This window comes from Lycium barbarum, chromosome 7 (genome assembly GCF_019175385.1).
Source record: "Lycium barbarum isolate Lr01 chromosome 7, ASM1917538v2, whole genome shotgun sequence".
Classification (NCBI taxonomy): Eukaryota; Viridiplantae; Streptophyta; class Magnoliopsida; order Solanales; family Solanaceae; genus Lycium; species Lycium barbarum.
The window spans coordinates 12667804-12732966 of NC_083343.1; the positions used below are offsets into that span (position 1 = coordinate 12667804).

General features: G+C 36.1%; 3 protein-coding genes and 1 long non-coding RNA gene across 4 annotated transcripts; 1 reads left to right on the plus strand and 3 right to left on the minus strand.

Annotated features, from left to right (window-relative positions):
* Positions 1-3875: 3875 nt before the first annotated feature.
* Positions 3876-23618, minus strand: LOC132603153 (uncharacterized). Its single transcript, XM_060316081.1, has 21 exons — positions 22792-23618; positions 21008-21263; positions 18719-19169; positions 18441-18528; positions 18152-18333; positions 15696-15832; positions 14576-14642; positions 12741-12867; positions 12491-12605; positions 11522-11597; positions 11247-11429; positions 10687-10847; positions 9705-9810; positions 8934-9135; positions 8524-8810; positions 8184-8305; positions 7175-7319; positions 6978-7070; positions 5145-5218; positions 4689-4742; positions 3876-4613 (listed from the first exon to the last, which is right to left on the minus strand). Exons 1-21 carry the CDS (start codon positions 23516-23518, stop codon positions 4328-4330), a joined length of 3939 nt encoding a protein of 1312 aa, XP_060172064.1. The 5' UTR covers positions 23519-23618; the 3' UTR covers positions 3876-4327.
* Positions 23619-34135: 10517 nt separating this feature from the next.
* LOC132602141 (uncharacterized) lies at positions 34136-35142 on the minus strand. The gene is made up of 2 exons (XR_009567617.1): positions 34877-35142; positions 34136-34800 (listed from the first exon to the last, which is right to left on the minus strand). It is a non-coding gene; the product is annotated as an uncharacterized LOC132602141 (long non-coding RNA).
* A 3748-nt stretch (positions 35143-38890) lies between these two features.
* LOC132602142 (uncharacterized) lies at positions 38891-39574 on the minus strand. The gene is made up of 2 exons (XM_060315137.1): positions 39403-39574; positions 38891-39324 (listed from the first exon to the last, which is right to left on the minus strand). The coding sequence occupies exons 1-2, from the start codon at positions 39552-39554 to the stop codon at positions 39009-39011; spliced, it is 468 nt and encodes a 155-aa protein (XP_060171120.1). The 5' UTR covers positions 39555-39574; the 3' UTR covers positions 38891-39008.
* A 12078-nt stretch (positions 39575-51652) lies between these two features.
* On the plus strand, positions 51653-54985 carry LOC132602143 (protein LURP-one-related 12-like). The gene is made up of 2 exons (XM_060315138.1): positions 51653-51987; positions 54466-54985. The coding sequence occupies exons 1-2, from the start codon at positions 51763-51765 to the stop codon at positions 54709-54711; spliced, it is 471 nt and encodes a 156-aa protein (XP_060171121.1). The 5' UTR covers positions 51653-51762; the 3' UTR covers positions 54712-54985.
* The last annotated feature ends 10178 nt before the right edge of the window (positions 54986-65163 follow it).

Below are 65163 nucleotides of genomic sequence, written 5' to 3' on the forward strand. Positions count from 1 at the left end.
TTATATAACTAACTTAGCAATATTTGAGGTCATTACATCGTACCTGAAATATAAACAAACAAGAATTGTTAAGAATCTATAATACAAATGATTATAGGTCCCCATCATCGATTGTTGTTGCTGGAATAAATGTTAAAGTTTTCCCAATAACTACTGCCATTGATGGACAACTGCTAAATTCCACAACTGCAATAGTTCTTGGGACACGTAGTATCAAATTTGAACTAGTAAAATCTTTTTAATATAGTAAAATATTAACTTAATTATGATTATTAAATATTGGAACAACTTCGCTAGATGATGGAACAACTATTGAAGTTGTGGGAACAACAATAGTTGTTGTTTCAAGAACTTTAATATTACATGTTACAACAACTTTATAGTTGTCTAGTAGTTGGCCAACAACTATGTAGTTGTCCAACAACTTCCGTAGTTGTTGGCGACTGCAAAAGTTTATTTATTGGTTCTAAAATTTATTTTCAAAAATCACTCAAATCACCATTGAATAATATCAAATTTGACATTTAACTTCTCTGAGGTGTTTACAATGATTTTCAAGAATACCCACTCAAAATAATAACCAATTTTCAGATCCGAATTTTCAACTTCAACAAACCCAACAATGGAGTTTTAATTTTTCTTACAATCTCCTTCCAAGTAGTGTTTAATAACCTATTTAAGCACAAATAATTAATATCTATTTAATTATGCAACAACTCACCAATTATTTTTAAATTTCAATTACAAATTTATAACTCAAAAGCTTCACAACTCAACAATGGGAGAAAATTTGTTAAGTGAATGCCTTTTGATTTTTGAGAAAAAAAAAAGGATTCTTTTGTATCTCTAAGTTCTAAATATTACAAGTTAGCCCTCATTTTACTTAATTAGTGTTTAAGTGAGTAAAAGAAAATGGGACCCACTTGTCTCCTTTTTTTTTTCTTAAATTGAAGACCACCCATTTCCTATAGACCCACTACCAACCATTCTCCTTCGTGCTTCTCTCTCCGCCGATCTCGTAACCTCTAAACAATTCGAATTCTGGCCAAGCACTTAACATGTTGACAAAAAAGTTCATGTAAACCCTTCGAAGTCTCCGGACCTCTTGTTCTATCATTCTCAGTTGGGAAAAAGAGGTCGAAGCAAAAAAAAAAAAAAAAAAAAAATAGGCATTCTCACGCGCCCTAAATTAAGTGTAGCTCACGTGTTATGCCACCTCAGTGGAATGTGTCTAATATGCACATTTTTTATATAGATCAAGTGTTCAATAGGTGGAGTCCGGAACCAAAATGCCCCCAAAAAAATCATTTTGAACCAAAATACCCCAACAAAAAAATGTTACAAAAATACCTTTAGCGCAGTATTTTACTGCGCTAAAGTTTTTTTTTTTTTTTCATAGCGCAGTAAAATACTGCGCTATAGCGAGCACGAAAAAAAAATTTTGGTAAACTTTTTTTTTTTTTTTGCAACACTTAGTGTATTGTTTCATACTTTGACCAATGATTAGTCATCTGTAAAAACTCCGAAACGTCAATATTTTATATAGAACCTGATATTTTTTTCTGCGTACAATAATGTAGGCTCAATACATCAAGGATACGTAGACGTTCGGATTGTCATTTTAGGGGTTGAAAAGGTGCCCGAAGTAAGTTTTGTTTGAAAAAACTTAGTGTTTGACTGTAAGGTTATTTTAGTCAACTTTAAATGTCGAGAAAATTAGTCAGCTTTATTTTCAAAAATTGAAACCACAGAAGTGAAATTGACATTCACAGCTACATTACCCCGGGATTTTTATGTTGAAATCTATTGCGTATCATCATCTTATAAGTAAATAAAACTGAAAATTTCACGCCAATTTGGGGGAAAATTGAAATTGAATGGGATAAAAGGTGTTTTTTTTAAAATCGGTTCGGCACGGCGGTTTGTCCGTGTAGATCTCGAAAAAATACGCAAGTTCAAAAAAAAAACACGTAAATCGGACGTCCGAGCGCAAAGTTATGACCATCTAAAGTTTGACCACTTTACAACTAGTTTTTCTCCCTATATTTTTTAGAATTATACTTATATTCAAAATAAAGTTATGTCTTGATTAAAAAATAACACGCTTAAATCAAAATCTTAAAAAATAAAACATCTTAAAGTTTCCAAACAAAACTTACTTCGGGTATCTTTTCAACCCCTAAAATGACTATCCGAACGTCTACGTATCCTTGATGTATTAAGCCTACATTATTGTACGCAGAAAAAATATCAGGTTCTATATAAAATATTAACGTTTCGGAGTCTTGATACACGACTAATCGTTGGTCAAAGTATGAAAAAAAACACTAAGTTTTTTCAAACAAAGCTTACTTGGGGCACCTTTTCAACCCCTAAAATGATTATCCGAACGTCTACGTATCCTTGATGTATTGGGCCTACATTATTGTACGCAGAAAAAAATATCAGGTTCTATATAAAATATTGACGTTTCGGAGTCTTGACACACGACTAATCATTGGTCAAAGTATGGAAAAAACACTAAGTTTTTTCAAACAAAACTTACTTCGAGCACCTTTTCAACCCTTAAAATGACGATCCGAACGTCTACGTATCCTTGATGTATTGAGCCTACATTATTGTACGCAGAAACAAATATCAGGTTCTATATAAAATATTGACGTTTCGGAGTCTTGACACACGACTAATCATTGGTCAAAGTATGAAAAAACACACTAAGTGTTAAAAAAAAAAAAAATGGTGTTGCAAAAAAAAAAGTTTACCAATTTTTTTTTTTTTAGTGCTCACTATAGCGCAGTATTTTACTGCGCTATGCAAAAAAAAAAAATCTTTAGCGCAGTATTTTACTGCGCTAAAGGTAGTTTCGTAACTTTTTTTTTTTTGTTGGGGTATTTTGGTTCACTTGGTTTTTTATTGAGTCATTTTGGTTCCGGACTCTCAATAGGTGCAGGTCTAAGTATAAGGGGTCGTTTGGTTTGAACACAAGTTATTATGGGATTAATTATGTTGAAATAAGTTATATTGAGATTATTTATGTTGAGATTAGTTATCCTGATATTATTTCTTATTGATTGTTTGGTTTGATGTATTAAAGTAGCATGCATTGCATAACTTTAAAGAAAAAGTTATTTGTTTGCAAAAATACTCTCCACCTTATGTAGTAGAAAAAGGGTTTTGAGAACCTAAGGGCTATTTTAATCAATTTCACTTTTTTATCCTGCAATAAATTATCTCAAGATTACTACTCCTCCCTCTGATGGGTTTGAGTTATCCCAGCACTATTTTTAATCTTGAAATAACTTATTCCACAATTAGTAACCAAACAAAGGATAAAGTGGTACTAAATTTTTATCCCATCACTATTTTTGCTTATCCATCGTACCAAATCATCCCTAAGTGTTTAAATGAAAAAAACAGACAAGTTTAACTGTTTAAGGAGCTGCCTACTTATTCAGCCTTATAATAAGGACAATCTTCAAACAAGGCAAGTATCTGGGACTCGAAAATCAAAATTACATCAACAAAGGAGCTGCCTACTTATTCAGCCTTATAATAAGGACAATCTTCAAACAGGGCAAGTATCTGGGACTCGAAAATCAAAATCATTCCCGTTGATGTATTTACATGCAACAGCTAAAAAGCTCATGTTTATGAGGGTTCGCTACTTCATCACACACCAAATTTTTCTAGTTACTAAGAATTTATAAAAGAACAAATAAAAAAATTCAAACATAGTAAAAATTAAGGGGGTCGAGTTATTATTGTCTTTTAGCTTATTTCAGTCCAACTTTTGATAAGATTATTGACAGTCCACTTTGACCCACCCAAATTCGGGCTAGCCGGTCAACTTGACACCCCAAGTAACAACGAACGTATGAACTCAATGACTAATGTCATTACATAATCAATCAATCAATCAATTTACAACAGTTCCATTCTTATACAAAAGAATTGATCTTGTAATCTGGCTAACTGTCAAAGGACGTGTATTATGGCACAAATTTTCAAAAGGAACAATCGTCTCTGTGGTATGAAATTGTGAGTCGTGTACGTGTAAAGCGTCGTCACCAATTCTGTCATGGTTGACCCACAAAGAACTGCAGATTACTTCTCTATTTGGTAAGTGTGACGGTCCAAATCTTTTCAAACTTTACTGAGACCAAACTGTAGTTCGGGCATGGCTCTTGGCTTTTTATGACCATCGCTTAAATGTCTCAAGTTTTAGGCTCAAATGTATGGTTACGGGTGGGAAGCTTGTTCTGACGACTCGGATTGCTGAGCTGGAGATCTTAAGACACGCTGTAAAAGGTAAGGCAGCAAAGTTTTCTCAGTCAGAGAAAGGTTGGGAGTCCATGCAAAGATGAACCAGTTTTCTCTGGTATTGTCCATAGTATTCACCAACTGCGTTGACGTCTTCACTTTCTGGGTTCAATCCTGGCAAGTTAACCAACTTATCTGAAGATCTTAATTCATCATCCAAGCTGGAAAGATATTCACTATGTATTTCCCGGCAAGCAAGTATAAACATGGCTGCTGTGTCTGGTTGTTGTGCCCCACGAAGAGAAGCTAATGCCTCTGGCAGTGCACCAGCAGCAACGTACAAGATAAGTGCCCTGCATTGAGTTATTACTAAATAAGAGAACCATCAATTTTCTGGTAAATACCAGATGAAGAGAAGAAGATGATACCTCCAAATGTTGTGTTCAGTATGAAGAACGTGCTGAGCCCACCTCAGCAAAACCCTGCAGGACCGAAATTTTAAGTTTTCCATTTTTGATAAGTATGTTACTGATCATATCGTAAGTAAATCATACTCCCTCCGTCCCAAAGTACTTGTCTTCCTTACTAAAAATACTTGTCGTTTTATTTAACCAAGATAAAATTAAGTAGCTTTTTGCCTTTTTCCCATTTTACCCTCGTATTAATTAGCAACATTTAAGAGGTTCTCATAATTGATGGAGTAAATATTTATTGAGGAGAAATAACATGAGGAGATATGTTAAGAGGGTAAAATAGTCAAAATGCTACCCTTATAAATGCTTTCTTAAGGGGCGTGCAAATGAAAAATGCGACATGTATTTTGGGACGGAGGGAATGTAGTTATAGAACTTCCATGTTCTTTTGGATCAAAGATAGGTATTAACCTTGCATAATCAGTTCCTTTTAGATGTGTTGCAGCTAATGTTGCAGCATCAGTCCAGCATCCAGCATCTTGTAACTGCCAAATAGATTGAACGTGAAATTAGCCAAAAGGAGAGAAATATGAAATGTGGCTTGTCACTTGCGGTTGCAAAATCTGCACAATTCCATTTATAATGGCTAGTGAAAGGCATAATTCTCAGAAAAATAGATTAGTAAAAGGAAGTCAACTTGTAGCATGTCAGTAACTACAAAAGATGCCCCAGTCGGAAGACTACAAAGATGAAAACACAATCCAGCTATGGGTGCATTTGGTACAAACGAAAACGTTTTATATGGAAAATCATTTCCTGCATCATTTTCTGGTGTTTAGTAGGGTATAAGTGTAAATGGCACATGTTAAACTTATATAAGTGTAAGACATGTTTTGATGATACTGTTTTGTTGTTTTTTTTTTTTTTTGAGTATTAAAGATTAATGAAAATTAAAAATGAGGTTCAAAAGTTGGTTAAAGCAAGTGATAAGGAGTATGAGTTGAGATATTTGAAAAAAGAGAATGATGTTTTCCCTAAAGAAATGGAAGTTATTTTCCCCATTTAGTGAAAAAACTTTTCTTGAAGAAAACATTACCCACATGAAAAAGCAGTTTGTGGTCCATATGTTACTGCTTTATCCTAATTGAGTTCTCCATATTATTATACTAAGTGCATTTTATCAATAAATGATCGAGTCCCTTCCAATCCACAGTAGTCACTCTGTCTTGTGGAGTCTTTCAATGAGTTTTCGATTAATTATTCTATTCGTCATCCCTGTCACATTCCACCCAAAACTTCATAGCCAGCGCCTTCCCATAATTGCCAGAAGACTGCAAAAGACCTTAACAATGCTTCCTCGTCAAATATCCTCACAACAGAAAATTAATTAAATACGCTCGCCAAGATCAAAAGGAATTAAAATTCCGCACCAGTAAATCCTCCAATGTGCAAAATCTCATTCAATTCAATCGCAGGATTTGAGAAATTTTTCATCACTAGATAAGAACGAGGCTAGAAATATTTCTCCAGTCTATGAGATGGTAAAATACCATATTTTGACCTTGAAGTAAGGGGTAAGGTCTGCGTACACTCTACCCTCCCCAGACCCCACTTGTGGGATTCCACTGGGTATGTTGTTGTTGACCTCGAAGTAGCGCAATAAACCAGCATTGTCATTAATACGAACTACTGTCTGTTCACTTCCGTCAGTTTAAGGACCAAAATCGAACATTTAGTTTAATTAAAGGTTAAATGCGCTGTGTTTAATAACATAGGGACAAAATGTCTGAATAAGACAAGAACTCGGGAAAAATTTACTAATTTCCCCCTTTCCCACTGGAAAATGATTTCCTGAAAAGACCAAAAATGTTCCACCATACAAAACATAATTTATACGTATCACATCATTTTTCACTCACTTTTAGAAGATCGACAATGATTTAATATAGTGGAAAAAAATTCCCGACCTATATATACATACATACATACATACATTAATATCATTTACCAAGCTAGTCGCAATTTTCAACATGCAGAAATCAGCCTGACAGAACAGAGAACCGGACAAAAGCAGTGAATAGTCTACCACATAGGAAAGAAAAATGAATAGGTCAAGATGCTATAAGATTTAATCATGCATCAACCTCAATCTGCAATAAGGACACTGCAGATAGTCGATAAATCTAGCCCATCACACTTAAATAAAGTGAAGGCATATAACTTTAGCATCAATCAATTGTTCAAGGCAAGATCAAGATCAAGATCACTAAACTAACAAAAGAGAATATATATGGCGAACATTACCTGAGAACAAGCTTCTTGATGCCTGCCAACAGCACAAAGAAGATGTGTTCCAGACAAGGACCGGTCTGTTCTCACCATATTGGCAGCAACAACCTACACAAGCATCACAACAAGTGACTTAACAAAGACACCAACACAAAGAAAGAGAAGGAATTTATCTGTAAAAGGTAAAATGAAACATTGAAAGGAAGAAGCACCTTCACGGCCAGCTCAAGTAAAGATGTCGATACAGCTGAAGAAAGGGCAACAGCACGCAATGCATTTGCATAGAAATACGAGCTCTCTGGAGGCGTGGAGAGCAATAAGCTAACTGCAGCTTCTAGGTTTCCAATCGATACTAATCTGGTAATCAGAAACAAAATCATCAAGCCAAACTGTTGCTTATTCACCAATTCAAGGTTAAATGACAGTCACCTAATAAAATGCATGTAAAAGCCAGAGATTAATATCCATATGATGAAAAACCTCATTCTTGATTCCTTTATATGTTCTGTTGTTCCTAAAGAAAGTAATAAATGATATTGGTTCTGTTACTTCACTAGTTTCAGGGACTGGTGAGATTTCCTAGAATATTCACAATACAGACTCGTGATTTTGTTTCTTATTTAAGAAATGTAACACTCGATCATTTCAAAAGCATCTGCATTCAGACCAACCGCTAGGGACATCAAGAGATATCACCATACAATTATGCGCGCACATCTCATTTTAGCAATGTGAGCTCCTCCATGTAGACACTCAGCAACGCCAATATTTCAGAGAAGCAAACAAAAGCATGGCAGCCTATATGCATCACCAGTATTCTGGACTTCATCACTTGGGTGGTAATGCTATACCTCGACCGCGTGTTTGTCTATCACAATTAACAAAGCTATATATTCCAATGTTCACTGCATTGTTCTTCGACAAGTTCCTCAACTTATAGATATGAGGATATATAAGTTACAAACTAAACTAGGCCAACCCTGTTAACCTCATTGACCAACAATCTTGGTGTGCTGACACAAAAAGATATAAATAGACCAACCTCGTCAATGCATATCACCATTACAAAAACTATATATTTTCATGTTTCACTACTTACAGATTGGAGGATATACAATTTTCAAACTAAACTAGGTCAACCCTGTCAACCTCATTGACCAACAATCTTGGTGTGCTGGCGCAAACAGATATAAATAGACCATTTATACAGAGGACACTCACTCATGTACACGGTTTTGAATTGCCTCTTCTCCTTCCAGCTTTTCATGCCAAGGAATCTGCTCATTAGCACGCCCCCACAACTCTTCTTGTTCAAAGGCCATCAGCTGAAGTTGACCATTTCCCTGCCAGATAGAAGCCATAAGATCAATTAGATATCCTGGGAATAGAACTAAAGGCAACAAATTCCTTCTTTTGTTTTATAAGCCACTAAAGGCACCTAACTTAAAAGGTGAAAACCATTCCTAAGAAATTGGAGAGCCAGACACAGAGTTAAATAATCAAACTACGAGCAGATTATCTTTTTCATGAATATTCAGCAGAATTATTTGATAAAACTAACCCAAGCATTATTTTTTCCTGTTCCGGTCCCTGACTTTCCCTTTGATGATATCCTATCTAACATAGATACTTCATCAAGTTCTGATGTTGAAGCTGATTGAGGGACTCTTGCCGGAGACTTGTTAGTCAATCTATTCATCCAGTAATTTAGAGCTCGCGGTAATTGCAGCCAGAAAAGAGCTTCCATGGGTTCCCCAAATATTGCAGCAGCAAAAGCAAACCTTACTGCAGAACCTTTATCCACTAGACCAGCATAGAGTCTAACCATCTCATCATTAAGTATGCACCCTTGAGTAATAGACATTGAAACATGTCAAATACTTCACCAAGTGTATTGTCTTTTATGCAAAGTGTAAATGCTGATAGATAATATATCCTACCACAAAATATGAGATTGCACAAAAATAATACCTTCTCTACGATAAGGCTCCAGTACTTTGAGAAGCATCTCAGGCACTACAGAGTCACCAATACGGGGTGATTCAATCATGTGATTACGAAGATCTCCAGCTGTTGGAGTTCCAGGAACTTGGGAGGTCGCGTCATCTGTGGTTGCACTCCATGTATTAAACCATGATGGCTTCACACCTAACTGTAAGATTGTACGTAATGCCTACAATAACCAGCCAAAAACAAAAAGATGTAACAAAATTTTCATTTCCACTTTAATACGAACATTTTGTTTACTGAAAATAAAGCCACCGGATTTGTTGCATGTTAACAAAAGAACGGACAATTGTACTAATTTAACAACCTCAACCCAAACAGTTAATTTTGATTAAAAAATGGACTTTGAGCTAACAACCCCAAAAGCTAGCTTTTCAAGTGATGATTTTCCAAAAGCATATAAGGAGAAACCCCCTCATTCCCTCAACTAACATGGTAATATGGGAAACCAAAAACTGGTGCATACCAAGAGTGGAGTTTCGAGGCGTGAATGACGTAACATAGGCCAACATTAGATAACACAACAATAAAGAACAGTCCGGCTATGGTAATGATAAGAAAAATGGACCTTCGACCTAACTCGACCTCACAAGCTAGCTATGAGGTGAGGACTCCAAGACCAGGACAACCGATTGCCTCAACCAATGTGAGATACTAAACAAATTTAAAATATTTTTCTCAATAAAGCAATCCTAACTATATTAGTTTGCTTTGTGGAGAAAAGGAAAAGCATACCAGGGCATGTGGTGTGGGTAGTAATATGGGAGAACACAAAGGCACTGGTCGAAATCTTTCTTTGAGTGGTCGAGCTTGGGGACCATGGACCATTTTATTGTCACTTCTGCATAAGCAAAAAGACAGTTTTACAAAGATATGCAAGTTCAGGAAGCAGGAACTCAATAAAATAAATCTATCTAGAATAGACAAAATTTTGGAGTATAACGAATCAGATATTATTTTAGGTTATTGGACAAAGTAAAAGAAATTGCATGAAGTTGAAGTATTTCAATTCCTACTGCAAACATCATATTTCTGCCGCCAAGGGCATAAATTTCTCAATATCAGACACAACCATAGCATTCACTTAAGTTGTTCTCCCTATATATTATACAGGGACTAGCATTCCTTAGTTTTCAAGGCTAATGCAGGGAACTTTAACAGTTTCTGGAAGTTTATTACAGTATCGATTCTCTAAAATGTAGCGGGTAATGACTGCAATTTAAAGAAACTACAGCCAATTTCCCTCAAAAAAGCGAGTGTGACAGAGAGACAATCAGAATACCAAATAATTAAAATTAAGGAAGCTTCGTGAAAAGGACCATTCCTAAAACAAACTAAAACAGCATTACAGAGTAAAATAACCTATCAGATCATGATAAACTCATCCTAACTCCTAAGAACGAATGCTAACTTTGGGCAAAAGAAGCAGAAACCGAGATAAAGGATTCTTCTGGCAACTCCAGACAAGCATTTACTTTCTTTCTTTCTATGAAGGCTCCAGATAAACATTTACTTTATCTTTAACTACGGATCTAGGAGCAGGCCAAGATTTTTTATTAACCTACACAGCAATTATTCTAGAGCCTAGAGTACGCAAGCTGCTTCCTTCCCCAGCAGGTTTGTGCATTTCAATTATTTACTGAAAATTTTTGTTTTTAACCTGGGAGAACAGATCAAACAGATAATGAAACAGAATAGTAATCTTGTTTGGACATACATATTGACTTCAACAAGGCGAAAGCTGCTATCAGCTCCAGCAATACATAATACCAGTGGATCATTCTTATCTGATCGCAAAGGCAACCAATCGAGCTCCAACACAAGAGTTCCAGGAAATTGAGGTTGTAAAAGTGAATTGGCTAATGGATCGGGTGAGTCCTGCAAATAAGAAATGTGATATAGTTTAGAAGAAATTAGAACTGTGTGCCAGACTTTTAGATAACCTTTGAACAGCCAATTGTTGAGACTTTTGGCAAACCCATGCAAAGGACTTGAGGGAAGGGTAATGGAAAGTTCAGTCATTCAAGTTTTATGGATCTAAATAAGAGACGTCTACAACTAAGGAATAACTCTATGAAATGAAGCAGCAATGGGATTTCTGAGGCTTCAGGAAATATATACTATTAATCAGCAAAGCAAAACCATGGAGATCTGTATTTCTAAGATAGGGAAAACTATACAAATTCAAGTGTCTCGACTTCCATAGAATAGGACACAAGAGCACTCAGAATATTGAGGCACATGAAAAGGAATCAACAAGGGGAATTTCTCGCTTACCAGATCAAACACTGAGAATGTGTTATCATAAAACAAAACAGCAATACGCCCACGGCTCCGATCTCCAGGAACAACTGGTGAGAACTTGATTCTACGGATCCCTTCCCTATGGGTATTAAATGAGGACGACTGTCCAGTAGTAACATCCCACCAACGTATGTTTCCTGATCTGTCCCCCATAACCTGCAGAACAGATGCATTACTGCCAACCTTGTTAACAAATAAGCAACCAGACAGCAAATGACACTTCAATGTAAAAAGAACACATGACATACCACATGAGGCAGCCGATAGGCCATTGCCGTCACCAATCCCTCAGATGAAACAAATGAAGATGAAGGCCACTTTGGTCTGGAAAAATGACGATAACGTTACGTGAGGTACTATAGTACAGCTGATAACAAAACAAAGACATTTAAAGGGGAAGCAGATTCAAAGGTAAGGTAATCTGATTCTCTCTCTCTCTCTCTCTCTCTCTTACCAAGCTGCACTTCTTTTAGCTTAAAGAAGACCAGAAACTTGCAGTACAACTGAACAAACATTACGAAGTACTATTTTTTGTTACCAAGTCATATTTAAAGCTTCAAACCGGAGCTCAGAATTCAAGGAAGACCATAGGTACACCAAAAGTATCTAATCAATTGCATTGATTGCTAAGAAGCCACAGGGATACTCGTTAAACTCTTGTTATATAATCAGCCTGTTCACAGCATATAGGCCATGTTCAGAATTGTCCATTTAGCAGCTGACTACTTGTAGCTTAAGCAGGTTACAAAGACTTTGATCAGCAAAAGAACCTTTGCAGTATGTTTAAAATTGAAATATGAAAAGATTTAATTAGTTCCTGCCTAATTTGAAAGACAAATAAATCCACACGCAGAGAGATATACATAGAAAGAACAAAGGAAATAATCTAAAGGTCAGCTCTTTGGTCAAATTCATATTGATTCATAATGCTGATGATACGTTAATCTAATTAATTACTCTTGATGAATGATCATTATACCTTCCTTTTGTCTGCCAGGCTATAACTATCAAAAGTCAATTGTTCTTCCATTTCTTTAGACTATACTTTCAAATACACTCCCTACCGCCCTCAAAATTTGATTGGCTATAATAGTCCCCAGTAAAATGAAACCAGAAGGGAAATATTTGTAACTAAAGTGCAAAAGCCGACTAGACATTAGATCACCAAATATTAACTAATTGACTATCGTTGTTTTATAAACATTAGAAGAAAATACCTGAAGTCACGGATCCTTCGACCATGAACCTCAAAAACTCCAAGTGCACCATTGACTAGTGCAAAAGAGAAACTTTCTGAAAATTCATCTTGGGATCCATCTGTCCCAGCTCCTTCTGCAGTCATAATTTACTCCTTGAGTATTAGCATTCACAGCAAAAACACTAGATCATAGAAGATATTATTTTGTAAGTCAGATAAGGAAATATATACTTAAGTAACGCGTGAAAAATCAAGTAAACTGAGCTCACTAGCATCTGCTTCTTTTGTTGGGGATGTTTCTTTTGATGGTACGGCAGGACGATCTTTGGGCACTGGCCGTGGTACTGTTGGAAGAGTCCATTCTAGCACAGTGAACGGGAGAGCTAGTGATCTAAGCTGCATTGAAAAATATAATACCATAAAAGCTGGAAAGTAAGGAATAAAGAATGCAATGGCAAATTGACCCCAACCGGGTAGACAAAAAGATGTAATATCTCTAACTGTACTTCTATATACCTGTGAAATTACATCCTAACAATAAACAAGGAAACATCAGGCAAGCGATATTAATTTACTCAGCTTTTTAGGAGTACTGGTGACACTAGTGTAGCTACAAGCATATGTTCAAAGGTATCATTTCCATAAGGTAGTTGACGATCCAAATTAGAGCCAAATCAATTTGTTGAATAAGTTTTTACAAGAAACTTGGTGTGGTCAGATACAGAAACAGCACATGACTGAACAGGGTACTGACACTGAATTGCATGGTAAGCAAATCCTAAATAGCAAAGCTCTCAAATCCACGTTTTAGAATCTAATACAAACACCGTGTTTTTCCAAGGGAGCATGTTTTCAAAAGCCTAACTGCCTAAGTGAGAAGAAGGTTTGGAGCAAGAAGTGAGAGAAACTGATCTTTTCATAGCTAATCTGCATATTAGATCCTAAAGCTTTTCCTTGTCACTAATTTATTGGAAATTTGGAATGCACTAACAGTTAATTCCAGTGCATGTACACATTGCTAGTTGTTTTGTGAAAGGAAGATGTCTCGAAAGACCTACAATCTCTTGGAATTCATGCAAATTTAGAGCATAATAGAGCACAATGGAAGAAAATATCATATAGGCAACATCAACTAGTTGTGATTAATGTTTAGTTCACTAAGAGATTTGTAGTCGGGTTAGCGAGTTGCATGCCACTAGAAAATATAGAAAACTTCTAGTGCTAAAGAACCTAGATTTTAGATTTCGGATTGCTACTGTCCAAACAGGGTGACATGATCAGTGTGGATTCATATTGCCAACCACAATACTGGCTTGGGATTGAGGCGTAGTTGTTTATCTTTGCTATACCAAAATTTAAGATGGTTGATCATTCTGGTAGAATTGGTGTGGAGATGATACAATCACCGAAGTCCTACATCCTAAAATCAACCAAGCAATACTAAAAGATCCTTTATGGATAGAGTCTCGGATAAACAGGCTCATATTTAATCTAGAAAAACTTTCTTTTAGTTTCAAGTAAAGTTTTGCCATGCAAGAACGTCTCAATTCTCATAGAAAAGAGGATGGAAAGCAAACACATATTTCTTTATCTCTCTCCATTAAGGGTGGGGAAGTAACTAGCACGCAAAGTTGCAGCCTAGCGGTCAATGAAGTTAGTGAAAACAGTGGAGATCAAAGTTCAAATCCCAGCATAGACAAAAAAAAAAAACACTCAGTGATCTCTTCCCATCTGCCTAAGTTTGCTGGCAGAATTACATACATGCGCGCTGGTGGGTGGAAACAGGTACTTGAAGGAATAGTCGGGGTGCGAGCAAGCTAACCCGAATACCATCGTTATAAAAGAAAAAGGGTAGGAAGTAACTACATTTCGCTATGAACGACTTCAGAACATTTAGAATCCACAGTCAAATCGAAAACCACACCTCAATCTCATTAATTGGGTCAACTAACAATCCACGATACCTTCATTTTTTGGAAATGGATCCACAATACCTTCATTAATTCAAAAATTGCCATCTTAAGATCCAAACAATAATTGCAACAACCTGGAAACATATTTTACTCAACATGCATGGTGAGAACAAGAGAAAGAACATATTTACCATGATTGGGGTCTTAGTCATGGCCCAAACTTCTACTGGTGCATCACGAAACAATATCAATAGGTACCTACATAACAGAACCCACTTTTAGGCTTAGAAGAATAGGGAACATCAAAGACTTCTATCAGCTCAATCAGAGATATGATAGAAAGGACATAGAATAAGATGTGGAACAAAGAGAACACACAGGGTGAGTCAGTCAAATTCTTTTGGAACTAAGCAAAACATTAGCTAGAAACAATCACTCATATCACAACATGTATAAAAAGCAAAGAGGAAATCAGTACCCATTCGGTATATAATCTAAATAGCCCCAAACAACAGTTTCCTTAAATTCCCTTTCCCAAGCAGTTATGCTGCGAAAAGATTACCCGTGTCATCAATGCTCTAGATGGGTTTAGGAATGGAAGAAGAGGTTCGGTCATGGGGCAAGCCTGGAAAACAACCTCCCGAACTCCCCACTCCAATTTTTTCCTCTATAAACAATGCCAAGGAATTACCAATGGGAAAAACAAGGCAGAGGAAATGATACATGGGCACAAAGCTGTTATTTGACTAAAGAAACAAATAAAAACAAAGAAAAAGAATGACTTTGTATTGATACAATTTGAAGTACATCTGCAATGGAGAAACAAAACACATGGGAAGGAAGAACCAAGGAAGAGACTGACTTATTTGTCTCTCGACATTTCTTTTCCAGAAAATCTTTTTTATTTTATAATTAAGAAAAACTTTTCCATGTTTCATAAGTCAATAACACTAATATCCTTAAATTCATGAGGTGGCAGGGGCATCCATGATATACAGAGATCACATGACACGTAAACTGGGTGCCACATTACCCTTTCTACTGTCAAATAGAATGTTCACAATAACAAACATAGTCCATAAAAAATCTAATCTCAAAAATCATGAAAACGTTCTGGAGCTTGGCCAACTAAAATTTCAAGATTTCCCATTCCCTAGCACATGCATGCCTCTTATAAATGAAAGAAGCCTTCAGCAAGCCTAACTGCTCCTGGTCATAAAGAGTAAGGATCTAGCTAACGCTACTGCATCAAGAAAAATAAAAGCAATTCAACTTTTCATGCACGCAATAATAACAGGTTGACAAATGCACCTGCCAGAAGATGAGGCCCTTAAAGCTCTAATAGGAGCTCGCTCTGGTTTCTGTAGAACTCGAAATTGCCGATTTAGTCCACTTCGAAGACATGTCACAACGAGCCTATTGATGTAGCCACCTGCTTTTTCTGTACCCTGAAATCCAAAATGAAGATTCCGTGTGAGGGCAGTATCTCTTATATTGAAACTAGTGAATATGCATATGCTTCACGCAGTTGCAAAAGATTTCACTTAAATAATGAAATGATCCTTTCAAATACTCAAATCTTAACATAACTAAAAAAGAACAACGTTTTCCAAAAATTATAATTATCTTTAATTTTTCTTTCAAAAGATCAATCTAAACGTACAAGTTTGTAAATTCAACACAACGGTAATTTGCATAACATAAACTTTCAAATACTAAACCAAAAAGTCAAGTCAAAACATAACCTTAACTGAAAATAGAAAGAAATAGCCACAAGTCCACAACAGCACAACATTACAGCAACAAAAATCCAAAGGCAGAAGTGTGAAACAGCTCTTGCATTCAAAAAGAGAAGGTTTTCACAACAATGAACTACAAGAAAATTAGCAAAAATTAATCCATAAAATATTACACTACAGAATTTAGCAATTTTAATAGGTGGATATCAATATCTACCTTACTTTCAACCAAAAAATACGTATTGTAAATACTTGTGTTTAGCATTTGCCTTGGATATATTAGTTTCACGAAATTCTAAGGAACAATTTGACAAATTTAAAGAGCATTCTTTACATTTTAATCCTCACATGTTCATGCAACAAAATCTAAACAATTTAAAGGCAAAAATGACTCTTAGGTCAGCCCCAGGGCTTGGGTCTAGTGGTGAGAGAGCAATGCATGATGTGTGGGTTAGGCGCACGTCACGGGTTCAAACCCTGCCGCTGACAAAAGCCTGGCATTTAAGGTAGACGGTGGACTCATTATCTACGGAGTCTCTAACCGTGGACCACTGGCTCTTGAAGATTTCTTGGTATAAAAAAAGAAACTCTTAGGCCAGCATTTGATTTTTAGAATATAAAATTAACCTTTACAGTTTCTCAGTAGCACTTTTGAAACAAATGTAGACATATAAATTTACCCTTTTATTCCCTTCTCAATTGTATTTTTTTATCAGGTAAATATATTTTCATTCTCCCTTCTCAATTGTATATTTTTAATGTGTTCAAGTAGTTCCTTTAAAGATCTTCAGTTGTCAAATTCAAACTCAAACAAGTTAATTACTTAATTTGTATCCCTCTTCTCCTTTTTCTTTATTTTTATTTTTGTTTTACTTTTGGCTTTCTTTTTTCTTTCCTTTTTCTCTTTCTTTTTTTGTTTTCTTCATCTTCCTACACATTTTTTGCCTTCTGCAAGATATTTGTCTCCTCCCATTTTAAAGTTATTTTCTATTGTTCTTCGCAATTATCTCTCAAACACAACAGTAAATACTTTCTTTTCTCTAAAATTTTCTACAAAATCCCTAAATATGATTCTGACTCCTAATACTCCCTCCGGATCAAAAAAAGTGGCCACTTAGCTTTTTTTTCTTGGGTCAAAAAAAGTGTCCACTTATCAAATCAAGAAAGAATTAACCTTGGTTTTCCAGATTGCCACTATTAAGTGTTATATGATCAAATCCCAATGCCTATTTAATTAGGGGTAGTTTAGTCAAATTACCTATTTTTGTCTAGGAGTTAGTATTTTCTTAAGGGGTGTGCAAATGGCTAAGTGGACCCTTTTTTTGATCCGGAGGGAGTAATTTTTCATACTACACATTAATGTGGAAATTTATTTTGTCACTAAAACTTTATGTGAGGACCTTAAATAGGAGAAAAGGGCACCCAAGGGTGTGAACTAGTGGTCAATGAAGTGGGTTGAGAACCATGAGGTCTCAGCTTCAATTTCCAACAGGCACAACAACACTCGGTGAGTTCTCTCCATTTGTCCAAGCCTAGGCGGATAGAGTTACCTAGAACCTGTGTTGGTGGAAGATAGCAGGTGCCTCGTGAAAATAGTCAAGGTGCTCGCAAGCTGGCCCGACACCACAATTATTAAAAAAGAAATAAGAGAAAAGGAATTAAATAAAGACTTATAATTGAAAGAAAAAGAAAAGCATTATCTGGGAAGTAGATATATAAGAAACTTGGCCTCAGGGAGGTGCCATGTCACCTGTCTATCAAACAGGAAGGGGAAAAAGGGGAAAATCTGAGAAAATAGATAAATAAGAATATTATCTTAGGAGAGGTGCCACAATGCCTCTCTATAGACCACGATTATATAGATATATAGACGATACTTGTGATGATAGTCTATATGCAATGGAAAAAAGTGCAATGGAGGATTTCTCAATGATAGAGATCTAAAGAGACACTCAACAGGTAGAGAAGATGAAAACTGAGTAATTAATCCTTGAAAATAGTGAACGTTCCGCTGTACATGTTTGTCACCTGTGAGTACGAGAAAGAAACCAGCCGGGAATTGCCAAGCCACCTTAATCCCCTGACAACACTGTTATGGACTGCAAAGCTAACGCTGACAGCATTGGCAGAGACATCAATCACATCTATTGTACCACTTTGAGTTCCCACAGCAACAAGCGGAACAGCGACAGCTGGAGCGTTTCCTCCACCTTCATGATTGTAAGCTATTTAGTGGCAAAACCAGCACCACCTCACCCAAAATCTTGATAAATTTTGTATCGTACAAACAAAAGGAGCAGTCCACAAATATACTTACGTCCCAAAGTAGCAGTCAAAGAAGGGGAAGGCACGGCCAGCATAGTCACCGCTGAAGAAAGAAGATGAAGCTGCCCAACTAGACTAATCTGCAATCATAAACTGACCTTCAGCTATGGGGAAAAAAGCTTAAAATGCCAACAACATATATTTTACACCCAAGTTCTGTCTGTGAATGTGACTAATCCATTGTTCATAACTTTGTTTGTACTCTGCCAGTATAATCCAACATGATATGCAACATTGTTTTATGACCAAAGTTACGCATGTCCAACCAACCTTGAAGGACACGTCATCCAGGCTTGTAGTGGATTTTGACAGAGAGGTCCTGCTGCTATTTGCATCATTTGACAGTGGAACTGTGCTAATCTCAGAGTTGTGACCAATGGGAATCTCTGAAGGTACAGTTTTACAGGCTTCTGGATTTGTCATGTTCTTCTGGACATCTACAGATCCTTCAGCAGTCAGGAGCCATTTCCATACTTTCCCATCATCAGAAATGGAGATCAGACGTGTCTTAGATAAAACAAGAGATTCATCACAAAAATCAAATGGATTATCAAAATCCACATCGACGGAATGATGTGCATCAGAATATAGCTTGCCAATATTTTGGAGGGCGGCATCTGAATGGGAGATAACAGCTGCAAGAATTGAGGGGGAAGGAACAGATGTGCCAATTGAGGGCATCAGTTCTTCCATCGCACACATCGTGTGCACTTGCTCTCCACTGTGACAACATGCAGATTATTATCCCTTTGAACTCCCATGAATACAGGAATTTGGTATGTGCAAGGTGAAGAATACAAGAATATCAGAGTTTCAACTCACGGTCATGTAGAAACATGGACAAAGAAATTTTTTACATGGGTAACAAAAAATTAACCAATAGACTAATGAAAAAGAGCATTGCAGGTGAGTGCTCACAGGAGTTCGTGAGTTCAGTTGAAAGCAACTTTTATCTGGCTACCAGAAACCCAAAGAGCTTCTGAGTTAAGTCATAACAATCCGTACTGCATACAATGCCATGATACCTACAAATCAATCCATCTATTTTTTTTATCAAGTAAAATCAATCCATCTATAACTGATTGAACCCAAACTTAATCAGCTTGTAAAGTTTGTTCAAGAATAATAAGGTTGGGTTCATAATTCCCTGTTCTGAGATGCTTGTAAATCAAATTAATATCAATCAACTAAACTTCAATTCTGAAATGGTTGAGATTGACTATATGAATCCTCTATGTCCACTTTATCCAGGTTAATCTATCTTTTTAAGGAAAATTACGTGTTCTCCAAAGTTAGAGGGTCTCCATATCTCACACTTCATACACTGAGTTACAAGTCTCTAACTAGATTAAAATGATTTCTAGCTAACACCTAGCAAACTGTGAACTTAATGTAAGTATAACGCCAATTACGAAGTTGTTTTGTCGCAAAGTCAGCAGTGATTCTGAGAGACTATGGATCTTTAATGACAATTTCCCTCAATGTAATTCTAGTTCTCCTCGTCCTTTTTTTATCATCTTCAATCATATAGTACTGCACTAGTGGACTCGGCGCATTTGGAGGTCTACGTCAGACATGTTTAAAACATCCAAGTATGTACGCTCATTTTATCTCTTGTGCTTGCACCCTCCGTCAGTGCTCATAAATTAAGATAACTTCATTTGTTTTTGTCTTTTTGGTTATACAACTTAAACACCAAATATAATCCTATTTTACCAAACATGAAACAACAAGGAAAGAAAACGTATGTTTGAAGATGATAATCAACAGCCTAAACATCTAGACAGCTGCAGTTTAGCACAAGCTTTGTGAATTGAACGTATTTGTACATTTTATTTTTGCCTCTCATGGAAAAATTACAAGTACCTTTCTAAGTTAACATTAGGGTTCAGTGCTACTGACAAATGCAAAAGCCAATGTAGTCGACTATATAGTCTTTGGAAACAGCCTCCCTAACTTCAGAAGGTAGGGGTAAAGTTTGTGTACACTATACCCATTCCAGACCCCACTTGTGGGATTACACCGATTTTTTATTTTTCATTTTTGTTGTTGTTGTAATGTAATCGACTATATAGTCTTCAGAAACAGCCTCCCTACCTTCACAAGGTAGGACTAAGGTCTGCATACACTCTACCCTCCCCAGACCCCACTTGTGGGATTACACTGAGCTTTTTGTTGTTGTTTTCGTTGTTGTTGTTGCAATGTAGTCGACTATATAGTCTTCAGAAACAGCCTCCCTACCTTCACAAGGTAAGGGTAAGGTCTGCATACACTCTACCCTCCCCAGACTCCACTTGTGGGATTACACTGAGTTTTTTGTTGTTGTTGTAATGTAGTCCAACTGTATAGTTGATCATACGCATAGCACTAACCGATCCTAAATCAAATTCAAAGAGGGAACGCAATTCATAGTTCTCAGTTAAACATCTGAAGTTCCAACAAGCATACTACAATACGGCCCAACAAGTAAAAGATCACACGTCAAACACGTAAAGCTTCAACAATCAGCAACTAGAGCGTTGAACTCATGCCAAACTAATCAAGTTTCTAAGTACTTACTCTTTCCGCCGCCAAGTACTGAGCTTTCCATCAAGATGAGCACAGTACAAAACTTCAATATTCGAGTCTGGTAACACCTCCAGAAACTTCCCACATCCTCGTGGCAGCCCAGACGAGAACAATGTCGTCTCATACTGCAGATCAAACACTACCAACTCCCTCGGAAACGCCACGAATATCAAATGCCTCCAGTGTGGTGAAAACGCGAATTTCGCAATGTACGTCGGAAATGTAGCTGACGCCGGCGCTCCATTACCTCCAAATTAACCAGAAATGTCAATTTTCATCAATATTTCAAAAACAGCAACATAAAAAAGGGCAGTCCAGTGCACTAAGCTCCCGCTATGCGCGGGGTCCGGGGAAGGGCCGGACCACAAGAGTCTATTGTACGCAGCCTTACCTTGCATTTCTGCAAGAGGCTGTTTCCACGGCTCGAACCCGTGACCTCCTGGTCACATGGCAGCAACTTTATCAGTTACGCCAAGGCTCCCCTTCAAAAAAAAAAAAAAACAGCAACATAAAAAACTAAAAATATACAGCCCAAAGTAAATTATTACGTCATGTAGCCCAATATACAATATCAAGTGTATAATAGTGTACAAAGGGTGTTTATATACAAATATGAGCTAAATCGGGTAACAAGCTCAAAATATGGGCTACGTGGCGTAAATATTTTCAAAAATAGACATAGAGCGTAATTTCCCCCAAAAAATAACTGAAATTGCACCACTCTTGAAATGGATCAAATGAAACACAGACTACAAAATATTTACTTCCAAATGTGAGTTCCCGTTAAATATATTCTATTTTCATTTCGATTAAATTTAACAATAAGAGTTTGGTAAATATCTGACGGAGACCACAAGTTCTCACTTTTGACAAACTTAAAGGACCAAAAATGATCAAAAGGATACTTAAAGGACTATTCTGAATCTACAACCAAAGATAACGGTCTATTTTGTCATTTTCACATATGTACCTCAGAAATGTAGCTGACGCCGGAGCTCCATTACCACGATTCGACGAATCGAGTTCGAGTTTCAACTTAATTGGGCCAAAAATGCCCATATTTCACATAAAACTTAACAGAATACTACTAAGGGCATAAACGCATAGCATATTTTGTCCAATTTAGTTTCTTACTGCAATTATGTAACAACTTGTGAAGTTGCATTTAGGAAGCAATTTGGTTTAATTGTACTTTCAAATGTGAATTTTCAAATATGTACATCGGAAATGTAGCTCCGTTAATATTTTCAAAATTAGACCTAGAGCGTAATTTTCCTCAAAAAATAACTGAAATTGCACCTCAAAGAGTTGCACCGCGCTCTTCAAATTGATCAAAAATAATAACATAAACTAACAAAATATGTACTTTCAAATGCGAATTTTCAAAATTGCACATCAAAAAGTTGCATAACACTCTTGAAATGAACCAAAAATAACACAACCTACAAAATCTATACTTCCAAATGTGAGTTCCCATCAAATGTTTTCTATTTTCACCATTCGGATTAAATTTAACAATCACAGACTCTGGTAAATATCTGACTGAAATTAAAAGTTCTCACTTTTAACAAACTTACAGGGTCAAATATAACATAAACGAATAGCCCGTTTGGCTTATTTTTGCTTAAAAACAAGCGCTTTTTATCTTATCCAAACGCTACAAAAGTACTTTAAAGCACCTAAAATAATCCAATCCAAACAGGCTCTAACAAAATACGTACTTTCAAACAAATACGAATTTTCAAATATGTACATTCAAAATGTAGCTCCGTTACCTCCACTAGACGTTGAATCGCGTTCTAATTTCTGCAATTCAGTAGTATCCGTACGAATCTGTAGCTCTTTAATCACAACATCATTTTCACTATCATCACCCAATGCAGTAACCGATAGTAAAAAACCTTTAAGCCCTAACGCACAAAAATGCCTCGAATCAAACGGATCACATCTTAAACACGAGAAATACTCCGGCGACGCATCATACTTAAAAAAACACCGTCCCGTAGTCGTATTATAAAGCGAAACCAACGAATGTCCATTTATAGCAGCTAATATCCATGAATCCGGTCCACTTTTCACCCAACACAAATCCTGTATCCCTAATTTAACCGTACCCGAACCCGAACCCGACCCGGTAGTATCGAGGAAGATAGTTGGTGATTTGGAACGGAAATCGAGTAAACAAACACGGCCTTGACGGTCACCAACAGCGAGAATGAGATGATGTTGAGGAATGTCGATGAGATGTGGGAGAGGCTGAGGGGACCATTTAACTGAAGTAATGAAAGGGGAAAGGGATGTAGTGGAGGTGGATGGGGGTGGGAGAGGGATGGTGGTTACGAGTTGCATGGAATGTGTTTCGACGATGGAGATTGAGCTGCCTGAAGCGTAAGCGAAGAGGCCGGCAGGGGAAATATCGGAGGATCCACCGTTGGATCGGGATGGTGGGCCGGGCAACATGCAGTCCCATGAGGAGTCGTTAGGAGGGCGTGGAATCGACATTGAGAGGGAAATGTTTTATTGGTGATGGAGAATGTGAGATCTGTTTTGTTTCAGTGTGATGAGGTTTTAGTTGAGTGGTGATGAAGAAGAAGAAGAAGAAGGACATGATGGACATGGTAAGCACGTTGAAGAGTCTTCATTGTTACTACTTTTCTTTAAAATGACTAAAATGGTCTGTTATTTTTAGTAGTAAGTTTAAGATAGTACCTTTAAGTATTGATTGAGCAGTTTTGATTTTTTAAGTTTGTCAAAAATGAGCACTTTTGATCCCTATTAAATATTTGTGAATATCTGTTTGTTAAGAAAGAGTAGAATTTTTTATCAAAATTTTAAAAACCGCAACATAAAAAACTAAAGCAAGCACAAAAATAGATTAAAAATATGTGAAATTACACATTGAAAAGTTGCACCACCCTTTTGAAATTGACCAAAAATAACATAAAAAGATAACCCAATGCACTAAGCTCCTGCTATGCACGGGATCTAGGGAAGGGCTGGACCACGAGAGTGTATTATACACAAAAATAACATAACATAAAATATGTACTTCAAAATGTGTGTTTATGTTGAATATTTTCTATTTTCACAGAATTAAATTTAACAATCAAAGTTTGGTAAATATCTGTTACAAAACCAAAATTCTTGCTTTTAACAAACTTGAAGGACCAAAATTAGTCAAGTGATACTTAAGAGACTATTGTTTCACCTAAACCAAAGATAATGGACTATTTTTGTCATTTTCTAAACTCTAAAAGTATTTGATAGTAAGTGTTTAGACCCGAAATTGAGTAATCATATTCTTCTCATGAAAGGGGATAATGAGGTAGTGGAGGTGGATGGAGGTGGGAGAGGGATGGTGGTGACGAGTTGCATTGAATGAGTTTTGATGATGGAGACAGAGCTTCCTGAGGCGTAAGCGAAGAGGCCGGCAGGGGAAATATCGGAGGATCCGTTGTTGAAAAGGTATGGTGGGCCGGGTAACATACAATCCCATGACTCATTAGGTGGACGTTGTATCGACATGACGGAAATGTTTTAATTCTGATATGTTTGGTTCGGTGTGATATACATCGGAATTGTGCTGAGATTTATGAATTGAAAGGAAGTTCAGTAAGGACGGAAGAAGATGGTTGTGGACATGGTAGCACGTTGAACAATCTTCCTAGTTGCTTTTTTAAAAAAAAAATTATTTACTGTATATACTCTAAAGTATTTGATAATTGATTCTACAGAAAAGGGTTAAAAATGCTTTAAAACTATATGAAATTCATTAAATTTCTCCTCCGTTAATAGTTTGGTTTAAAAATATTTTAGTCGTTACTTATTAGGCCAAAAATAACCGTCCCAATTTATGCAATATTTTTTGCTTCCCGAGATTCAAATTGCATGTGACACTTTAAGATGTATTTTTCACCAATTAATATGAGAAAAGTTGTAACTTATAATGTTGAGGTTCATCCCTTCCATTCTCATTCTACAGTTGATATTGAAGGTATGAATCAAAGTAAGTACGAGGAAGATGAAGTTGCTCGTGTACGTATGAAAGAGGTATAAGATTTTGTGTACTAAATTGATCCATCAAGGTACAATGAGTTATTAGGCCACATTTGAGGTTTTGGGCCCGAACGAAATGAAAGAGCAAATTGTGCTCACCAGACAACCAAATCTTAGCCCAACTATTGAAGTCATCACAATCATCCAAAGTTGACAAATTAACTCAGGCACAATCTAAATAAACTTGATCAACAAGCATATCTAGATAGTGATAGGAAGATTTCATTCCAAAGTTAGTTGCAGGACAGCTAATAGAAATTAGACAAATATTGTATAGGATTATTTATTTATTTTTTGTTTCTATTCAATAGTGTTGTATATATAGGCATGACAATACAATGAAATGATCATTAGAAAATTTCACAAAACAATCTTCTTCCTTTTGTTTTTCTACATGGTATTAGAGCATTTCTAAAAGTTCTCGATATGTTCCTTTCTTTCTTTCTTTTAATCTTCATCTCATTTCAATCTCATGGCTGTCACACCGAAAAACACCACAAGTCCACAACTGATGGAAGTTCTGAGAATGGTGGTTCTGCACCTTTGGACCAAACCAGTCCTTACTTCTCCATGGTCACACAACAATATCCTATGGGAAATAGGTCTTTTTCTACTGATTCTAATGGTAAGAAGGGTAATCTGGTTTGTTCTAATTGCAAGAAACAAGGACACGCTGTGGACAAATGCTATAGGATTATAGGATTTCCACCTGATTTTAAATTTACTAAGAATGCTAAAACTAAAAAATGTGAGAAGCAATGCAACAATAACAGGAACAGAACAGACAAGCTATGAAGAAACCAAGGTGGAAACAGTTCAATCTCACGGGACCAGTTCATACAAATGATGTAAATTTTCCAGAACATGTAGGATATTGGACACAATGCTTCTTCCTCAGATGTTTATGCTAATGTTGTCTAGTGTGCTGGTAACATCTTCAGGAATCCTATGGCCTATCTTGCACTCATTAACACTGGCTCTTGGATTATTTATTCAGGAGCCTCTGAACACATGTCATTTCACCCCAAATTCTTTACCAAACTTACTCCTTTAAGGTCACCTTTGTTTATCAGATTACCTAATTCTTCTAAAGTTAAGGTCACAAATTCAGGCAGTGTGACTCTTGTTCCTGATCTTGTTTTGCAAAATGTTTTACTTGTTCCATCTTTCATGATTAGTCTAATTTCCATACAAAATTTTTGCAAATAATTCTCTTATATTCTAAGTTTTTCTTCTTCTTTATGTTTTCTACAGGACCCTTTAGTGAAGACCCCTCTGGTTCTTGGTGCAGTAAGAGATGGAGTTTACCTGTTACCACATCCTATCAGTCAATCCAAGAATTTCTTTAAGCCTAGTGTTACTTTTAATCAATGTATTTTTGTTTCCAATGTTTTTCCACTTCTTGTAAGTTCTCAATCTAATGCACACTTGTGACACATTAGGTTGTGGCATATGCCATTTACATCAATGAAAAAGTTCTGTTTCATTTCTAATTCTCACTGTCTTGATTCTACTTGTAAAATCTGCCCCTTAGCAAGGCAATCTAAATTACCTTTCCCAGTCAATTTCATTAAAACAAAAGCAAAATTTGATCTAATACACATTGGCACTTAGGGCCCTTATAAGACTGTCACCTACAATGGTTATAAATATATTTTGACCATAGTAGATGACTTTAGTAGAGCAACCTGGACCTATCTTATGAGCACTAAGAGTAATGTTTTTCCTATGCTTAAGTATTTCGTGGCTTTGATTGATAGACAGTTTGGGGCTAAAATTAAATGTACAAGATCTGACAATGCTTTTGAATTAGGTGGGGGAGTTACTATCTTTGATTTTTTTGCTTCTCAAGGTATTATTCACCAAACTTCTTCTGTAGCAACCCTTCAATAAAATGGGATTGTTGAGAGAAAGCACAGAGATTTGCTTGAGACTTCAAGAGCTCTTCTGCATCAATCTAAACTCCCTATTTGTTATTGGGGAGAATGTGTTCTTACAACCATATTTCTCATTAACAGGTTTTCCCTCTTCCATTTTAAAGGAAAAGACACCTTATGAGATTCTATTTGGACAGCCACATAACTATTTTTTCTCAAATGTTTTGGATGCTTTTGTTTTGCATCCATTCCTTCACAAAACAGACTGAAATTTGAACCTAGAGTTCTCCCTTGTGTCTTCCTAGGGTATCTATGATACGCCCAAATTACACCTTTGGAAATAGGAGTAAGCGGTCGTTGTCAAATTTAGAATCCAACAAGGTTGGGGTCGAATCCCACTGAGAATACAATGAAGAAATAAACTCGTTAAGTGTAACGGTTGACTAATAGTCAATATTTTTGGGGACGGGAATGTACAAAGAGTTTGGTTTTAATATTTGTCATGATCATTGGTAAGAGAATGCTTAGTTTTTAATTAACAATTACTGAAGGCACTAAGGTTGTGGTTCCAATGGAAAGTAATGCAACTAGGTATTAATCCAACTCCTTTATATATGTAGATGTAATTAAATATGGGATACAAAAGCTATCAAAAGTTTCTCAACCAAATTGATAAAGATCATTACTAAGCTTTCTCAAGCCTTAAAATGAGGAAAAAATGAACACCCATTTTATCTCAAGTAACTCTCCTATCTCTAGCTCAAGTTATTAGATGAGGTTTATAGGCCTCAAATCCTTGCTATTTACTCTTTTCCTAACTTCCCCATTCTTTCTCAAGCAAAGGAAAAGTGAATATGCACAAATAATGTTATACAGCATTAAATGGCATTAAAGAATGAAGAGTAAATAGAAAACATCATAACACATAAATGGAGGTTGAATGTAAAAACTCAATCACATAACTAACACATTTGGTCCCACAACCTTAGCTAAATGATTTAGCTACTCATACTCATTAAATAAAAAGTAGAAGCAAAGAGAATATTTATGGAAGCTTACAATAATGTTAAAGAAGAAGATGACAAAAGGTGAACAATCTTCTCTAAAAGCTTCCCCAACAATAGTATTCAATGCTCTTCTTTAAAGCTAAAAGACAACAAAAACTGAAAAGTGAGGAATATTCAATAATGTGCACAGAGCACTAGGTACAAGTATTTATAGAAGGAGGATAAAAAGTCAAATTTTGGACAATATACGACTTGCGATCCAAGTTTGAGGTCCTAACTTGAGTTTACGACTGCAGAACGCTCAGCAATTCTTCACAGTTCTTCTGAAGACGCAGCCGCAACTTGAGTTTACGGTGCCGCATCTGCTTCGCAACTTTAGGCAAGTAGCTTGGCTCACTAGGTATTCGAACCTCCAACATGTGACCGCAACTCTGAAGTTGCGGTGCCGCATCCTCGTCGTAAGTTGATGATCTTTTCTTAGCTTACTGTCATTTCCCTGGGCAAAAGATACGACAGCAAGTCCACTTTGCAGTGCCGCATATTTGCTGCAACTTTATGCTCTTTTGCTCTTTTTGTTCCATTTTGTCCCTCTTTTGTCCTCGACTCACAAAACCTGAAAACACATGAGAACACACTAAAACACGAACAAACACTTGAAAAACCTACTCAAAAAGTATAAGTAGTGGATGTAAAAAGCCCTAAAATCCATGACTTATCAATCCCCCAGGAAAGAAAGGATATAAAATCCAAAAGAATTTTTGTGTCAAGAGATGTTCAATTTCATGAACAATATTACCTCTTATCCAACATTTCACACTCTTCTAGTGTTCATTCATCTATTCTTGCTCATGAGAATTTTTTTCAACCTAGAATTACCAACTATCCATAGTCTGATACACTTGTCTTCCCTCTTGTACCTATCCTTTTTCATTCTCCACCTACCACCCTTCCACCACCTCTTCAATCTGATCATTTTCCTGATCAACACCCAATTATTCAACCTCATGTTCCTCCTGTTACAATACCAGATCCTAATCCTGCTTGTTACAATACCAAATCCTAATCCTGCTCCATTTTCTAATCCTAATCCTGCTCCATTTTCTAATCCTAAAAACCTTCCCTCTACTCCTGCTTCCAGAAGAACAAACAGGGTTCACAAGAGGCCTTCATACTTAGATGATTTTATTTGTGATTCAGTTTTCTAAACTGATTTGAGTTCTACTTGTTTTGATGCTCCTTTAACACCTCCTACTTTTCTATTTACTACTTTATCTATTTCTAAGAAAGACCTACTTACTTCTATCTCATCTATTACTGAACCTACAAGTTTTGCTCAAGCAAATTTGCACCCTGGATGGCAAAAAGTTATGGCAACTGAGATTGAAGCACTGCAGTCCAATCAGACTTGGGAAATAGTAGATTTGCCCACTGGTAAAAAGGCTTTACCTTGCAAGTAGGTGTTTAAGGTTAATCAAAAATCAGATGGATCCATTGAGAGGCTAAAATCAAGATTAGTGGTTAGAGGAGACATTCAAAGGGCAGGTATTGATTTCAATGAGACCTATTCACCTGCTGTCAAGATGACAACAATCAAGTGCATTTTAGAAGTTGCAGTTAAGAAGGGTTGGAGGCTTTCTCAACTTGACGTAAATAATGCCTTCTTTCATGGAGATTTGCAAGAAGAAATTTACATGAGATTATATACTGGTACGACTTCTACTAATCCTAATCAAGTATGCAAGCTTAAAAAGTCACTCTATTGATATATGGCTATCATTCAAAGAAGAAAAATAGCCTTTGAAATGCATGGCCATTGCAAGCCTTGCATTTCAAAGGTTATTCTTCTTCTTTGAATGATTACTCACTCTTTTTTAAGCATGCAGGGAATTCTATCTCTATTGTGGGTGTTTATATTGATGACATTATACTCATCGGCAATGATGAACTGGAATTAACTAAGATTAAAGATTTTCTACACGCAGAATTTGAAATTAAGGACTTGGGAGACTTACATTTTTTTCTTGGTCTTGAAATAGTTAGAGAGGCTCACGGTCTTATGGTAAGTCAAAGAAAGTTCACACTTGACTTATTTTCTGATTTTAATTGTGAGCATTTGAAGGCTGTGTCCTCTCCATTGGATCCTTCATGTAAATTATCTGCAGAACAAGGTGACTTATTAGCAGATCCTACAATCTACAAATGATTAATTGGGAAGCTAAACTATTTTACCCACACGCGACTCGACCTTAGTTTTGTTGTTCAACACTTATCCTAGTTCATGCAAAGCCCCAAAGTTCCTCATTTTTCAGCTGTTTTGCGTGTCTTGCGATATTTGAGACTCGTTGGAGTACTATGAGAGGCATCACGATTGTGGTTATTGTAGGAGTATAAGGGTCGACGAGGTTAAGTGTGTTGTTCGTAAGATGTGCAGGGGAAGAGCGACCGGACCCGAGGAGATTCCTCAGGAATTTTGGAAGAGTGCAGGCTTGGAGTGGCTGACTGGGTTGTTTAATGTCATTTTCAAGACGGTGACGATGCCTGACGAATGGAGGTGGAGTACAATGATTCCTTTGTACAAGAACAAGGGCGACAATCAAAGATGCAACAACTATAGAGGTATCAAGCTGCTAAGCCACACTATGAAAGTGTGGAAAAGGGTGGTAGAGATGAGGGTGAGGAGAGGCGTCTCTATTTCAGAGAACCAGTTCAGATTCATGCCGGGGCGTTCTACTACTGAAGCCATTCATATTGTTAGGAGATTGGTGGAGCAGTATAGGGAGCGAAAAAGGGACTTGTACATGGTATTCATCGACCTAGAAAAAGCTTACGATCAAGTGTCAAGAGAGGTTCTGTGGAGATGCTTGGAGGCTAAAGGTGTACTTGTGGTGTACATTAGAGCTATCAAGGACATGTATTATGGAGCCAAGAACAGGGTAAGGACTATAAGAGGAGACTCAGAGCACTTCCCAGTTCTGATGGGTTTGCATCAGGGATTAGCTTTTAGCCCTTTTTTATTTGCCTTAGTGATGGATGGATTGATGCGACAAATTCAAGGTGAGGTGCCATGGTGTATGTTATTCGCAGATGGCATAGTATTAATTGACGAGACTCGTAGCGGAGTTAACTCTAAGCTAGAGGATTGGAGACAGACGTTAGAGTCTAAAGGATTCAAGTTGAGTAGGACCAAGATAGAGTACTTGGAGTGCAGGTTCAGTGGCGTACCTCAAGAGGCTGACGTGGAAGTGAAGCTTGGTATCCAGGTCATCCAAAAGAAAGGAAGTTTCAAGTATCTTGGGTCCATTTTACAAGGAAATGGGGATATTGACGATGATGTCACATATCGTATTGGTGCAAGATGGTTGAAATGGAGGCTCGCTTCCGGAGTGCTATGTGACAAGAAAGTGCCACCAAAACTTAAGGGCAAGTTCTACAAAGTGGCGGTTAGACCGACTCTGTTGTACGGGGCAGAGTGTTGGCCAGTCAAGAACTCTCACGTGCAAAAGATGAAAGTCGCAAAAATGAGAATGTTGCGGTGGATGTGTGGGCACACAAAGAGAGATAAAATCAGGAATGAGGACATCCGCGACAAGGTGGGAATGACATCGGTGGAGGACAAGATGCGGCAAGCGAGGCTGAGATGGTTTGGGCATGTGAAGAAGAGAGATATAGATGCCCAGTACGGAGGTGTGAGAGGTTGGCTATGGACGGTTTTAGGAGAGGTAGAGGAAGGCTAAAGAAATATTGGAGGGAGATGATTAGGCAGGACATGGCGTAGTTTCAGATTACCGAGGATATGACCTTAGATAGGAGGTTGTGGAGGACTCAGATTAGGATAGAAGGCTAGTAGGTAGTCTCGCTTTTCTTTCGCACTAGTAGGCTTAGTTTGCTCTACTTTTTATTGCCCTTTGATTCCTGCTTTTATGTGTTGGGTCTTGCCTTTTCATGATGTTTTATCATGACTTCTGAGCTCTTGTTCTTTCTCATTTTCGCATTGCTTTGATTTGCTTGTCTGTATCTGACTCTTTTCCCTTGTTTTCCCTTGTTTTCTTTTGAGCCGAGAGTCTTTCGGAAACAGCCTCCCTACCTTTCCAAGGTGGAGGTAAGGTCTGCATACACTTAACCCTCCCCAGACCCCACACTGTGGGATTCAACTGGTATGTTGTTATTGTTGTTGTTGATCCGGGTCAAGGACTCATGCGACCATATTCTTCTATTCCTCTCCTGGCTTTTTGTGACACTGACTGGGCGTCTTATATTGACTCTCGTAGATCCATCAGTGACTTTTCTATCAATTTGGTTTGTTCTCCTATTTCGTGGAAATCGAAAAAGTAAGTATCGATGCCCATCTCTTCTGGCGAAGCTGAATATCGATCCATGACGAGGGTGGTGGCTGAACTCACTTAGTTGAAACGCCTTCTTGCCGATCTTTCAGTTCCACCAGCCTTACCAATACCTCTCTACTCTGACAACCAAGCCGCCCTTCACATCGCACGAAATCCCGTATTTCACGAACGAACGAAGCACGTCAAACTAGACTGCCGCTTCGTCCGTCAGCAATCCCTCTCTGGCCTCATTTCCCTCAATTTTGTCCCTTTTTCTTCGCAATTAATCGATATCTTCACTAAATCACTTTCTGGCCCTAGTCACAACTCCAACCTTCGCAAGTTAGGGTTTCTTCTTGCCCCTCCAACTTGAGGAGGGGGGGGGGGGTGTTGAGATTCATCCCCTCCATTCTCATTCTACAGTTGATATTGAGGGTATGATTCAAAGTAAGTACGAGGAAGATGAAGTTGGTTGTTTACAGATGAAAGAGGAATAAGATTTTATGTACTAAATTGATCCATCAAGGTACAATGAGTCATTGGGCCACATTTGAGGTTTTGGGCCTAAATGAAATTAAAGAGCAAATTGTGCTCACCAGACAACCAAATCTCAGCCCAACTATTGTAGTCATCACAACCATCCAAAGTTGACAAATTAACTCAGGCCACACGATCTAAATAAACTTGATCAACAGGCACACACCTAGATAGTAATAGGAATATTTCATTCCAAAGTTAACTACAGGACAGCCAATAGAAATTAGACAAATATTGTACAGGATTATTTATTATTCTATAGTCTTTTATTTCTATTCAATAGTGTTGTATATATAGGCATGTCAATACAATGAAATGATCATTAGAAAATTTCACAAAACAATCTTCGTCCTTTTGTTTTTCTACATATAAGTAGTACTTTTGATGTAGTTCTCAAATATATAAATTTTAATCTTAAAATATTGTGTTAATGTAATCCAATTTTGCTTCAGAGTTTAGTTAAATTGACTCTTGAAAAGTGAAACGTGTCACATAAATTGAGCGGAGAGAGTAGAATATTAATAAGGGCATATTTGAACCTAAACACATACTTTAATGACATATAATGATCCAATTTAGTTTCTTACTGCAATTATGTAACAACTTATGTATCTAAGAAGCAATTTGGTTAAATTGTAATGAATTTTCTCACCAATTTAAGGTATCATCACATAGGAAGCAACTTAATATGTCATTTTGTAAAATTTAAATTAGAAATTAAAGGCAAAGACACAATAATCATAATATCATGAAACAAGACAATTCAGGTGGACCAGGTAACATACACTACTAAAAAAACAGGGATTTTCGACCACACGCGGTCGAAAAAGCCTTTATTTCGACCAATTTTAAATATAATTTAATATAAAAAAAAAATTTCGACCACACGTGGTCGAAATCACATTCTACCGAAATTAAGGGAAAAAAACATTTCGACCACATGTGGTCGAATTTTTTTTTTATATTAAATTATATTTAAATTTTTCGACTACGTGTGGTCGAAAAAATTATTTATATTTAAATATAAAAAGAAAATAAAAATCCAATTTCGACCACATGTGGTCGAAATTATAAATTGAGCCCAGAATTTCGACCACATGTGGTCGAAATTTTAAATTGAGCCCAGAATTTCGACCACATGTGGTCGAAATATGGCAACCATATTGCTAAATTTCGACCACGTGTGGTCGAAATTCTGGAATATTTTTTCCAGCATTTGCTTGTTTTTGACATACCACCTGGCAATTTTCAAACAACCAAATTCATCAACCAAAACAGTCATCCAATTCATCAACAATGCAACACAACAACCATAAATAATGTTTGAACACTTAAACATTGTCCATTCAAACACTTAAACATCATAAACTACGTTCAAACACTTAAACATCTTAAAATTAAAAGTACTTCTAGTTCAAATTAAAACTACATTCATATACATATCCATTTAAACATAGCAGAATTAGAATCCAAAAGCACATTAATCAAAAAAGTCAATGTTCGGTGTTAGAGACATGATCCGTATCCTCCCCACTAGACTCGTCGACAAAAGCATGATTTATGTTAGCTTGTGACCAACGTCGTCTACCTTGGGAAGGTCGGGGTTGGCTAGGAGGCTGTGACCTACGAGCATCCCCAGGACACGGGGGAATCGGAAACTGCCGCGAATTAAGTAAGCTATCAATCTGGGCTTGCATACCCAACATCCTGGCCTCCGAGGAATTAAGTGTTCTTGTTAGCAGGTTAACTTGCTGCTTCATGGCTTCATACTCCTTAGGATCAACTGTCCCATCATCAGTAACACCTACGGCTTCAAGGGCCGACGAGTATCGACGAAAGACTAGATTAGGCATCCCATAAACTGTCCCGTGCCTTGTTGGGGGAGCAACATTCTCAATCCATTGTTGTTGTATTAACTCGTCGGTCATCTGCGTGGTACTTGGCTGAGTGGCTCGAAACTCCCCAAAGTGTTGTTGAAATTCATTCTAAAATCGAAGGATACAATGTTAGTAATCTAATTTAGTACAAAAAATATATTATTATTGTTAACTAACGACTTACCCAAGTTTGCTCAGCCCTTGGCTCAACCCATTGGTCTGTACCATCGGCGTTCTTCTCCTTCCTCGTGTGAGTAATCTTAAAGATCTCATCTTGAGGTACCGCCTGACCCCTCTGGAGCTCCTACAAACAAATTAAAATTAACAATTTAAAAAAGTCCGCAAAAACTATCCCCACAAATAGTCCCAACAAAAAGTCCGCAAAAAACTGCCACAAAAAAAATAGTCCCAAAAAAAAAGTCCACAAAAACAGTCCAAAAAAAAAAAACAGTCCACAAAAAAAGTCCCCAAAAAATGACCAAAAAGTCCCCAAGAAATACACGTATACCCTTTTAATCTCATTATGTAGCCATCAAAATACTTGTATGCTACTTAATCCTTCTATCTTTCAACAGAATAAATTTAAGCTGTAGACGAATACTACAGTAGACACTAAGATTCTAAATGTATTAGCAGAAATCATTGATACTTTTATATATGTAGATGTAGGTCAAGGAAATCTCTAAGGATACACTACCTGCCAAAAACAACAATATAAAATACATGTTCGTCTCATCATGCTAAATGTAAGCAAAATCCATAGAGGCTATTCTTTTACTCCAGAAAGAATCTAATTATGTTATGTGCATACTTACTCTTAGACTCATAAATAAACATACTGAATTGACAGAGTCAAAGACAAAGCATTAGAATGTACAACTGACTAGTAGGGAGGTATATATATTTTACAAAGCTACAAATACCAACCAAAAGGTAGAACCAATATTTGAATTTTATGAGTTCGAGCTCGAAATTTTACCTCAGTCCATTTAGTTTGCTGATTTAAAATTTAATATTTGTATAAATTCAGTGAATCTTTTAATACATATACAAGATTCGAGCCAAAATTTAAATTCACATAAACAGGACTCAATACAGATGATTCACATAATAAAATGATACATATGATTCACATAAACAGGACTCAATACAGATGATCAGTTATGATATCTACTTATAATTTGTTTTTATTTATTTTAAATGCATCAACCAGAAGTACAAAAAAAAAAAATCTTATCCAGTAAGGGCCATTTGAAACACTGAATCATGCAAAAAATAAAACAAATATAAACTTACCTCCTGTTTGGATGGTGATTTTTCGTGATTCATTAATGTATGATTTTCTATGAAACCGTGTTTGTTTCCATTGTTCTTAAAAAAAACAGTCAAGAAAAAACAGTCCGCACAAAACAGTCCCAAAAAACAGTCCAAAAAAACTGTCTGAAAAAAAAACAGTCCAAAAATGACCAAAACAGTCCGTAAATACAGTCCCAAAAACAGTCCCTAAAAACAGTCTAAAAAAACAGTCCGTAAAAAACTTCTATTATAGTAAAATCTTTATCAAGAACAGCGACATATTTTGTTAGATCCCACATTATCAATCCATTAAGAAGCCAAGACTTTTTGATGGAGGATTTCAAAAGCTCTATAACAAAGAAAAAACCCCTAGTTAAAAAGTATATCTACAGATGTTTCCACAAAATTTTGGCCTCAGTGATTCTCATAAAACTTTATTCAAATTAAGAATGACCAAAACAGTCGCAAAAAATTGTTCAAAAACAGTCCCAAAACAGTTCCAAAAAACAGTCCAAAAACAGTCCCAAAAAAAAAGTCCCCCAAAAACCAGTCCAACAAAATAACTAAAACCATCCCAAAATTGAACTAAAACAGTCTCAAATAACTGAACCAACACAGTCCAACCAAATCACCAAAACAGTCCCAAAAATCTGAACCAACAAGAATAAGAAATGTCACTTGACAAAGCTAAAGAAGGAAACATACCAGCCGTTTCATCAAGTCCACTTGACTCGTGGCGCCACTAGTGTGCAGGGATCCACCCTTCACTGAGGCTCTAGCGGCCTTCCCATTTTCACTTCGTTTCAAAAAGGTCGGATCATTTGCCCAGTAGTGCAGCAGCTCCTTCCACCATTCATCTTGGATCCAATCAGGCTGCACGCAATTATTACGAGCTCTAAGTAACGCATCCTTAAGTATTTTAGCCGTTTTTTTCTCAAAGTTTTGCGCTACTAAATCATGATGTTCCGGCTTCCAGGAACACTTTGTCTGCAAAGAAATTAATACGATTAGGGAGCATATTAAAGGAATATCCCATAAACAATCAACATATAATATTTTACTACAAATATTAAATACCCTAAACTCGAGAAACATCTGCTTCTTCAGTTTCACTGGCACCTTGCCCCAAGACGGAACGGTGCCTCTATAGAGTCCTTTGATCGTCTTTGAAATCCTCTTAGTTGCTTTGTCTGGATAGAAGCTGCATTACAACAATAAGATAATTAAATGCTATAAAATTAGATGTCTTATAATAAAATAAATAAGTTATGCAAACTAAATAAACTTACGTTTATCCAACTGGCTCGATTATGAGACGACCTGTCATATCAAAATTCAAAACCTGTGAAGGGTCTCCTTTTTTGGGACGTTCTTCGTCAGAATCAGAGCTACTTTCTTCACGCTCCGACGTCCCAACATGTGGAGTAGATGATGTCGATGGTTGTGACACAGTTGGGCTAGGAGTAACTGTCGGAGTACCACTCCTAGCCGCTCGCTGTGACACATGATAAAACTCAGGGAGGCCATGTGGGATCGTCAAAGGTGTGATAGGGGACGGAGATCGTCGTGCATGTGGCTCTGTCTGGCCCTGAGGCCAAAAATATGGTGGCATTGCGACATGGCCAGTCTGCTGACTCCATGACAACCCATCTGCAACACCTGACATCGGAGGGCCAAGTGGCGGAAGGCAAGGTGCAGGATCTCTAGCTCCAATCCGAAGGGGACCTGGCTCTATGCCTTCTGGTGGTATATACAAACCCTTCTTTTTTGACTTTTTTTGGGCTTTCGCAATAGCCTTACCCTTTTTGTCACCTGCCATCTACAAAATAAATATAAGTAAGTACTGCAATTAAATTATGAAACAAAGATTAAATGTTAATGGTAAATACTAATACACAAAACAAAAAACACCAAAATGACATTAGCATTGAACTACTGAAGTTAGTAAATCTGCAAAACATAAAATACCAACCAAATACCCAAACAATATGAGATACTTATAAATCTTACATTCAATTAAGATTCAGATACTTATAAGTCTTACAATCAATTAAATAAAACTACAGATATTTAATAGTTCTAAAATGAAATACAAGCTAATTTTCATCATTTTCTTCCTGTTCTGACCATTCTTCCTCATCGCTTGTTTCAATTTCATCATTTTCTTCTACTTCATCAGTAACTTGTGCTACATCCACTTCTTCTAATATATGTTCTGGATGCTGCAGTTCAGTTTCTAATTCTGAGTCAACTAGTTGGTTAACATGTGATGTGTCGTCAGTCTGAAAGGCAGCAGACAAATCATTCTCAACTTCCACACGACCAACCGGCTTGGTTTTAATAACCACCCACCAATCTGACTTATCTGGTCTTAATGGATAAGGGACATAGTACACCTGCTTAACATTGTGTGCAATGATGAAAAGATCGTAACCTGCATACCTCCGTTTGTGCTTTACTTCAATTATATTGCACTCCTCCAGTACCCTCGTACCTCTTTTTGGGGTTGGATCAAACCAGTTACATAGGAAAAGAACAATCTTTTTGAGAGGCCAACCAGAATAATCTAACTCTAAGATCTCTTCAATTACACCAAAATAATCAACACCATCAGCACCTTTAACCCACACACCACTGTTATTAGTTTTCATGTGGTTAGCACACTCTCGAGTATTAAATTTGAAACCATTAACAATATATTTGTCCATACAATGGACACTAGTTGGTCCCCAAGATAAGTCCATCAAAAATTGTTCATGAAAACCACACGGATTGTTGTAAACCTATTAAAAGTTAAGTATTAGAAATCTAGAAATATTAGAACTCAAAACTTAGTAATATTGCTACATTACTAAAGAAAATTATATATAAAACTTACATAATTGTTAAACCAAGTCCCAAATTGGTCGGACACTGTTTCTTGTCCATGTATTTCCACAAAGAGACTGTTCAACAAAATGGAATTTGGGTTAGCCCTTATTCTCAATTTAAATGATGAAATTTTGCAATTTTTGGTAAACTTACTCATAATAAGGTTGAACTTCTGGGCAATTTAACAAGATATGTGTCGAAGCTGATTTATACTCCATTTGATTCAATGGTCTCTCACGTTTTTTGGGCCCATCACCTGGTCGATTGAAGATCAATATCGGCTTCAATAAAGAGTTATTCACACCTCCATCATAGTGTCGATTAGGCCTATTTCTCAAACAAGGCACATCGTTCTGAAAGTAGTAAGAACAGAAATGGGATGTTTCCTTGGCAAGATAAACTTCGCACATTGAGCCTTCCACTTTCGATTTTTGCTTGATATCCCTTTTTAACTTACCAATAGACCTGCATTTAAATCGTGGTGTATTTTTAAAAAATTTTAAAATTATATTAGATAGGAACAAAAAAAAATTGACTCATTACCTCTCGAAGGGATACATCCACCTATATTGAACTGGGCCTCCGAGCCGGGCTTCGTATGCAAGGTGAATTGGAAGATGTTCCATCACATCAAAGAACCCCGGTGGAAGAATTTTCTCCAACTTATTTGTGATAACAGGAATATTCTGATGCATCCGACAAAGGTTATCCTCCCTCAACGTGCTGGAACATAAGTCTTTGAAGAATAAACTAATTTCTGACATAGGTTTCCAGATTCGTTCAGGCAAGCCACTAAATGCAATAGGGAGTAAAGTTTCCATGAAAACGTGACAGTCATGACTTTTCATCCCGTGTATCCTGCCTTGCTCCATATCAACACGTGATCCAAAATTTGATGCATGGCCATCGGGCATCTTCAAGTTCTGGAGCCACTCACAAATCTTTCGCTTCTGCTCCATTGTGAAAGAATAGCTAGCCTTAGGCTTGAAGAACCTGTCCTGTTTAGGTTGCAACCATAACTCTTTTCGTCCACAATACTCAATCAAGTCCATTCTAGCCTTAACATTATCTTTCGTCTTGTCCTTCACATCCATCACTGTGTTAAACAAATTATCAAAGTAATTTTTTTCAATGTGCATAACATCAAGATTATGGCGTAGAAGATTATCCTTCCAATATGACAACTCCCAAAATATGCTCTGCTTTGTCCAGTTATGGTAAACTCCATACCCATCGAATCTGTACGGTTCTTCTTCGGTAACTTTTGGGAGGTGTTGAACCCTCTCCCAAATATTCTCACCAGACAGTATTGGAGGTGGACAATCTTGTTCAATTGTGTTATTCTTGAATGCATTTTTCATTCTCCTAAAGGAATGATCCATCGGCAAGAACCGACGGTGGCAATCAAACCATGAATTTTTTTTTGCCGTTTTTTAAAGTGAAGGACTTAGTATTTTCCATGCAGTGAGGACACGCTAACTTTCCGGCTGTCATCCACCCAGACAACATCCCATACGCAGGAAAATCATTAATAGTCCACATTAAAGCGGCCCTCAAATTAAAATTCTGCTTACGCGAAATGTCATATGTCTCAACCCCTTCAACCCACAACTGTTTCAGCTCATCAACCAAAGGTTGCAAGTACACATCAATCAAGACTTTTGGATTACGCGGGCCAGGAATAATACAATTAAGGAATATATATGGACTAGTCATACACATCTCTGGGGGAAGATTATACGGTGTTATAAACACAGGCCAACAAGAATATGGAGCAGCAGAGACAGAATGTGGAGTGAATCCGTCAGAACATAAACCCAACCTAACGTTACGTGGTTCAGCTGCAAAGTCTGGATAGGTTCTATCAAAATGCTTCCAGGCCTCACCATCCGATGGATGACACATAACACCCGGTGGCCTTCTATTTTCACTGTGCCATCTCATATGAGGAGCAGAGCTATTAGATGCATACAACCTCTTTAACCTTGGTATTAGCGGTAAATAATGCATCGCCTTAACAACCACTCTCTTCCCGCTACGTGTATCCCTAAATCGTTCACTACCACAAAACTTACAAGATTCTAGATCAACGTCAACATTATAGTATAACATGCAGCCATTTTCACAGCAATCAATTCTCACCGACGAGAGTCCCAACTTAGATACCAATCTCTTTGCCTTATAGTAATTATCGGGTATCTCTAGAGTTGGGTCAACCAATTCATGCATAAGGTCAATCACAGAATCCATTTCCCCTTGGGGAACATTGTTATCTGCTTTGATACTCAATAATCTAACAGCGACAGATAATTGAGAGTGGGTAGAACCATCATGTAAGGACCGACTAGCTTTCTTTAACTTTTTATAAAAACGGCTGGCCTCTTCATTGGGAGGTTCTTCAACATGGCCACTTGATTCAAAGCCCCAATGCATGCCATAACCATCCTGAACCATGTCGTGCATTCTAGAATTCTGGACAGTAGGTTCTACCATCCTACTACTTTCACCCACAACAAAGTTCTGAAATCCACCCAAATTGTTACGCATTTCTCAATGACTAGTCCAAACTGTATAATTACTTTTAAAACCTTTTTCCATTAGATGTCGCCTAACAATCTCTGGGGTCTTGAATGTCATACATTCACATTTAGAACAAGGACACCTAACCACACCATGAACTGTAAAATCCTCAAGTGTTTTAGCATAGTCAACAAAATCATAAACGCCGGCTACAAATTCATTCTTCAACCCAAATCGACCAGGATTAGTTCTATCGTACATCCAACTACGAGATTCCATCTACACAAATTGCAGAAAATTTGAACTTGTTAAAACACATTTAATTTATATGATTAGTAAAAGAATTTTATTTCAAAGTATAACCTTCCTACCGGTAATGCGCAGTTTGAAACTAGATAGATAAAGTACCTAAATCATTTTAACTTTAATTAATAACTACATAATAAGCACCCATGTATTAACAACTAGAAAAAACAGTACAAAAAAATGACCAAAAACAGTCCAAAAAAAAACAGTCCAAAAGAAAAAACAGTCCACAAAAAACAGTCCCAAAAAACAGTCCACAAAAACAGTCTCAAAAAACTGTCCAAAAAAACTGTCCAAAAAATTAACAAAAACAGTCCCAAAATAAATAAATACCACATAAATAAAGAATCAAAATAGCCCCAAAAAAATATTCATTCAATGCAAGACCAGTTATTAATTAGTAGGAGTCATCCCATCCCTATTAAGTATAGTTAGGGCTCAATGCAAGACCAGTCCGACTGTCGTTATTACTCATTACTATTAATTACTACAAACTAATTCCTATATTAATTAATCACCGCCTCATAAACTATCCCTACATAATAATCTCCAAATAAGTACTACCAGTGAACCAAATTTGACCCCAAATCAGGATGAATTAAGCTAAATATTTTCTTAGTTATTAATTATTGTATTATCAATTCATTCAGTAATTTTATATTAATAATCCCTACAAAATTTACTCTTAAATCAGGATGAATTAAAATCTTACAATTCATTCAAAAGTGAGGGGAATTCAATTTTTAAGGGTGAACCTGCTCTTTTGAAATAACACAGTGGACCAAACATTGCAAGTATCACAAACGAACAAATATCTCAGCTAGCCCAGCATATCCAAAAAAACACAGCGGAACAAACAAACGAATTCATTCAGTAATTTTATATTAAAATCCAATTTTTTTTTTTACATAAAATAAACCCTAAAACAAATATTGGACACTAAATGAAGTTATCAAATCTACTAAGTATAGAAGGTAATATAGCTAATAACATCTTAAGACACCGTAAATGTTTTTCCTATTAACCTAAAAAGTAAAATTGAAAATTTATCATATTATGCTTAGAAAAATTAATACTATGAGAAACAAATCGTAATGTTCAAAGCAGGCAACTAGGATCATATTGTACATTTCTGAAATGGAACCTTTGAAAGGGCAAACATGTCATTTAATTGAATAAAATTTCTAATAATAATTAATAATAATAATAATGCCTGCTAGTACAAAGGTGCAAATTAAGGATGAAGCAGAAAGTGGGGGAGTCCTTTTCTTTAGTTTGAATTCAATGGTAAGAGCATAGCAAGTTGTAATAAGCCATTCATGACATTGAAAAAAAAAAAACGTGCCTCGCAGCCGACGGTGGACTGGCGGTGATCGGAGGCGGTGGGCTGCAGCTGGTGGTGTGGGTAGAGAGAGGAGAGGGAGAGAGGTGGTGTGTGTGGGTAGAGAGAGGAGAGGGAGAGAGGAAAGAGAGAGAAAGAAAAAATTAAAATGTGGTCCTGTGGTGCTGATGAAGCAAAGGAGTGTATATATAAATGTGGTCCAATTTTCGACCACATGTGGTCGAAAATTGTTTTTTTTTTTTTTAAATTTAAACGTTTTTCATTTATTATTTATACAAAAATTAATTTCGACCACACGTGGTCGAAATTGTATTTTTATTTTAAAAAATCGACCCCGTGTGGTCGAAATACTACTGAAAAAAAAATTTAAATTCTTAATTTTTCGACCGCGCGTGGTCGATTTTTTTCCGACCAAAAATGTGGTCGAAATTTTTTGGTCGAAAATGTCCTTTTTTTAGTAGTGATAGAGTCCGATGACTCATTAGGTGGCCTTTGAATTTGTATCGACATGATGTTTTATTGAGATCTATTTTGTTTTAGTGTGATATATATAGTCAGGATTTCAAAGCTGAGGTTCAGTAGATTGATGATGAAGAAGATGACCGTGGACATGCTTTTCTTTAGAGAACTGAGAAAATTAGTCTCTTGTCTTTAGTATTAGGTTCAAAATAGCCACATAAGTATTAACTGAGCAATTTTGATCCTTTGAGTTCGTCAAAAGTGATCATTTTCAATTTCTGGAATTTTTTTTTTAACCAGAATCACCAAAATTTCATCAAAATTCTAAATATTGTACCATGAAAAACTACATTTTCTAGAAAAAATAAATCAAGAAATAACTGAAATTGCACCTCAAAAGGTTGCACCACACATTGAAAATTGAACAATAATTACATAAAATTAAATTTCACAATTAGAGTTTAGTAAATATCTAACTGAAACAAAAAATCTCACTTTTCACAAACTGACCAATTGGTCAAGGGATACTTAAGGGACTATTTTAAGCCTATTATCAAAGATAATGGGTTAGTTTGCTATTTTTTACTCTAAACTCTAAAGCGTTTGCTAGTTGATTCTAATATCCAATATTTGTTCTCAAATTTACGAAATATATTGTGATGCTAATGTATTTATATGGAGTATTAAAAATAGGTAAGTGATATGTATTAAAAGATTATACGCAAAACATATCTTAATAAGTAATTCTCATAATTAATACTCCATACATGAAGTGTCCTCTTTTTCTCCTCCTTCTACACACATACATGAAGACCTTGAATGCAATCCAATTTATTTTATATTTCTCTTTCAGTCCTTAACAATCACTTTTTACCAATTTTATTTCCTTATTTCGAATTAAACTAAACTTTCTTGGATAAATTTTCCTTTTTGGTTTGTTTCTAGGTTTTATTGGTACTTCGCCAAGAAAATGAATTCTTTTGAACTGTTTGTAGCAAAGGAGAGTAGAAAGTGGTGCATTATTATTCATATCATGCGAATGTCATGAATTAGGTGTCCAATAAAAAAGAAAACGATTGATTTGAAGTATTTAAGTAAGCCGATAGAATAAAAATAAGAAAAGAGAAGAACTGTGATGATGCCACTTTTTTTTCCTACCATGACAGTGCCGAGACAAAGAAAGAAGAGTTGTGAACTTGGAAAGGAAATAGTTTTAGAATGAAGAAATAAACTTAGATACAGTACAATTCGGATTCAAATTACCTTTAATTTTTTAACCGCTAATTATTTTTAAATTACCTGATAGTGTATACACTTATGGTGCATCAAGTTTAAATTCCTCATTAGAAGAAATATAAAAATATTATGATTAGGTTCGATCGATTAAGTCGGTTTTAAATCATGGTGCAAGGCAACTTGTGAAGCTAATTGGATAAACATGCATAATATATAATTCAAGTAGAGACAAACATCCAAATCGCAAAATCACTCCAGATATAGGCAATTCAAAGTTGACATCCCACCACCGTCAATGAATAAAATAATCAAAAAGCAAAAAAATGAGGTTACTATAATTAATGCTTATACCATTAATTCCCTCCTCACATTACAATTTCGTCTCTTCTTCAAAATTCAGCAGTATTAATTTTGAATTGTAGTTGAAATTTGAAGATGAATGTTCCTAAGTGAATGAAAGATTTTGTTTCGAAGAAGAAATAAATCTCACTGTTCATAGGAATTCACTATTCTAACCTTCTCATGTATTCTTCTCTATTCTTCCACAAACATCTTATACGTTTTCTTTTGATTTTTTAATGGATATTACAAAAACGGTATTTCAGTTTGGAGTATAATTCAGATATTTGAATTACAATATGTTTTAATTGTAGGCCGGAATATACATGAAATATTTTTATTAGATATTTTCGACTTAAATTTAGTTTTTTTTTTTACGTGAATTGTCAAGCGCACATGATGTAGATAAGTAGTCACCTCATTTGATTATATATACAAATATACAAATTAATCATAAAAAGCTGTTAAACTACTGCATGCATGTGACATTTGGGGCTACGTATTTCATACCTATTTTATCCTTATTATTCCTTCTGGATCAAAATGAGAGTCCACTTATAACCTGTTTGGCCAAACTTCTAAAAATAGCTTATTTTAAAAAGTATTTTTGGCTAAAAACAGTTTGTGTTTGGCCAATTAATTTAAAAAGTACTTTTGAGCAGTAATTAGTGTTTGACCAAACTTTTAAAAAGTGCTTCTATGTGTATGTTTCTCAAAAGTACTTTTGGGCAAAAGTTATTTTTTTAACTTCTGAAAAACTGTTTCTGCTACTCCCCAAAAACACTTATTTTCTCTCAAAAGCTTGGCCAAACACCTCAATTTTTTTAAAATAAGAACTTATTGAAAAAATAAGTACTTTCGGGGGGGGGGGGGGGGGGGGAATAAACTTGGCCAAACAGGCTATTAGTCATTTGTACACTCCTTAAGAAAATATTAACTTCTAGACAAAAATAGATAATTTGACTAAACTGCCCCAAATTAAATAGACATTGGAATTTGATTACATAACACTTAATAGGGCAAATCTGAAAAAATAAGGTTAATTCTTTCTTGATTTGATAAGTGAATACTCTTTTTGACCCAAGAAAAAAAGGCTAAGTTGACACTATTTTTTATCCGGAGGAAGATTTATTGGGTAAAAAATTTCAAGTAATAGTTAATGACCGTATAACTTCAAAAGTTTTTTAGCTTTAAATTGTTCTCGCAACTTTCTCTCTCCTCTCCTAGGCGCACATTAGAGTGAATCTAATCGTACGCCGTCGCCAGCATGGCAAGAGGACGGGCGAAGAAAGAAACGAATAAGACGCAGAATCAAGTGGGTAATGCAAAGAAGAATCCGAAAGGGGTGCTGGTGCAAATCGCATTGGGGCATGGGAACCTTACGGAAGTGTGGCCTGCTCTACCAACTATGGGTGGAGTAAGCATCGTAACTCCGGTGAAGACTGTTTCTCCTACGGCAGCACCAGTAATCGAGGATACTAATGCAAGCTCTGGGGGTAGCAGATTAGTGTTGGAGCAAGGGCCTAGTATGGGGAAACAGGTGACTGATGCTGGGCAAAAGGGGATTGAGACCGAGAAAGGGGTGGCTTCCACAGATCCAAAGCAACAGATGGTGCCTACCTCGTCGTCGTCGAGTGCTTCGGTGGCCATTGTAGTACCAGAGGAACAAGTGGCAATTGACACTACGAAACCATGGACGAAATTGTTTAAAGGAACAACCCTAGCTACCAGAGGTATGAGCCTCAGGTATATTCCTTCCAAAATTGAGAATGGTGTGAAGATTGTTGAACTGCAGCAAGATGAATTGGCCAAGGAAAGTACCAAATGGAAGCAAACACTCATTCTATATGTTATAGGAGCTGACCCAACCATTGTTGCCATCGAGAGATTCATTGCTTGACAATGGAATTTTGCTTCTAAACCTAAGGTATATTTCCATAATGACGGATATTCCCTAGTGAAATTTGCAACTATGGAGGATAGGAATGAGGTGTTGTATTCAGGACCCCAAATGATTAGTAATAGACCAGTGATAATCAAGCCTTGGACTGAAGAATTTGATTTTGCAAATGAAGTGCTTAAAACGATTCCCCTATGGGTGAAATTCCCTCATTTACCTCTTAGTTGCTGGGGGAAGGAATCTCTAAGTTGCATTGCTAGTGGAATTGGCACCCTATTGTTTGTTGATGAATGTACCACTTAGCTAGAGAGGATATCATTTGCTAGAGTTCTTGTCGAGGTTGATGCAACTCGTACCCTTAAAACTACAGTGAAAGTGAAGGATCCACACGAGAAGGAGTTCAAATAAGCAGTATGGTATGACTAACAGCCTGTTTACTGTGGCACTTGCTTACAAATAGGACATGATTGTTCTAAGCTGAAACAAAAACGGGTATAGGCTTGGGTTGAGCAGCAACATGGGAATGCACTTGACCAGAAATAGGTGAAGCAACCAGAGAAACAACCACACCACCAAACCCATGCACAACCTAAGAATAAGGCCACAAAGTTTCGGAAGGAATGGCAATCCAAAAGGGACTAGGAGAATGGGCAACCAGCTGCTAACACACAAAGTACCCAAGTTCAGGGCAAAGAACTTGCTCAAACTAATCAAGGAGAGGAAGGATGGAAAAATATGACAAAGAAGACTGCGACTAAGTCTGCACCTGGTAGCCCTGCTAAAGGTGGGTTGATCGCAAAGAATGGATTCATTCCACTAATGGAGCAGGCGGATGCAATAAAAGTAAGTAACGTTTAGGTTGACAAAGGGCAGTGTAGCAGGCCAGAAGATGCTACAGGGCACCAACCTCCTAATAATCAGTAATGAAGCTGCTTACTTGGAATGTGAGAGGGCTCAATAGAGAGTATAAACATAGAGAACTCAAGAAGTTTATAGATGAACATGAAGTAGATAGTATAGCACTAGTAGAATATACAGTTAATAAACAGTATGCTGAGAGAATTATAAAATTTGTGGCCCCTGGGTGGAGTTGGACATCAAACTACAGTAATTCTGATGGATGCAGAATCTGGTTGCTATGGAATCCTAACATTGTTAGCTTTGATGAACATGTCATACATGAGCAGTTTATCTATGGGAGACTTAGAAGACAGTCCACTTGCTTTCACTTTGCAGCTATCTATGGACTGCATACCATAGAGGTCAGTAGGGATCTGTGGGAGAAACTGAGACTGATTTCAGCAAATGTACAGGACCCTTGCCTTTTAATGGAAGATTTTAATGCAATTAATGATCCTGAAGACAGATCTACTAGTGACAATGTACAAGATTGTGAATTGAGAGATTTCAGAAATTTCTTGATTGATACTAGTATGACTGAATTAACCTGCACATGAAGGAAATTCACATGGAGTAATGGTCATGTCCAAAGTAAAATTGACAGAGCCATTGTTAACGATAATTGGATGCTCCAAATGACGTCTACTTCAGTTTTAGCAATGGACCATTTCTTTTTTGATCACTCTCCTTTGTGTATACAAGTTGGTGCACCAGGTAGAAGAATCCCCAAACTTTTTAAATTCTTCAACTACATGGCAGATCATGATGATTTTTAGAATATGGTGGCAAGTTGCTGGGCAAAAAACTCACATGGAACAAATTTGGAAGTTGTCTGGAACAAACTGAAGTTTGTAAAACAGGGATTAAGATATCTTAAGTAAAAGGAATTCAACAATGTTGAAGCAAAGGTAGTGGATATTAAAAGGCAGCTGCTGGAAATACAAAGGCAAATAAGTGATGGCAATCACCAGAATTTGATGGATACTGAAAGAGGACTCAGGGCACAGTTTGAGAAATGGGCTACAATTGAAGAAAGTATAGTAAGGCAGAAATCACAAGTGCAATGGCTCAAACTTGAGGATTCCAACTTTGGTTTCTTCTTTGCCAATATGAAGAGCAGGAATGCTCAGAATACTATACAGGCATTGCAAGACACAAATGGCCATATTATTCAGGATGCAGAAGGAATTGAACAGGAAGTATGCAACTTCTATAAAAACTTGTTAGGATCATCTGCCGCAAACCTTCCAGCTATTGACCCAAGGGTTATTATAGAGGGATACATTCTTCCTAGACAAGAACAGTTGCAGCTCATAAAACCAGTCACAACTGAGGAGGTTCACTTTGCACTGACGAGCATAGATGACATGAAAGCACTAGGGCATGGCGGTTTTAATTCTCATTTCTTCAAGAGGGCATGGTCTACTATAGGAGAGGAAGTGACTCATGCAGTTAAGGAATTCTTTGAGACAATCCAGATCCCTAAAGCAGTGAATTGTACTAGTGTAACATTGATTCCAAAGGTGAAAAATCCCACCACTGTGAGGGAATTTAGACCCATCTCATGTTGCACAGTGATATACAAAATCATCTCTAAAATACTAACAACTAGAATGCAAAACATTATGGAGTTGATTGTTGATGGTAATCAAGCAGCTTTTGTACCAGGTAGAATCATTACTAACAACATCATCTTGAGTCATGAGCTAGTGAAAGGGTATGGAAGGAAATCGATTTCACCAAGGTGTATGATGAAAATCGACATGCAAAAAGCATACGACTCAGTTGAGTGGGTGTTTCTGGAGCAGGTACTTACTAGCCTAAACTTCCCTGCGATGTTTGTTCAATGGATAATGAAATGTGTCACAAGTGTTTCATATGGTATTATGGTAAATGGCAAACTAGCTCAACCTTTTCCTGCCAAGAAAGGTTTGAGACAAGGGGATCCGCGATCTCCCTATTTGTTTGTAATAGTTATGGAATACTTGAATAGATTGCTGAAGAGGCTAAAAGATGATCCAGATTTCAATTATCATCCCAAATGTGCAAAACTAAACCTCACCCAGCTGGGATTTGCAGATGACCTACTTTTATTCAGTAGGGGAGATGTCACTTCTGTACTTAAAATATACAACTGCTTCTTGACTTTCTCCGCTGCTTCTAGTCTTATAGCTAATGTCAACAAAAGCTCCATTTATTTTGGAGGGGTGAGCAATGAGACACAAGAGAGGATCCTGGACAAATTACAATTTGCTAAAGGACAACTACCTTTCAAATATCTAGGGGTCCCTCTTAGCTACAAAAGGATATCCATTATACAGTGTCAACCACTACTTGACAAGATGATGGGTAGGATTACTCACCGGACATCCAAATTTCTATCATATGCAGGGAGATTGCAACTTATTAAGACAGTTTTGTTCTCAATTCAGACCTTCTGGGCTCAGGTTTTCATCCTACCCAAGAAGGTGATTAAGAGTATAGAGGCTCTATGCAGGAATTATCTGTGCTTGCCCAAAACTGCCAGAGGAATGAATATCATCCATGTTCTTACATGGAATAGGGTTGCTATTAGTAAACTCATATGGAATTTGTGTACTAAAAAAGACAAGTTGTGGGTGAAGTGGGTACATATCTATTATGGGAAAGGGCAATCTATATGGGATGTTATGCCTAAGCAAGCCTCTTGGGTGCTTAGGAAGATTTTGAAGTCCAAGGCTGCTTTAGAGGAAGCAGGTTATGACCTACAACAAGTGCAAAATATACAGGAATTCTCTGTCAAAACCTGTACCTGAAATTGAGGGGCCAGTACCAAAAGACGCCATGGAGACGAGTGATTTGTAACAACAATGAGGCACCAAAATGGACCTTCATTCTCTATCTTGCACTTCAGGGAAAGCTATACACTCATGATAGACTTTTGAAATGGGGTCTGATAAATGATGCAATCTGCCCACTGTGTGATGAAACTGATGAGAGTGTTGATCACCTCTTCTTTGAGTGTGACTACTCAGCTGGTATATGGGAAAAAGTGCTGATATGGCAGGGATATAATAGGAAAGCGATGAAGTGAACTGATGAGCTGCCATGGATCCTAAACAACACAGTTGGCAGAAGCAGTTCCGGCGAAATGTTTAGGATCACGTTGGGTTGCTGCATTTATATGATATGGCAGGAGCGTAATTGCAGGGTATTCCAGGCTAAACAAAAGACACCAACATTGTTATTGAGGTCGATTATACAGAATAGTGTGCATAGAGCAAGTTCGCAACTACGACTTGCTAGTAGAATACAGGAACTGAACTTTTATCCTTAGATTATGGCTAGTGTAGATTGTTGAGATGTTTGTTCCGACGTTTTTTATGGATTCTGCACCTAGGGACTACTGTACAGTTGGCCAGAATTTTCTCTTGTGCTATACATAACTCTTACTTGGTAAATAAAATGTTTAGTTACCAAAAAAAAACTTTAAAAGTTTTTTTATTGATTTCAATAATTAGATGACTTAATTATTATGAAGGTGACATAGTAAAATTGACATTTTATTTAAGACTCCTTAATAAATGTGTCAAGTCAATACGGAACAAGTAAAAATGTACGGAGGAAATATTGTACTAATATACTATGGCCTATGGTGCAGGCAACTTCTGCAGCTAATTGATAAAACATCCATAATATAATCATATTATTCAAGTAGTAAGAGACAAACATCCATAATGTAATTATTTTATTCAAGTATAGCCAAACATCCAAATCAGAAAATAACTTCAAACATAAAAAATCAAAGTTGACATCCCACCACCGTCAATGAATAAAATAATCAAAAAGAAAAAAAAGTTATAATTAATGCTCATACCATTAATCCACAGTTGAATTTGTAATTGGAGTTGAAATTTGAAGGATGAGTACCGCTCCTATTATGGATGAGAGATTTTGTTTTAAAGAAGAAATGAATCTGACTATTCATAAGAGTTCATTGTTCTATCCTGGTGATGGTTTCATTGCTTATAATCCGGGTGGTGAAATTGTTTTTCGAGTGGAATCGTATTGTCCCGCTTCAAGAAGCAAGGATGAACTCATTCTCATGGATTCTACTGGTGCTTCTCTTGTCACCCTCCAACGCAAGGTCTCTTCTCTATTCTTCTAGAAACATTTTCTTATACTTTTTTTTTTTCATTCTTTTGATTTTTTGGATAATACTGTAGTATTTTTGGTTCCTAAATTATAGGTGTATTTTGATTTTGATCTTTGTGATATCTAATGAAGCACGTATAACCTTCAATTAATCGAAATGTGTGCTTATGGTCCTGTTATGTGCTCCCGCCATCTCAAATTATCTATCATTTTTTCTGCTTTACAGAGCTCTTAAGAAATACTATTAATTAGGAGGAGTACTATTTGACTACTTTATCCTTATTTACGTCTAAGTTTTAATCTCTTTCCATTAAATGTTTACTTTATTTATGTGTTATCTCCATTAATGACAAAAAGGGTGAAATTGAAGAAGTAAAAAGTAATTAATCATGCCTTGAACTTCTAAAACGACAAATAAGATGAGACAACTATTTTTAATAACCACGACAGATAATTTGAGACGGAGTGAGTAAGAAGTATGTTGTATTTAAACTGCTTTTAGAACTATATTGTCGTTAAATATGAAATAGTAATACAAGCTTAACATATTATATGGATAATTAAGTGAGGAACAACTAAAAATTGTGATAAATTTGTGATTATTCACAAGCAAAGGGATCAAAAGTGCATATTTCAATTAATTAGAGGTTAAATGTGTTTAGTCAAATATTAAAAGGATCAAAATTAGAATTTACCAATAATTGAAGGACCAAAAATGTTATTAACCCTTGATTTTTCTTAATGGAAATTACAAAGGTAGGGACTGAAATTTTAGGAACTGATTATTTGTGTTTGATGAATACATCGATAGTCCCTTCAATTTGGAGTATGATAAAATATTTTTATTGGATATTTTCGGCTCAATTTTCTAAAAAGAAATTGGGTGTATTTTCAAACATACATTATACAGATAAGTAGTCACGTCATTTGGTTATACATATTAGCCTCAAAAAGCTACAAAACTGCATGAATGTGCTAATTGAAGCTAGTTTATATAAATTAAGAAGGTGACATGTTTTATGTTGTTAACATTAATATTTATATAGTATTAGACATTAGAGAACGCTTGTTAAAAAGTTTTCAAAAATTGAATTAGAAATGTCTAATAAAAACATTTTATCATGTGTTTAGGTGCTCAATTAGAATGAATGTTGTATTCCGCCAAATTAATTTTCATCTCCAAATGCCAATTGAAAGTTTTTGAATTTAAAGAAAATTTTGAAGGTCCTTGGATAAATTTTGGGATTGACTCTCAAAAGAAAAGAGAAAAAAGCTCCTTTTTTCTTTTTCTTTTTCCGCTAAGAGGAAAAAGTTGACAAATGAAAAGAAGAACCAAAAATATTTTTTCTGATTCCAAGCCCCAGAAGGATGATATATTTTGACAATTTCGTCCTTTTAAAAATATTGCGTAGCTTTTCCCTTAAAACTTATTTTTGGGATGTTCTTCAAGTAATGTGATATTTTCTCATACATTGTAAGACCAAAGTAGAGCACTATAATAAATGCATGCTTAATTAATTTTAATAAGATCCTAGTCAGTGAAGCATCATAAATAATAGTACAGACATTTAACAAAACAACGACAACTTTAATTATATTCCTCGGAGTCTTTGCTTATAAGTAATTCAACTTTCCTATATATAGGATTAAGAATATAAAACTTGCCTAATTACTCAATCCTGACCTAACACAAGTGTGTAATTTCAAGTGCCCATTCTGATACTCGTCAATTCATTGTGTTTTACTTGTTGAAGTATTTGACTAGTGCAAAAAAAAGAGCCAGAAAAGAAGTGAAGGAATTTGACTTGTCATTTTCTGTCAAAAAAGATTTTATTCTCTTTCTAGAATTGAAAAAAAAAAAGGTACTCTAATTTGGAAACTAAACTATAATGCTAGTGCTAAATTAATATCCCGTTCTTTTTATTGGTCATGTAATATTCTCTGTATTCATACTTCTTTGATTTTGTTCCAAAAATTATCATACTTCTTTATTAGAATTATTTAATTTAAGATTTTTTACTTTTTACTCTTAATGAGATGTTTTATAATCATACAAATATTTATGATTTGTTTTAAATCAGAAGTTTTAAACTTTCTTTTCTTAAATTCGATATTCAGTCAAATACTGCCACATAAATCAAATTGAAAGGAGTAACATTCTTTTAACTAATTAAATTACTTTTATATTTCTTTTAGTGAGTAATTAATGGCAATTTCTCATATTAGTAAGGATGGAATTGAAGAAAATAAAAACTTTCTTCGTTTTGTAAAGTGACAAATATTCTAACTTTTTTTTTTTTTTTTGAAAATTAATTAACACGATCAAACAAACCAAGCAACTCAAATCTTACTATTGTTGACTTTCTTCTTACACTATATAACAACTTTTGAGTTTCTTTGAGTAAGAGTAACATAATTCAATCCTCTTCCTAAAGCTATATTCCTTTCTTTTCTCTTTCTAGTACTCTAGAAGCCAAGCCTTCATCAAAGGTGGGAAGGATTTCTTGGACAGAAAAAAGAAGGTCAAGAACCAATCTTCACCATTCACAAGTCATCAATAATAGGACAATATGACATAGTAGCACAAGTCCACAGTACTGATCCAGTTCAAGAATTCAACATTGAAGGGTCTTACTTGCAAAGAAGCTGCACAATCTTGTACAATAATAATCCTAGAACTGATCAGAGTAGTAGTGAAAGAACAAGAAAACACTAAAGTGGTTGTAGCTGAGATCAAAAGGAAAATGGACCCTGACACAAAGGTTGTATTGGGCAAGGATGTTTTCTTGCTGTGTCTCAAGGCTGGCATTGATGGGCCATTCGTCATGGCTTTAGTCCTTGTCCTTGATCAAATGGAAGGACATGACTTTAAAGAGAGTGGTGATACGGTTAATTTCACTTTTGAACACTGAACTTTACTTACTATAATTAAAGACGAATTCAAAAATTTATGAGTTTTACAATGAGCTACATTTGAATTCATAGTCAAAGATTTGCCGATATTTAGAAAAATTTTAATACATGTTAGAGTGGGCAAAAATAATGAATTTACGTGAACTTATAGGTTACAAGTTTGTAGGGGCAGAGATAAAGTGCCGGCTCCGGATTTGGCTGAACCCAGTAGCTTTGGTTCAATTATGTATGTCGTCTTAAAAATACATTGAATATGGACAAATTAATATTGATTTAGAACCCAATAACTTAAAAAGATTAGAATCCACAACTTCATAGGCCATAAGTTTCAAATCTTGGTTCCCTCTCTGCAGGTTAGATCTGCCTCAATAGTCATAAACTAATTTCATTTGCATTAAAGTACTTGAACTTTGCCTATCATTATAGTAAAGCCATAACATTTGCATTCGGGGTGTTATCTTTATTTATTTCATGTCAGTTATGCAGTTAAGGTATGCCGGAGGCCTTGTCTTGGTAAACATTTTAGCAGTTAGACTCATATCAGAGGTTTCATCTACTAGTCAGTTATGTCTGTTACAGTCTGTTTTTAAGCTCGCGCATAAAATCTTCTCATAACTTTGGCTCTTTGTCGTGAACAAACAGAGTTGCCACCTAATTTATTGAATGAGAATTAGGAAACCAATTTAAAGGTTAATTTTTGAAAACCTTTAAAAAAATCCAGAGAACGGGTAAGGGTTCTGGTGATCCCCCGAGGAAGGTCTTAAGCACCTCGGTATTAAGGATCCGCCCAATGCGGTTTACTTACGGATCTAACATTTTATGGCTAAAAATTTGTATAACTTGTTTGTAAAAATATGATTAAGATTCATACGTATAAGGTTTGAAAAAGGCATATTCATGACTAATTAATTAGAAAAAAGAAGCGTATTTGAAAAATGAGCTTTAGGGATGTTTGTTTGCAACAAATTTTAATATGCGGAAATAAATTACAACCACGAACAAAATGTGAAGAAACAAAGATTTTATTGATGAATATTGCGGGTACAAGATCAGTTACTCCCTTGACTCCTCTCCTAATATTTCTCCATGATTCGAGGGCCGTTAGTAGCTTATTTCTCGAACGTAGGATGATTTGGATTTGGATATGTGGACTTTCTTGGGATGTATTTGATCTCCATGAAAGGATATTGTGGATCTTCTTGAAGTATTTGGTTGTCAAGAAATATCCGGCCACATATTGACCTCTTTTTGAATACCCATGAGTTTATGGGATCTCTGACATGCCTCTTCAAGTGAATATGTGTCCTTTATATAGGCTTAATCTAGGGTTTAGGGTAGAGTAGTCTCCAAGAAATCCTGACACATATTCGGCTCAACTTGTAGAGTCCCACAAAATTTCGATGTCTACGAATGCCCCCTACTTCAAGGCTTGTCGGGGTGTAGCCTTGCGAAATTCGATGACGAGATTTGAAGTAAGAAGATGACAACTCAGTCTCCACCATTTTCTTTTCAATTCGAAATGTGATGAACAATTCTCCAATTCACTTTTCCAAGCATTTAACATGTCGGATTTGCAGCGTCCTTGGATGATATTTTTTTTTCCAAAGTCTTTTGGCCCTTGTTTTGGACAAGAATTGAAATCATCTCCCAAAAATTCATTAAAAGAGAAGCATCAAATTACGTTGGACAAGTTTGCATGGACTTATTTTGCACAGAAGCTTAAACCAATTCCCACAGAGATCTACTTTGGATATATTTAATTTGAACCAAAAATCTTTGGATATATTTAAGTTGAACCAAAAATCAAACCTCTTGATTTTATTAGTCACCGATCAAAATAGCCACTAGTCACATGTGATTATTTTTGCGGTTTTGCGACTTTGTTGAGGAACGACTCAATGGTTCGATTTTGCTTCAATAATTATATTTGTAAGAGAAGAGATGAAGGGCAGAACTGGTCCCACTGGGTGTGCCAATTTGTTTGCAACAATAGTTTGCATCATCGCGACGAGTTGTTCCTCTGCGTTTGTCGCATTGGTCATCATGGCACTTACCACGTTAGAAGTTGAAGAATCCACCAAGTCCTTGGACTCGTAGAAATTAGAGCATGCTTGAGAAACTTTTCCAGACGACGAAAGTGAGGTTTTGCCCCCAGATCTTGTAGTTGCCATCGCCAGTTAATCTTTGTCCAACGTCTCCAAGGAGATGAAACACTTCGATTCCTCCAAACCACCAGCTTTGAACATGCTACGAGTCATTGGGCAAGCAACAACAATAACACTTGTGGATGAAACATCAAAGCTTTTCTCAGAGGCCATCACAGTAGTAGATCTGAGAATTTGCAGATTTGATTTTGGAGATGAAGATATTTTTGGCACACCCGGTGGGACCAACTCTGCCCTTCATCTCTTCATCTCTAAAATCAAATCTGCAAATTCTCAGATCTACTACTGTAATGGCCTCTGAGAAAAGCTTTGATGTTTCATCCACAAGCATTATTGTTGTTGCTTGCCCAATGACTCGTAGTATGTTCAAAGCTGGTGGTTTGGAGGAATCGAAGTGTTTCATCTCCTTGGAGACGTTGGACAAAGACAAACTGACGATGGCAACTACAAGATCTGGGGGCAAAACCTCACTTTCATCATCTGGAGAAGTTTCTCAAGCATGCTTTAACTTCTACGAGTCCAAGGACTTAGTGGATTCTTCAACTTCTAATGTGGTAAGTGCCATGATGACCAATGCGACCAACGCAGAGGAATAACTCGTCGCGATGATGCAAACTATTGAGGCGTTGAAGAAATCCGTGAAGAACAAAGATCTTCAAATAGCCCAATTGATGAACAAGTTGGAACTCTACAGCGCTAGCGAGTCAACTCATATCCCAACACCACAAGAAAAAGAGGTTGAATCTGCCACCAAGATGCCCAACTGTCAAAGTGCAAATCAAGTTGATTCAATTGCGACGTTGTCTGTCCAACAACTGCAAGACATGATAACAAACACCATCAGGGCTCAATATGGTAGACCATCACATAGCTCATTGTACTGCTATAAACCTTACACCAAGCGAATCGACCGTCCACCTATGCCGATTGGATATAAACCACCGAAGCTGCAGCAATTCGATGGCAAAGGAAACCCAAGACAACACGTCGTACATTTTGTGGAGACTAGTAGCAATGCCGGTACATATGGTGATTTTCTTGTTAAATAGTTTGTTCGCTCGTTGAAAGGAAACGCCTTTGATTGGTACACCGATCTCGAGCGAGAATCAATTGATAGTTGGGAGCAACTTGAAAATGAGTTCTTCAATCGCTTCTACAGCACAAGTCGAACAGTAAGCATGGTAGAGTTGACAGCCACCAAGCAACGAAAGGACAAACCCGTGATTGACTACATCAATCGTTGGCGAGCATTGAGTTTAGACTGCAAATCTCTTAGAAATGTCTGTTGTTGAAATGTGCATCCAAGGAATGCATTAGGGCCTTGCATACATTCTCCAAGGACTTAAGCCACCAAATTTTGAAGAATTGGCAACGCGAGCACATGACATGGAGTTGAGCATCGCGACTCATGGAAAGGCCTCGTATGTTTTCGATCCTAGGAAGGAAGAGAAAGAATTCAAGCAACCATCAAGGCATCAAACTAAAGAAACCATGGCGGTAGGAACAACATCTATAAAATTTCCCGCTAAACAAAAAATGAAGGAAAAAGTTGCAACTCAACATCCTCCAGAAGAAAAGCGGCATCCAACATTGAAGGAGTTAGAGGCAAAAGTGTACCCTTTTCCTAACTCTGATGTCCCTTCAATTCTTGACGAGTTGCTGAACAAGAAGGTCATTGAGCTTCCTCCATCAAAGAAACCCAACGAACCAACACAGTCAACGATCCCAAGTATTGCAAATTTCATCGTATCATCAGTCATCCAACTGAAAAATGTTTCATCCTGAAAGAGAAGATTATGACGTTGATTAGGGACGAAAAATAATCATTGATGATGAAGATATAGTCGAGGCAAATCATGCTAGTGCTTACCTTCACAACAAGAAGAGTCTGATGCTAGAAACTCGAAGATGTAGGCATTTTGTTGCGTCTCCGAAGATTGGACAAGGAAAAGTCGTGCTACAATTTGGAAGTTCTGAACCAATTGAAGTTCTGGCTTTGAAGAAATCTTTAAACACGTCCAAGGTGGATGGCCACTCCAACAAAATAGATGGTAAAACTTGGACTTTGGCTGCTCACAAAAGTCATAAGCATCAAAAAGCTTTGAAGCAACAAATCCCAAAGGCAAAAGCAACTACAAATCATCTGCAAACATGCAAAAGCATAAAGTCTGACATCAAGAGTTGGTGAAACAATGCTTCATCACGAAAGGCTCGAAATCCAGTTACACTATTGGAGTTCTTTCCCAACATGCTCCTCGATGCACGAGCTTAAACTGCACATCACAATGCTCATCGATGCACGAGCCTAAACTGCAAGTTTCAACGCTCGTTTTTCACACGAGCTTAAATTGCATGTTTCAACACTCCATGATGCACGAGTATAAACTACATACAAAAAAACTAACTTTCTGAACTACGTAATGACTTGAGCCTCTTTACCGAGGTACGTAGGCAATTTAGAATTTCCTTCTAAGTGCAGTCACATGAGTAAAAAAAATTCATCCCTTCAATGCGGAGCCAAAGAAAAGTTGCTTGCACGAAGTTTCCTTTGCTGCTTTACACACGCTTGGAGAATCTAAAGACAAGCTTCTACAACTTTGGAGGATGGAGCAATTTTCCATGATGATCTTCTTACATCAACTTCTTCATGGTAGATAGATCTTGGTGCATCAATGAGTTTACTCACTCTGTCTGGGGGAATATTTACTTAGTTCATGTACTTGCTCGTCATAGATGAAAAAATGAAGTACTTCAAGTGTCTCTCACACCAAGCTGAAGAGGGAGATGCACTATCAACTTTCTCGCCAAGGTTGGAAAAGACTACTTCAAGTGTCAATCTCACTAAGCTGCAAGGATGAGGGGAACTATGTAATTGTCCTACGAACATCACAAGAAAATTCGAGTCTCTAAGTTGTTTCTGCAAAAATGCTCGAAGGATTATCACACAAACTTTCTTCACCGATCACGTGGACGTCTTCTTGGTTTGATATCGAGACCATTTGTGTTCCTTCATAAACCTGCAAAAAAAAAAATGAAATCCACAACGACGACACCATAATGCTTCAGTGCGGGATGATGAACATTGTGTCATTGTACTTCTCCACCAAATTTTGAAGGATGAAACACTCCATGCCGCGAGAAGGATGCTAACTCCTTATTTCTTCACTAAGTCAAAAGAAGAGGTTGTCAACACCAAAGGTTAAAGGACAATTCATTCTCCCGATGCCTTCACAAATTTTCAGAAGATGACGTCACATGTGATTCTTCCGCCAAGTCACAAGGATGAGATTCTCCGTGAGCTTTCTCCCCAAAGTTGGAAAAGGCTACTCCAACTATTCGCTATCAATGCCGCAAGTAAGAAGGAAGTTCGCCAAAGTAAAACAAAACTCCTAAAGAAATATGCACTAAGTTGTCTCTCACCGAAGCCGAACAGAGTAATGCAACAAGTTTCATCAAAATCGGACGGATGAACACTCCAAGTAGTTCTGTGCCAATCAACAACGGATGAACTTTGAAGGCCGCTGTTCTTTATGGCTTCAAGAGAGGGTGGTGACATCGGTGCATCTTCTCGGTCTGATATCGAGACCATTTACACCCTCGTGCAAACCTACAAAGAAGAAAGAAAACAAAAACACAAAAAAAAAAAAAAAAAAAAAGCGACCACGAATGTTGTCCAAAGTTGAAGTGCCAGATTGTGTCACCAACTTTGAAAATTTATTCCAGCCGATCTGGAAGGAGTTTCACTATGATTTTTGGATATGTCGTAGCCTTCAATGTTTCCTTTCTACAGAATCAATACGCTCGGCATTCGGACACTTCAATCTCAAGATATGATGTTTTCCGTGAGACTGCACACTGCTGAAAAAAAAAACGCAGATCCGTATCTCAAATTGTAAAATTAATGCCCGTCAATCCGGAAGGAGTTTCACTTTGATTTTTGGATATGTCGTAGCCTTCTATGTCTCCTTTCTACAGAATCAAGTCGCTCATCATTTGGGCACTTCAATCTCAAGATATGGAGTTTTCCGTGAGACTACACAGTACTGGAAAAAAAATGCAGATCTGTATCTCAACTTGCAAAATTAATTTCCGTCAATCCGGAAGGAGTTTCGAATTGATTTTTGGATATGCTATAGTATTATATGTCTTCTTTCCACAGAAACAAGCCTCTCCTCATTTGTTCACTCCTACACGAAGATACAGACGTTTTGGTGGGACTACACAAATCTGTGAGAAGAACTGCCAGATCTGGAGACCAACTTCAAAAATTAATTCACGTCAATCCAGAAGGAGTTCGATGTTGATTTTTGGATATAACGTAGTTCTATGAGTGTAGTATCTTTAAGTTTTTCTCCAGAATAGGACAAGACGACAAAGTTGCATTGTTCATTTTCATGACCGGTGCTTTTAAGACTTAAGACTCTCTGTGAATTAAGATTTCTTGAGCAATCATAAGTCACATTTGGAAGACAATACACACAAACATCAACTTAAAAGGGAGCTATTTTTTCGATACTGTGAAAACAAAAGTCATCGTCTTTACTAGTACTTCAAGTCTCGTCTTCAAGTTTCGGCAAGCCTCCACCTCGACAAGTTTTGAAGTAGGGGGCATTTGTAGACATCAAAATTTTAGTTGAATTAATCCATACAAAATTTGGATTAAACTCTAAGTTATTGACATGTTGACCAAGTCAAATTTTAGTTAATAAAGTCGAATTAATTATTTAAGTCAAAATTACATAAATCCAAATTACATTTGAGTTGGTCCATTAAATTGGGCCTCTAAAGACGAGCCCAACAGATGTCTTTCTAGCCCAAGGTCCGCTAGAATTACTTGGAGACCAAAATACTCCCAAGCTCTAGCTCACACTTATATAAAGGGGTCTCATATCCCCTTTGGAAGACATCTTGAAAAGTGGCACAACATCTTAACTGGAGGCAAAGGAGAGCAACGGCATCAACATAAGTCTTCTCCAAAGGTCTTCAACAAGAAGGGGAGTTCAAGAGACGTCTTCGCTCAAGAACAATCCAAACTGCTGCTCAAAGTTCTTCTAAGTTTCAACACATCAACACAAATCCATCCTACATTTGAGAAAGACGCTACATTGGCCCTCGAATCAAGGCGAACAACACGGAGATTAGAATCAAGGGATACATCCAGAGTTGTACTCACAAACTAATCAATAAAATGATTTTTCCTTATATTTGTTTTATGATTGCAGTTATTTATTTTCTGCTAGCAAAATTTATTGCGAACAATGTTTTACTTTTGAAAATTATTTTTAGCATTTCAATTATATCTTCAATTCAATTAATAAATTAATTATATAATTGGGCTAATTATGAAGAATTGAATCTCTTCAAAATATGCACGGTTTATTGATTTTGAATTATCTAGATAATCAGCTTCGACGCCTGAATTAGATAGAGAAAAACAAAAGTGAAGGCAACGTTTGGATTTTAGAGAAAATGAAATATTCTACGCTGTACTTCAGGTATCAAATTTCGCACTTTTGAGTATGTCTTTTTTTTTCTTTGCGATTAAATCATCCTTCATTTTAATTTGTCAATTTATATGTATTTGTTATGAACTTGCATTGATAACCCTTTAACCTGCAGTTGGAATATTTAGGAGAAAGGAGAATTACAGATCTGGTAAAATAGTAGTCTGAATTCATTAGCTACCTAATATATCAATGGACCGCATAGATAAGAGTCCAGAGCCAAAATGACATATTTTTGCAGCCATTAGCCTAAAATAGACTGCATTTTTATTTTTATACCACAATGGGTATTTCGTTGGATAACCAACGAAATACCCACACAACACTGCTCCGGTGCCGAAGTAATAACTTGCATTTCGCTATACTTGTAGCGAAATGTAACGAATATATATATATATATATATATATTTGCATTTCGTGAATTAATGAACGAAATATGTTTTTTTTTTGTTTTTTTGTATTTCGTGAATAAAAAAACAAAACTGTTTTTTTTTTCATTTCGTGAATTAATGCACGAAATAGGTTTCTTTTTTTTTTTTTTGTATTTCGTGAATAAAAAACCGAAATATGGAAAATATAATTTTTTTTATTTCATCTAAAAACGAAATTGGAAAATATATATGAATTTGTTTTTATTTCGTTCATCTAAAAACGAAATAGCAATATATATATATATATATATATATATATATATATATATATATATATTTTGCACTTCGTTGGTAGATCAACCAAATAGGATAAAATATATATATATATATATTTTTTATTTCATTGATATATCAACGAAATAGGAAATTATATTTTTTTTTTTTGCATTTCGTGTATTAGAAAACAAAATAGGATAATTTTTATTTTTTTTTGTATTTTTGTATTTCGCAATATAGAATGTATATTTCATCTAAAAACGAAATAGGAAAATAATTTTTTTTTCGTTTATATACCAACGAAATGTTTTGTTCCATTTCGTTTTTATATAAATGAAATACAAATATATATATATATATATATATATATATATATATATATATATATATATTCATCCTATTTCATTGGTATATGAATGAAATAAAATATATATATTCTATTTTGCGAAATACAAAAATACAAAAAAAAAATTATCCTATTTCGTTTTCTAATACACGAAATGCAAAAAAAAAAAATTATAATTTCTATTTCGCTGGTATATCAACGAAATAAAAAAAAATTATCCTATTTCGTTGATCTACCAACGAAATGCAAAAAATAATTAAAAAAAAAATATATAAATAAATATATATTCCCATTTCGTTTTTAGATGAACGAAATAAAAAAAATTCATATATATTTTCCAATTTCCTTTTTAGATGAAATAAAAAAAAAAAAAATTCCATATTTCGTTTTTTTATTCACGAAATACAAAAAAAAAAAAAAGAAAACCTATTTCGTGCATTAATTCACGAAATGCAAAAAAAATAAAAAAATAAAAATCAGTTTCGTTTTTTTATTCACGAAATACAAAAAAACGAAAAAACATATTTCGTTCATTAATTCACGAAATGCAAAAAAAAAAAGAAAAAAATCAATTTCTTAATTCACGAAATATAAAAAAAAAAAAACCTATTTCGTTCTTAATTCACAAAATGCAATATATATATATATATATATATATATATATATATTCGTTACATTTCGCTACAAGTGTAGCGAAATGCAAGTTATTACTTCGGCACCGGAACGGTGTTGTGTGGGTATTTCGTTGGTTGTGGTATAAAAAAAAAAAACAGCCTATTTTGGGCTAATGGCTGCAAAAACATGCCATCTTGGCTCCGGACTCGCATAGATAACTGAGAAGGAAATTACTAATGATGAATCCAAGAAACAAGAGGGTAATTTGTTTCTGGAGTTTCACTGCTTTTGATTGATTTTGAATTAATTTTATTTCGTTTTCCTTGTGTTTGGGAAGAAAAAAAAAAGATAATTTCCTTTCTATTTTATTTTAGTAGTTTCGCATAATCTGTTAGACTTTATTATTCGTGAACAAAATGGATGGATATTGCATACTATTGTTTTTAGTGGGTTTCAATTATTTGTTTCGGGGTTTTCTTTATTATTTTTTAACTTAATGTAGTGGGAATTGTGTTTCGATAGCTTATGAAGTAGTTCATTTGATGTTTTAAGAAGTGATTATGGATTTCTTATTACATGTTACTTCCTTTACTGGATTTCATCTACTTTTCCCCCTCAATTGTGCTGCTTGATCTTTCATTTATAGCTTTTATGGAATATGAGAATTTGAGAAAGGGGGTTTATTAAAGAACTAGCAAACTATGCCCGTGTAATGCACGGGTCCAACATGATTAATTTAGTTACTCACTTTAGTTAGTCTTTATGGTTTGTATATTTTGCAAATGATACTGCGATTCTCCTTAGTGAGTCTTTTTTCCTTTCCTCTTATTTTTTCCCTTAATTTCATAATTGCGGTTAAAATTTGTCTTATTTTAGTTATGTCTGCCTCTTTTTCTATTTAGTAAGTTGACAATTCAAACATTCAACATGTCAAGTTTATAATCACAAGATTCAAAGGATATTTTATTATATTATTCA

Bases quoted from the DNA above. Each gene is read 5' to 3' on its own strand.
- LOC132603153 (XM_060316081.1), bottom strand. From the start codon at position 23,518: ATGTCGATTCCACGCCCTCCTAACGACTCCTCATGGGACTGCATGTTG. The intron at 8,811-8,933 runs GTATTATTTTTG...CTATTACTCAAG, and splicing joins GGAGCCTTATCGTAGAGAAG to GGTGCATACTTAATGATGAG. The intron at 7,071-7,174 runs GTGCTTCTTCCT...ATGCTTGTGTAG, and splicing joins TACTTGAGCTGGCCGTGAAG to GTTGTTGCTGCCAATATGGT.
- LOC132602142 (XM_060315137.1), bottom strand. From the start codon at position 39,554: ATGCATCAGAATATTCCTGTTATCACAAATAAGTTGGAGAAAATTCTT. The intron at 39,325-39,402 runs GTAATGAGTCAA...ATTTAAATGCAG, and splicing joins TGGATGTATCCCTTCGAGAG to GTCTATTGGTAAGTTAAAAA.
- LOC132602143 (XM_060315138.1), top strand. From the start codon at position 51,763: ATGAGTACCGCTCCTATTATGGATGAGAGATTTTGTTTTAAAGAAGAA. The intron at 51,988-54,465 runs GTCTCTTCTCTA...CTAGTACTCTAG, and splicing joins TTGTCACCCTCCAACGCAAG to AAGCCAAGCCTTCATCAAAG.